The 72,089-nt window shown below is 33.9% G+C and overlaps 2 protein-coding genes and 1 long non-coding RNA gene across 3 annotated transcripts; 2 read left to right on the forward strand and 1 right to left on the reverse strand.

Moving 5' to 3' along the window:
* Window positions 1–8,361: 8,361 nt before the first annotated feature.
* On the forward strand, window positions 8,362–11,334 carry LOC117685808 (uncharacterized). Its single transcript, XM_066085819.1, has 3 exons — window positions 8,362–8,472; window positions 9,396–10,754; window positions 11,102–11,334. Exons 2-3 carry the CDS (start codon window positions 9,590–9,592, stop codon window positions 11,332–11,334), a joined length of 1,398 nt encoding a protein of 465 aa, XP_065941891.1. The 5' UTR covers window positions 8,362–8,472; window positions 9,396–9,589.
* On the forward strand, window positions 10,753–14,544 carry LOC105325790 (zinc finger Ran-binding domain-containing protein 2). Its single transcript, XM_066065760.1, has 10 exons — window positions 10,753–11,342; window positions 11,610–11,821; window positions 11,954–12,085; window positions 12,299–12,337; window positions 12,458–12,514; window positions 12,687–13,439; window positions 13,598–13,779; window positions 13,904–13,968; window positions 14,056–14,150; window positions 14,284–14,544. The coding sequence occupies exons 2-6, from the start codon at window positions 11,620–11,622 to the stop codon at window positions 13,070–13,072; spliced, it is 816 nt and encodes a 271-aa protein (XP_065921832.1). The 5' UTR covers window positions 10,753–11,342; window positions 11,610–11,619; the 3' UTR covers window positions 13,073–13,439; window positions 13,598–13,779; window positions 13,904–13,968; window positions 14,056–14,150; window positions 14,284–14,544.
* A 51,886-nt stretch (window positions 14,545–66,430) lies between these two features.
* On the reverse strand, window positions 66,431–69,531 carry LOC117682447 (uncharacterized). Its single transcript, XR_010707533.1, has 2 exons — window positions 68,636–69,531; window positions 66,431–67,845 (listed from the first exon to the last, which is right to left on the reverse strand). It is a non-coding gene; the product is annotated as an uncharacterized lncRNA (long non-coding RNA).
* Window positions 69,532–72,089: the final 2,558 nt, after the last annotated feature.

Consider the following 72,089-nt stretch of genomic DNA (forward strand, 5'->3'; position numbering starts at 1 on the left):
AGTTTCTCAAGTTTTGCGAGTTTATATATGCAGTTACTTCTTGTAAACCGACCATTACGTGTTTACAACCTATTCAGCAGTCCACTTGCATACTACCGGTTTATGGAAAATGTGACAGATTATTACGACCACTATTAATATTTATATCAATCAAATCAAAAATTTTATATTGGTGAATATTAAGATATTCATTCTGTGTAAATATCATCATGTGATTAATACTGTGTAATCATATGCTGAATTTGAATAATTAATAACAATAAAACTACTAAATGTGTGAAAACAATACTTAAGACATACTTAAGTCACCTCTACCGACCGCCCAAGTTTTGGGTAAATTGTCTTAGCTAAGCACTCTTTAGTTACGGACTTAAGTCTAAGAATGTACATAAGTCCTACTTAAGCACTGTCTTAGACTTAAGTACCCTTTATGTTACGAGCCTCAGGTGCCTTGAGAATAGGTCTATAATTCGACATTTGTGATGAGTCGTCTTTCTTATATAAAGGTAGAACATTGGCGATTTAAATGTTTTGTTAAACTGTTTATATCGTTCATCTTGGCTGTATATCGTCGTAGCTCAGTGGTTAAGGTACTTCACTTCACCGAGACTTATACTTTTTAAGACACTACGTCACAAGATGGCGATTTAAATTTGTTAAACTGTTTGTATCTATCGATTCAAATGTGTATCGTCATAGCTCAGTGGTTAAAGTATCAGGCTTGTGAACCGCAGGTCATGAGTTCGAATCCGCCTGGCACTTTTGTTTATGTTTACTAGTATCAAGTAATTTTCTGCTGATTTGAGAAACTATTTCACGGTGTAGTGAGGAACCGTAAAGTATTGGGCTTCAGAACAGCAGGTCATGAGTTCGAATCCGCCTGAAGCTTTTGTTTATGTTAACTGAATCAAATTTTTAAAAATGTAATTTTTCATCCAAAATTGCATATTTTTTGGCCTAATAGACTTAAATACTTCTTATCCATTATGATATCTAACATAATCAAGTAATTTTCTGCTGATTTTAGAAAATATTTCACAGTGTAGTGAGCCACCTTAATATTAAAAAGATTCTTTAATAATCTCCAATATATTTTGGAATTATTTTTACTGGAATCAGAAAGATTAAGCTCTAAAATGTTATAATAATTGTCAATAGCATATTTTTTCCATATTGTTTACTTTATTGCGTGATTTTTTAAACTCTTGCATATCTAAAGCGTTTTTAGAATTCATTGCAATCTTCCTAAAACTTTTTTTGTGGTCTTATTTCTCTCCGTAAGGCTGAGTCGAACCATGGTTTATCTTTGGGTCTGATAGTTACAGTTTTTTCGAGAACAAAATTCCTGATATGCAATAAAAATGTTTCTGAAAAATTGATGGCAGCTTGATATACATCAGCGGCCCCCATTATTAATGTTTCTCAATTTGTATGTGTAATAAGCAAATTAAGTTTATCAAATTCTTAAAATGCAGAATAAAAAAAAGAAACATTATGGCCTCAAGTACAATATAGGTCAAGAAACCAAATTCATTGCCATTGGAGAAAAAATGAGAAGGTATAAATAAGTTTGCAAAAGTTATAATACTATTATTTATATAGCAAACCAAAAATGTAGCTATGTAATTTAACCACAACTATTATTTATAACTTAGTTGTACATATAAATATAAATTGTTATCATGCATCTGCAAATATCTACTGTTGGGAACACAGTGCTTAGAATATCACACGTAACAGATTGCACATTGTATCTAAGTTATACCATACATTGTTCACATAGGTTTGAGGTTCAGAACTCGGTGGCGGCGCGATTTTGTGCAGTTCACTGATGGATTTGATCAAATATTAATTTTTGACCATTTTCGGACAGTTTAGTAAAAATTCGTTGGTCCAGAAAGAGTGAACTATACTTTACGCAGGCGTTTGGCAGCTAGGATGATCGTCATCTTTACTGTTCTAGTTCATCCATTGATTATTTTTAAAAAAATTCATTTTGTCAGCAATCATCTTCGCGCTAGCCAAGGGTTTTCAATCTATTCCGCTCCCCATACACCCTAGCGAGTGGACCGAAAACCCAATTATTACGGGATAAAAGTACTTCCTGAATGTCGGTTCTTATACAGACTCAGTTAGTGAAATTTGTTTAGCAAAAATTCCCTGACAGTTTTCCTTTGAGAGAGAGAGAGAGAGAGAGAGATATCTATACCAATGCAAGAAGAATGCTACTGTCGGACACTATCCCTTTTAATATGGACGTCAATATTTTACTCCACAGAGATACATATTTTAATTTATGTTTTATATTATATATATATATATATATATATATTATTAATCATCGGTACATGTATCATATATTTTATTTTGTCTTTTCACATCCTTATAGTTACAACAGTTCCCTATACACTACATGTATATTATCAATGTATATCCTCTGTCCAGGTAATACACATTTGTTAATTATCTTAAAATAATGATAAAATCTACTGAAAGACGTATGAATAGTTTAATAGTATATTATACGTTCCTGATGTATTGAAAATTAAACAAAGCACGAGGTAAAAAGACAATCTTAGTTGTGTAGACCACTACAGCTGAGACATTTTTCTCTCTCAGTTCATTGGTGTATTCTGATTAGCACAAGATCATTGTCAGCGGGATTTCTGCAATGATCGCTACCTTCATAACCCGAATGAATCATCAAAGAAAGCATTTTATTGTTTAGATTAATGTCTTTCTTTTAACTAATTAATATATTGATTATGAAAAGTTAGTAAAATTCACTGATATACTTTAATGTACAATAGTACGTTAGCAAAAAGAAACAGCAAAATCGTCTCCTGTGAGACTTTGAGTCTGACATCATCATGATCATTTCGTGCTGTCCGTGATTTTGCTTAGGTCTCTGTAGGTTTGGACCAATCGACAAACAGGACGTGTCGATATCTGTCCTGTCTGTTTATTGTCAGTTTCAGCCGCTGTAGATTTCGACCAATTGTTTAACGGGACGTGCAGATTTCAGTCTGGCTGTTTCTATAGAGCAATGAATAAAATATAAGTTTCCGTTAGAAATAGAGGAAAAAATACTTGGTGTATGTAAATATAAAAAAAGAAACAACAAGCTAAAAGTTGGGATATGAATTTGGTTGGTCATGTGATCAAATTCACATTTATTTATGTCGGCATGCAACTTAATAATGTTCACATGCTACTTATTCCAATCGACATGCAACTTAGTTATGTTTACATGCTACATGCAACTTAGTTATGTTCACATGCAAGATAAATATGTTGACATGCAACTTAGTTATGTTCACATGCGAGATAAATATGTTGCATATCGTCATTTTTTCCTATTAACATAATTAAGTTGCATGTCGACATAAAGAAATTGCATGTCGACATAAAGAAGTCGCATGCCATCATAATCACATCAATGTATGTGAGGAATAATTGAGATTTTTTATAATTCTATTTTTGATTGCATTTTTCTTGCATGTCAACATAATTATGTTGCAAGTTGACATAACTATCTTGCATGTCAACATGCTTATCTTACATGTCAGCATATTTGATAGAAACATAACTTGCACACAAGGGGCAGAGATGTGCCACCATAGAATATAACTACTTACACACATTAATTCACACTCAGACTCACATACCTGGCCAACACGATTGCATTCATCCTCCGGTGTGACGTTGCGTGAGCTTTAATGCATGTTAAGACCTTTGTGGGTTATATAATAACAGAACTACATGTATACATGTATTGAAAATTATCTTATGCAGTTTTGGCTTGTATAGAAAAAAAATCGTTAAAAAGTGGCAAAGGAAAAATAATAACGATGTTTATTTTTTATACATAAGCCCCTGTGATTAGACAACGTGTTGTTAAAATCGTGGCTGTTCAAACAAAACACCCTTATAGCTCATGCGCGTTGTTTGTAATCGATAGGTACTTCGCGGGTGAGTAAACAACGTGCTGTATACCTAAGGCTAGGGGGAATACCCGGTGAACGCAAAGCCAGGTCAAAGGGCAGTGTCTACAATTTAAACACCGTAAAGACAGTCATAAAAAATGAAACTTAAAAAAAAAATCACTCAGCTAAAAGCCTATCTCTAACGACAGAGTTGAACGGAGTTTTGGCCTAATAATGATAATAAAAACTGAGATAAATGAAGAAACCCCTTCCGTACCTTTCGGGGCATGAGGACTGATAAGACCGATATCGAGGTATTCGCACGGCCGTCTCCGTCGCTTTGAGTTTTGAACTTTCTGTCCAATAATTTGAAATAGTTTGTTATGCCGATTAACAATTTCTACAGGACAACAAACTGAGGCTGGCTTAGTTTCTGTGTCATTTTCTGGCGTATTATTACAGGCCGCGCAAGAGCGCGGGCTGTCTTGATACGGGTTTAGAGATTGTGCATGCGTTTCTGCGGGACTGTTTTCATTCTATATTTAGAGGTCGCGTCATCAAGCTAACACTGTGTGATCAATATTGACCTGATGTACACATTGCTTTTCTTTTAAAATAAATATGATTTTTTTCTTCTTCATGAAAATCATTTATGTTTTATTCGGTTATTTCTTCTTAATCTTAGACCAAGGATTTATGTCTCTGCTTAAAGCTGAGCTGACCTAATTTGCAGTGGAATGGCATGCCACGATAAAAATGTAAACAAGTGGCGTTCCGAGACTCCTCTGAATTTATCGATTTAAAGTTAATATCGGAAAAACCCTGCGCTTTAGAACAAAGACTTCGGTGATTTCCGTATAACTTCGGTGAATTTTCCCGCGTTACATTTCATTCGGAACAATCTTGAGTGGACACCACATGGTCACGGTGAAAAGGAGACGAAGATGAAAATGGTAAGAGGTACTCTTGGTAATATACACCAAGGTTGTAATATTTTTCAGCCATTCAATGGGGTTCAATGTACAGCAATTGCTCTCATTGCGTTGCTATCATTTATGCAATTTTTTCCACATTTTCCCGATCGGATTTCACGAGAGTTTATTGATGGAATCAGTTTTGACGGTAACGATTTGTATAGGGAAATTGTTTCACAACCAGGGGGTCCTATGGGCTATCTTTCGCACAGAGATTTACCAACAAGGGTTGAGCTGTTTGATGGTAATATAGAATTTACTGACGATATGTTTTACGGAACGGTGAACGGGGCATTAAACAATGATGCAGGAGAAATTTCATTTGAGAATGCAATTTACGAGAGTGCGCAAATTTCACCTTTTTTGCTGACAACATTTGGTACCAGTACAGTGTCATTGATTGTTGACATGGTATCGAATAATATATGTATATATGATTCACATCAAAGAAATGTGCAAGGTTTTCAAGATCCTACAGGAAATGCAGTGTTTCTGAGATTTGATAGTTTAAATGAATTGTTTCAATATGTAAATTCAGTATATTGTGGCGTTCGTTTCGATATTACACCTGTCAGGTTATTGTCATTAGATATGCATGCTCATAGGGAAAATTCACAATCTTTGCAAGAAGTTTTGAGTGATGCGAGATTAGAAAAATCTTGCCAAATGCAATCAAACAATGGTTTTCTAGGAAACATTGATCCTGATTTTGAAAAGGAGCCTTCAAGTGCTGACCTTTATGCGAACAACTTTCATAGCTATTGTGTGAAGGGGGGAAAAAGAAAAAGAAGTCAAAAAAGAGAAAAAATTTGTCGAATGTAATAAATGTAGAGAATATCTTGAATAACGAATATGTATCAATTGAAAATAATTTCAACGATTTTCTCAGAGATACTACAAGTGATGGCATTTCAAATATTGCAGAATTTGTTACAGTGTATACCACAAATCAAGAAATAAATTATTTTGAAAGTGATCTTCATGATCAGAATTATGAGGAAATTATAAAAAAGGAGCCAATTTTTCAAGTCAATCGTGTGAAAAATTTTTGTTTGAAAATCAAATCCATATGCTTCGAAACAATGTGACTGTAGCTGATGAGATATTTAACAAAACGTGCACACTGTGTTCATATTGTTTTAGGAGAATACAAAACAATGATATTCCTAGTATATCTATTAAGCATAATAACTTCTTAATAGAACCTGTACCAGACCCAGCAGGCACGCAACGTTGTTTCAACGTTGATTCAACGTTGATATTTAGTCGTGACGTCGTACAACCTTTTTTCAACGTTGAAACAACGTCACATTTCGACGTTGAAATTTCAACGTCGTATTGACGTTGAATCAACGTTTTAAATCAAGTGTTCGAAGGGTTACAAACAATTATATTTTTTTTAATTCTTGTTAATCAAACTATGTGTTATTAAAATAAGATAAATTTATTATTTTGAGATAGGATCTTAAATAAGTCGAAACTTCAACGTCAACACGACGTCTACCTGACGTTGAAAATAAACAATATTACAAGTTGATATATTTTTATTTATAAAATGTCTTAAATTAATCAGTATACATATATATATATATATATATATATATATATATATATATATATATATATATATATATAAGAAACAGTTTAATCTTTTAATATGTATTTAAAATAGGCAAAGATTTCATGTTTACTATTGTATTAATGGGCGGGTAACTCTAGTTCTCAATAATTGAATCAACAGTTTTCATCTGTCTTCCATACGGAGTCACTTAGTAACCTGCCGGACCTTGGCCAATCAACCTATCCAGGGGTTAATAACATCAAAGTCACAGAAAAAGGTGTCCTCAAACTATTGCAAAACCTGAACCCAAACAAGGCTAGTGGACCAGACAACATATCAGCCAGATTTTTGAAAGCAATGGCAACATCAGTGTTTCCTATACTAACCATCATATTCCAATCATCATTAGACCAAGGGAAAGTCCCAGATGATTGGAAAACTGCATATGTCACACCATTATTCAAGAGAGGAGACAAATCCAGAGCATCTAACTACCGTCCAGTGTCTCTAACATCTATATGCTGTAAGACCTTAGAGCATATTGTCCATAGCCATGTCATCAATCACCTGGAGAGAAATAACATCCTCTCAGACCAGCAACATGGTTTTAGGAAGAGACGATCATGTGAAAGTCAACTGATAACAACTATCCATGATCTAGCAAGTAGCCTCGACCAACGCCAACAGGTAGATGCAGTCTTACTTGACTTCAGCAAAGCCTTTGATAAAGTCCCCCACCATCGACTAGCCCTCAAACTGGAGCACTATGGTGTGAGAGGACGGACCCTGGAGTGGATCAGTAGCTTCTTATCTGACAGAAGCCAACAAGTGGTTGTTGATGGAGAGATGTCATCAGCTGCTCCTGTAACATCTGGAGTACCCCAGGGCACAGTGCTTGGTCCACTACTGTTCCTGGTATACATCAATGATCTACCATCCCGAGTCAAATCAACAGCAAGGCTCTTTGCTGATGACTGCTTGCTGTACCGCAGGATAGTTAATGAGGAGGACACAATCACTCTTCAAGAAGACTTAAACCAACTACAAGTATGGGAGTCTGAGTGGCTGATGAGCTTCAACCCAGAGAAATGTGAAGTAATACGCATCACCAACAAAAGGCGTATAATCGAGGCCAATTATTCCATCCATGGCCAAACTTTGCAGTTCACCACCAAAGCAAAGTACCTGGGTGTTACCATCGACAACAAGCTCAACTGGGGACCACATATTAACAACATTACCAGGAAAGCCAACAACACCACTGCTTTCCTGAGTCGCAACCTATCTGGTTGCCCACGGTCCATCAAAGCAACCAGCTATAAGACCCTAGTGAGACCTCAGGTGGAATATGCCTCTACAGTATGGGATCATACCAACAAGACCCACATCAATAAGATAGAGGCGGTACAACGAAGAGCTGCACGATACATCATTGGCGACTATAGCAGGGAGAGCAGCGTAACATCCATGCTCAATCATCTCCATCTTGATACCCTGCAGTCCAGGCGGATAACATCACGAGCCACCATGATGTACAGGATTGTGAATGGATACATCGACATACCATCTAGTCATTTACATCCTGTAAACATCTGTAATACTAGAGGACATACTATGAGGTTCCTACAACCATTTTGCCACTTAAAATGTTATCAGGACTCCTTCTTTCCAGCCGGAGTAGTAATCTGGAACTCACTTTCACCAGCCATAGTGACAGCTGATTCACTCGAGGCCTTCAAAGCCCGAATCAGCCCCAGATCCTACCCATTGTAATAATTGAAGATTTTAACCAGATTTTAACGAGGCCTTCCTCAGCATGATTTTAACCTTTTAATCATGTGCGATAATGCCCAACCTTGGTGCAAGGCACATTACAGGAAGAAGAAGAAGAAGAAGTTCCGGTTCATGACAGGAAGTGTTACGATTAAAGCGCGGGCTTTTAACAAAGTAAACAAAGGAAGACAAAGGAAAAACGAAGAAAGCTACGTACGCGATCTGAGCGGTGCCAGAGGTAAACATAATTATAATTACTGTATTACTGACTCAGAAAAATAATGTTGAGGTTTAAAATATTAAGTAGAATTTATATGTGCAGCACGAATAAAGGCTATTGATGCACAAATTGAACGTGTAAAATTACAGCAAAGGGATTACACAATATTCATGTGATTCTTGTGAAGCTGATTTCAGTTATGCATTATATGCAGATTAATAACTTGGTAGTGTACACGTACGATGCAACTTGCATGTCGATTTATATTTAGATACATAAATTAGTACGTTAAGAAGTAGTATTTAGAGAACAACATATCATGAATTAAAGCCATATTTATATATAGGTCAGATCGGAATCAATAGATAAAACACAAGCGCAGATCTAGAGGTACAGTGCTTTATATTAATAAACCGTTGGGCTGGGGCCAGTGAATTTTTTTTTTATTTGATTAAAAAAAAATAGTGTTCTAGGTTAAATCAACATGTGGTGTTTGGGGCCAGTGATTTTTTTATTTTATAAAAAACAATTTAGTGTTCCGGGTTAAATCAACATGTGGTGTATGGGGTATAAACCAGTGTCTTAAATTGTCATGTATGGCTGGTACAATTAGGTAACTTCATTAATTCAGATGTATCTTTCTTTTTGGTCACTGCATGTGATGTCACAATTAATGAGTAGTTTTTCTGCCACATTGAGCAAATATGGTGTAACTATTAGTCATTTCGCATTTAGCTGTTTAGCGGTATCAAGTTTTACTGATGTGAAATGGTACAAGCTTATCAGAAACAATTGCATCATATAATATAGTAAATATTACTTATAGTTTGAGCTAACAATTAACAGATTTGATGTAGACAGTGCAAGGAATTTAATATAACATGTATGTATATTATATAATAATATATTTTATGATAGAATATTTCAATAAATATTCATAGAAACTTCAGATGGCAGTATATTTCATCTTATATGAGACGATGGAGAAGGACAAATGCTCAAGTAGCAGCCATAATTGAAAGCAAGGAAGACATAGATGAAATTCCAAATCAGTTAGGAGATGGTGAAAACCCGGTCCGAAACGAATTAGATGAGGAAATTATATTGAGAGATTCAGACGACACCTTACATACTGATGAAACTTCAGAATTTGGAGATAATGAAGACTGATACATCTTCCTCTGACTCTTTAGAACCATTTAGTGATGACGATGACACAAATACATGTGATGCAGAGGAAAATGTCTGCCTTGAAAGTGAATTGAGAGAATGGCAGTGTAAACACAAAGTAACCCGAGAAGCTCTAAACCATCTCCTGGATATTCTAAGAAGGCGGGGCCATAGATTACCAAAAGACTTCCGCACACTTATGAAAACCCCTCGCCGGATCAATAGCAGAGAATTGTGTGGAGGTGAATATTTGTACTTTGGAGTTGAAACTGGTCTATTAAAAATTATTTCTCGTCATTTTGCACAATTCTTTGGACTAGGGTTTCACATCAGCTTTAACATTGATGGGGTGCCACCTTTTAAGTCCACATATATTCAGCTTTGGCCCATACTTTGCAGTGTTAAGGGATTTGAACCATTTGTTGTTGCCTTGTTTTGTGGGACTTCAAAACCAGATTCTTTGGACACTTATTTGTCAGATTTTTTAAATGAGTTGAGAGAACTTAAGAGAAATGGCGTAAGTTACAATGATGAAACATTATCAATATGGTTTTCAGCATTTGTTTGTGATGCTCCAGCCAGATCCTTTTTGAAATGTACAAAATCTTTCAATGGATACTATGGTTGTGAAAGGTGTGTAATAAAGGGCAGATGGAACAACCGTGTTATATTTCACTCAGACAGGATACACACTTTGAGAACGGACGAGAAATTTCAGAACTTTGAATACAAGGACCATCAGATAAACCGCTCTCCTTTGCTAGAAATTGGAGTTGAATGTGTTAAAGGATTTCCTTTAGATTATATGCATTTAGTGTGTTTGGGAGTGGTAAAGAGAATTTTATCGTTTCTGAAAAAAGGACCTAGAGAATGCAGGTTGTCACAACAGCAGCTGAATTTACTTTCTAACAACTTGAAAAAACTTAATGGAAAAATGCCGAGGGAATTTGCAAGACAACCAAGATCTTTAGTATACTTAGATAAGTGGAAAGCCACCGAGTTTAGGCAGTGTTTGTTATATACAGGACCATTGGTTTTGAGGTCTGTCTTGAGAGAAGAAGTTTACAGCCATTTTCTGACATTGACAGTAGCTATGTCTATCCTTTTGGACTCTAACCAAACTATTTGCAGTATGCAAGAGAGTTATTACAATATTTTGTGGAACATTCACCAGCCATATATGGAGACACTTTTTCCACCTATAATGTTCACTCTCTCCAGCACTTACCAGATGATGTTCAGCACTTTGGCACTTCATTAAATGAAATTTCGGCCTTCCAGTATGAAAATTATCTATTCAAGTTAAGGAAATACGTTCGAAAATCTCAAAATCCAATAGCCCAGATAGCCAAACGAATGAAAGAAACAGAGACATTTCCCTGTAAACAAATGCCAAACAAGTTGCATATTACAATATCTACCAAGAAAAAGGATAGCTGCTTTCTTCTAAAAAATGGAAAATTTGCCTTTGTGTTAGAGAAGAGAGCAGACAAATGTTTTCTCTGTGATGTGTTTGCACAAACGTCTTTGGAAAACCTGTTCGAAAACCAATGCTCTTCAAAGGTGAATATTCAAAAATTACAAAATATACGCAGTCCAGCCAGGCGAATGTTGCTCGAGTATGATGAGTTTGAGAGGAAAGCAGCTTGTCTACCAGATGGTACGGGGTATGTTATGATCCCTCTGCGCCATGAGATGGAAAGATGGTGATAGAGGTGGTGAGTATGACATGTTTCTGATCGAATACTGCATATTTCTGGCATGAGTATACTAACGTTATTAAAGTTACTCAAGCAATGTGAATGTATTTTATTTGCACCAGCATGTCAATGCAATTAAGTGCACTTGCCAAGTTTACTTAATATTTTATAGCTGATAGTGAACATGCTAGTTTAGTATTTAAATTTGCGTGTAAACAAAGCATTTCATGGTGGAATTAATTATGTGTGAAGATGTTTCATGTTTTTTTAAATTAATTTTTTTAGGTGTTTATAAATGGCGGGGCGCAAAAAATGGTCATGGGCGGTTTGGAGAGAAGGAGACCAGGGAGAAGAATTGGTTATCCCTTATTCTTGGATTGAAGGAAAATTTATTCCATGGCCCAACAGCAGTAGTGCATTAGCTGCACTTAAAGACATGCGAAAGCCCGAGAAGACATGGCAAAAATTCAACCTGATAAAGGTTAAATTTTCCTCTGGTGTGTTATGTATAAAACCACTCACTGGCACTCAGTGTAAAAAAAAACTGTCTTATTTTATATGTATGTTTTTAGAAAACTGTGAGTTAATTTGACTGTTTACCTTTTTTACAAGCTGAATTTTACTTTTAGATAGCAAGAAAGAATGTGATCAATATGATTACACGACAACTGGTGAAACGACTGAGGAGGAAAGTGATATTGAGGAGGAAATGATGCCCAAGAGAAGACCCAAAAAGAGGATCTTTTCTGACTTCATATTAGGTGAAAAACACTGCTTATCAAACACTTATTTGTTTTGCATATGGAAGTTGGCATATGTTTGATTAATTACACAAAAACAAGTGTATATTTTTTATTTTGATATTTGATTATGTTTTTGATAATATTACATGTTCATGTAATATAACAAACAAATTAAACATGAAAGCACTGAATTGGGTATATGTTTATTTATTATATATTATTTAATTCCAGACGGTGTTGAAAGCACTGAGGAGGAATCGTGTGGGACAGGTACATTTCTACATGTATAGAACATACAAATGCAGATCAGATCAAAAAAGTGTATAAATTCTGATATCACAAAAGAGAATTTGTATTTGTTAAAAAAAATTAAATTTATTTTCACAACAGGATCCACTGAAAAACACAAAAAAAGAATAGAATTACCACCGCCACCACCTCTTCCATGTACGTATCATGTCTAAATTTTATTTTCTTAAAAGGGAGAATCATTTAACGTTGGTGTATGAGTGGTACACTTTTCTTCTACATTTGAATTGATCTCATTAATATATTTGATGTTATGTAATGTGAACCTCACAAAGTAAAATATTTTTATAAATATATTTTGCATTATTAGCCTTGGCAGCAAGAAGATTTAATAGTGATGGATCAAGGTCGCCTCCAAGATCTGACATAGTTCATCAAAGGTCACAGTCTCCTGCATCGACAAACAGATCCAATCAAAGATCAGTTTCATCATCAAGATCGAACACATCTGAACAAAGATCAAGGTCACCAGCAACATCCAATAGATCCGGCCAAAGATCAAGGTCACCAGCAACATCCAATAGATCCGGCCAAAGATCAAGGTCACCAGCAACATCCAATAGATCCGGCCAAAGATCAAGGTCACCAGCAACATCCAATAGATCCGGCCAAAGATCAAGGTCACCAGCAACATCCAATAGACCCGGCCACAGATCAAGGTCACCAGCAACATCCAATAGATCCGACCAAAGATGAAGGTCACCTGCAACTGCATGGTCCAATAGATGTCATCAACAATCAATATCCCCTGCAGGATCAAACAGATCGGAACAAAGATCAAGGTCACATGGAAGTTACAGCAGATCAAGGTCACCTTCATGGTTCAATACCCCTCGACAAAGATCAAGATCACCCACAAGAGCTGACAGATCTTTTCAACATTCAAGGTCACCTTCAGCTGAAAGGTCCAGCAGATCTCATCGAAGATCAAGGACACCTACAAGATCTGAAAGATCCAATCAAAGTTTTAATTCAGGATCACTTAGATCTACGCAGTCATTATCAACATCTGGGAGACCTAGTAAAACAGGCAGTCTGACAATTTTTCCACTTACAGAAGAAAGTAAGTAACTCATAGAATATATTCTTTGTTCACAAGAATGTTGATGGGTAATTGTATTTCATGACATAATTTATCATACTTTTTATTGTAATTATTGTTAATTACTTCAGCAGGCAAATGAGATAAAAAAGAAATTGATGGATTTTTTTCAAAAACAGAATTTCAAAGGAAGACCATCTTTTTGCTGACGGAAATCAGGGACCTGCTACAAAATAGTCAGAGAACGGAGGCCCATTCACAACTTCCAGGAAGCGAGTTTAATTTCTCTGTTGTAGATACATTAGATGACTTAAATTCAGTGGAAAGAAGTTTAGAGGACAAAGATTTTAGAACAAAAATGGTATGTCTGTGAATTCAATATTTCATCTTATACTTTTGGCACATTTTTATTATAAACAAAGAGAAGAAATTTACACATATAATTTATTTTTCAAGTTAAATTTACTGAATTTTTTTGCATGTAGAAGACAATGTTGATGAAAGTTGGAGGTATGGATGAGGCAGATGGAGTGAAGAAATGCATGCAAAGGTAAATATTGAAATACAAAGAAAAGTTTGAGGGGGGGGGGGGGTGATTAAAACATGCTTTCTCAATTCTCATTTTTTTTCTTAACAGGTGTCTGTCAAATGCCATGATGGCAGGAATGAACTGAAGAGGAAACAAGGGAAAGGCTGCCTTCTGCAAAACCATTCTGTATGCTGTGATAAAAGGTAGTTGCAACATTTTATTAAATATATCACTAGAATAAACAATAATCCTCTATAAGGTTCATAATTTACATATGCATAAAATGTTTTAATAACACTCGTTTACTAAATGTTTATGATTTTTGATTAATTTCAGAATGTGTTCTTGCCAACTTTCCTAGGGCAACGGAAAGTAACATTGACTTGGTAATAGGAAAATACCTGAAGTATGCCCCTGAAAGAGCTGGGGGAGGTGGCCGAAAAGAGAAAAATGACGCTTAAGCATTTTGTTTTGAAAAGTGTTCTAGAAAAAAATGTATACAGTTAAATATCATAAATAATGCTTGTCAAAGTTTAAAAAACAACGTGATTCTATAAATTTTTGTTTTTGAATTGACATTAAATTTTGACTCATCCAGACTTGTATTTATGAATTGAATAATGTTTATATATATATATATATATATATATATATATATATATATATATATATATATATATATATATATTTAACAGTGGATAATTAAACATTGTCAATTGTATTATTCATTTCTTAAGTCAAAACGTAAAATGTTAATAAGGGAAGTACGAAATGGCAATTGTACTCAAAGTTATTAATAACGACATAATTTTGACCCTATATAAGCATCTACAATCAACTTTGCAATAAGCTTTAAGAAACATTCTTTCAAAACCTACTTTCAACCTTATTTCAACGTCATATCAACGTCATAAGTTGACGTTGAATCAACGTCAGATTTCAACGTCAGATCAATTAACAAATCCAAACAAATTTCAACGTTATTTCAACGTCAAAATGTGACGTTGAATCAACGTTGAATCAACGTTGATGTGCCTGCTGGGGAAGTATTAAACTGCCTGAGTAGCATAGAGAAAAAATGATATGTTTTGTAGAAATTTTTATGACATTAATTGTTTTACCTGGCGGTCAATTTGCAGAGAAGGGTTTAGTTTTAAATTTACCAACAGATGTTCAAAACTAGCAAATTGCTAATCAGTTGCCACGCAAGTGTGAAAACCTTGATCTCATAACGGCTCATTTTGTGCACCAAGATAGATACGAAACTGATGAAAATTTGAGATACAAAGTTAGTCTTTCTAGATTAAGAAATGCTTTGATTTGGTTGAAGGAGAATAATAATTTGTACCAGAATATAAAAATAGTTAGCGATTTTGAAAACTGCGAAGAAATAAACAATTCTACATTAGATTTAGATGACTTTGAGTACTCCACTGTAACACCAATGAATGCAAGCATTCCAATTTCAAACCTCTCTTCTTTTGTTCACAACAAAGATCCAATTATAAGAGTGCCAAGCATTACTGAAAATCCTGTCCATATATTTGACATGGAGAATGGAGAAGAAATGGCTTATCCTTGGCTATTTCCTAAGGGAAAATATGGATTAAATTATCCAAGACCTATTAAGATTCCTCGTTCTATGTACTTCAAACAAAGATTATATCATAAAAGTGGACACTTTAGAACAAGAAATCTGTGAGCCAATGCTCACTAGTGATACCCCCGCTCTGATGTGAATATGCAAAATAAGCAAAGTCGACATTTAACAGAAAGCTGGCATCCGATTGGTACAGAAATATATCCCACCATATGGCATGCCTAAACAAATAGTGTGTTAAAATTTCAAGCATCTGCAATAAATAGCTGCTGAGAAATCTTTGAGGAAAATTTGTTTGAAAATTTTGGCTAAAATAAACAAAGTCATCATTTAACAGGAAGTTGACGTCCGATTGATACAAAAATATATCCCACAATATGGCATGCCTAAACAAATAGTGTGTTAAAATTTCAAGCATCTGCGATAAATAGTTGCTGAGAATTCTTTGACGGAAATTTGTTTGAAAATGTTGGCAAGAAATAAACAAAGTCGTCATTTAACAGGAAGTTGACGTCTGATTGGTACAAAAATACATCCCACAATATAGCATGCCTATACAAATACTGTGTAAAAATTTCAAGCATCTGCGATAAATAGCTGCTGAGAAATCATTGACGAAAATTTGTTTGAAAATGTTGGCAAAAAATAAACAAAGTCGTCATTTAACAGGAAGTTGACGTCTGATTGGTACAAAAATATATCCCACGATATGGCATGCCTATACAAATACTGTGTAAAAATTTCAAGCATCTGCGGTAAACAGTTGCTGAGAAATCTTTGAGGAAAATTTGTTTGAAAATTTTGGTTAAAAAATAAGCAAAGTCGTCATTTAACAGGAAGTTGACGTCCGATTGGTACAAAAATATATCCCACCATATGGCATGCCTATACAAATACTGTGTAAAAATTTCAAGCATCTGCGAAAAATAGTTGCTGAGAAATCTTTGACGAAAATTTGTTTGAAAATTTTGGTTAAAAAATAAGCAAAGTCGTCATTTTACAGGACGTTGACGTCCGATTGGTACAAAAATATATTCCACGATATGGCATGCCTTAACAAACGCTGTGTTAAAATTTCAAACATCTGCGAGAAATAGTTGCCGAGATAAATGCGACAGAAATTTTTGTTACGGACGGACGGACAGACAGACGGACGGACAGACAGACAGACAGACACACAAGGGTAAAACAGTATACCCCCTCTCCTTCGGAGCGGGGGTATAAAAAACATGACTTATCTTCTTCATTCTGCTGTATCTCTTGATATATCTTTGTTGAAATCAGAAATAAATCTCAAAATGAGGATAAGGAAGGATAGATCAAATTCAGGATTAGTGACTGCCGGAGAAATCAGAGATATAGAGAATAACCCTTCTCTGGTAGAAAATTCTTACATGTTTATGAAACATAGGTAATCACAGATTACAAAGCTCACCGAGACGAGGCATCAACTTTATGAGGCATCACCTTTAAAACCACCTTTATCATATGATATGAAAATCATAGTTAATGATCTTGGATATTCATGGATACTGTTTTGACACAATATCGTATATCATATGTAAAAAAATTGTATGAAAATCCTATGTTCATTTCATACATTATTATAAGATACAATGTTTATCAATACAATAATATAAAATATGATATTGCATCCAATGATACTTACAATATATATCATTTAATACAATATAATACTGTAATAAATATTGATGCAATATGATTTTGTAACATATAATATGACATTGTATCGTGTTATACATTATTGTATTTAATCACATAATACAATATCATAATATCTAATATAAATACAATATATCATTATTTGATACTATATCATATCACATAATACATCACAATATTGTAACATATGATATTATATTGTATAATATAGTATAATTTTGTATTGTATGATATTGTATCATATTTGATACACAATATTGTATCATATGATACAATATAATTTGATAAAACATTGTTTCATATCATATGATACAATATCATCTGATACAGTACGATATTATATAATACAATATCATTTATACAATATCATATCATATGATACAATATCATAATATACAATATCATATTATATGATATCTTATAATATCATATAATACAATTTCATGTATTATATAACAATATATTATATAAACCAATATCATATAATACAATATTGTATCATACGATATGCTATAATTATAATATACAATATCGTATCATATGATACAATATCATATATTGCAATATAATATGAAACAATATCATTCGATAAAATAATATATTATACAATATCATATTCTACAATATTGTATAATAATATACAATACTATACATAACAATATCATAATACAATATCATATAATAATGTACAAAAAATTGATACAATATCATATCATATCATATAACTTTTTACAATATAATGTATGATATTACATTGTATCATATAAAACAATAGTGTATCATATCATAGAATACTATATCATAGGAATCATGTTAAATCATTTAACAACAAACACATCTATCAAGCAGGTTTGAGTGAGGTAGGAGAATTTTTAGCATCCTTGATAATGGAGATCAGGCTCTGCATCTGAAGCTACCTCTGCAATTCATTTATATTATAGTTAAATCAATTATGCAAGCTATTATCTATAAAACATGTAACCTGTTCCAAAAAACTAAACCTCATCCAGCATCCGAAACCTATGGCTCAGATTCAGCATTCAAGCCTGCCAGATGCATCAGTATCATGAGATGCATCATCCCTGCAAGTTTGGTGATGTAAGGACCAGTAATAACTAAGATATAATCATCAGAGGGCACCTGCTCTAAAAACTTTAACCAGCTCTTAAAACCTTAACCTCATCCAGCATCCAAAACCTATGGCTCAGATTCAGCATTCATGCCTGTCAGGTGCATCAGTATCGTAAGACGCACCATCCTTGCAAGTTTGGTGAAGTTAGGACCAGAAATAACTAAGATATATTTTTTAGCATCCTTGATAATGGAGATCAGGCTCTGCATCTGAAGCTACCTCTGCCATTCATTTATATTATAGTTAGATCATATATGCAAGTTTGAAATAGTGCTATTACCTACATATATTAAACATGTGACCTGTTCCAAAAAAACTAAACCTCATCCAGCATCCGAAACCTATGGCTCAGATTCAGCATTCAAGCCTGTCAGGTGCATCAGTATCATAAGACACACCATCCATGTAAGTTTGGTAAAGCTAGGACCAGTAATAACTAAGATATGATCATCAGAGGGCACCTGCTCTAAAAACTTTAACCAGCTCTTAAAACCTTAACCTCATCCAGCATCCGAAACCTATGGCTCAGATTCAGCATTCAAGCCTGTCAGGTGCATCAGTATCATAAGACGCACCATCTATGCAAGTTTGGTGAAGTTTGGACCAGTAGTAACTTAGAAATGGCTATCAAAGGGCACCTGCAACAAAAACTTTAACCTGCTCGAAAAACCTAACTTCATCTAGCATCCGAAACCTTCGGCTCAGATTCAGCATTCAAGCCTGTCAGGTGCAAAAGTATCATAAGACACACCATCCATGCAAGTTTGGTGATGTAAGGACCAGTAGTAAGTAAGATATAATCATCAGAGGGCACCTGCTCCAAAAACTTTAACCAGCTCTAAAAACCTTAACCTCATCCAGCATCCGAAACCTATGGCTCAGATTCAGCATTCAAGCCTGTCAGGTGCATCAGTATCATAAGACACACCATCTATGCAAGTTTGGTGAAGTTTGGACCAGTAGTAACTTAGAAATGGCTATCAAAGGGCACCTGCAACAAAAACTTTAACCTGCTCCAAACACCTTAACCTCCTCCAGCATCTGAAATTTATGGCCCAGATTCAGCATCCAAGTCTCTCAAGTCCATTAGTAGGTCCAGATGCATCATTCATGCAAGTTTGGTGAAGATAGGACAAGTAATAAGTTAGATACAGGACCTGCAACAAAAACTTTAACCAGGTCCGGACGCCGACGCCGAGGGTATAGCATAAGCTCCCCCCGACTTCGTCTCGGTGAGCTAAAAACATAAGAGGGACTGTTGCATATTTGAAAAATTAGCTATACAGTTTGCTTGCGATGTTTAAAGCTTTAGGTCCTCCTACACTGTTTATGACACTTTCTGCAGATGATATGCATTGGAAAGAATTAGGTAGTTTATTGAATGGTCTTGATGATGGTGACTTACAAAACTCTAGAAATGTTCATGGTGTCAAAAAGGATCCTTTAATGACAGCTATCCATTTTGAACGTAGGTTCGATGCATTAATGAAACATGTTGTTAAAAGGCATTCAACCCTTAGGAAAAATTACAGATTATTTTGCTAGAGTAGAATTTCAAAATCGTGGAAGTCCTCATATTCATATGTTTTTTTGGATTGAAAATGTTCCAAACAAAATTGATGATCAAAATATTGTTCAGTTAAAAAATTACATCAATGCTTCGATATCATCCGTTATTCCAGATAGGTCTACTGATAGTGAAATGCATGACTTGGTTATAAAAACACATAGTCACACTCCTTATTGTTCCAATAATTACAAATCGAAATGTAGGTTTGGGTTTCCAAAACAGCAATCAACTGAGACAAAAATATTTGCAAATATTGATCTTTCAAAAAGGAAAAAAGGCAAATTTTATGTAACACGTAGAGGAGAGCAGGATATTATGATTAATTCCTACAATCCTGTAGTTTTAAGGCACTGGCGAGCCAATATGGACATACAGGTGATATCTAATGGTGAAGGAGCAGCATATTAAGTATGTAGTTACATATGTAAATCTGAACCTGATGAATTAAAAAATGCCCTGGGTCATCTTATTCACGGCATTTTTGATTCTAACCCAAGCATTCCAAGACATGTCAGATTGTTAAAAATAGGCCTTACCGTTTTGCGTCACAGACGGATGAGTAGTCAGGAAGCTGCATATAGGTTGAGCAATCTAAATTTAATCCACACTAGTAGAAGATTCATGTACTTAAACACTCGCCAGCCATATAAAAGATTTAAAATTTTGAGAAGTAGAAACGAAATTGATGAATTACCAGATAATTGTACCAATGTTTTTGAGACGAACATTCATGACTATTATCAGCATCGTCCTAATAATTTGAATAATTTGTCATTATATAGATTTTGTTCATGGTATGAAAAAACATCTTTGGCTCAACCTAAACGAAAATGTTTGGAAAGGATATACATCTCTAAATTTGATATTTGGATGAAAAAAGTTAAAAAAACATTTATCATACGAACCCCAACATTTCCAAATTATTCAGAAGATTACTATTACAGCCTGCTCGTACTTTTGCTACCACATAGATCTGAAAATGAATTGATCATGCCATATTCTAGTGCAAAAGATTCCTTTATAAACAAGAGATGTTTACTAAATTCTTCAATAGATTTTACCTATTTTTCTTTCACTGAACAGATTGAAAATACTATAAGAAGATTAAATTTAGAAGAAGATTTAAACAATTCAACATTCAATGTGGAGGAAACTGAAAGTGTGCATTTTGACCATGAATTTTTTTTACAGTCAATTATGCAATCAATGAATTTTAATGTTGAAAATGAACACTCTGAACATATTCCTTTTGAAAATGATATGCATTTGCATTCTCTTAGTTGTTCATTGTCACTAAATGATTTTCACAGTTCAGTTACAAAAATGACAAAGTCTCAACTAGAAGTACTTGAACATGTTAAATTAAAATGTGAAGGTAAATCTTGTCCATTTTATGTATTTGTTTCTGGAGGAGCTGGAGTAGGAAAATCTTTTTTGACAAAAGCAATTGTTGCATATTTGCAACTTTTTACTTCCAAGACACTCAACACAAACCCTGTTGTTGTTTGTGCACCAACAGGTACAGCTGCCAATAACATTAATGGAGAAACACTTCACTCATCATTAAAAATTCCAGTTCATAAATTTGTTCACTACAGCAGTGTATCTCCTTATTGTTTGAAACAACTTCGAAAAAAATTTCAAAATGTACATACAATCATCTTGGATGAAGTAAGTATGGTAAGCAGCAGTATGTAATAAGTGACAACAATCTGCCATTTGGTGGATACAAAGTGATTACTGTTGGCGATTTTTTTCAGTTTAGACCAGTGAAAGGAAATTTTGCTTTTGAAAATATCTTATTGTGGCGCCTGTTTGAACCATTCTTTTTGACTGAAAATATGAGGCAAAATGCAAATGCAACATTTTTCAATTTGTTGAATAGAGTGAGATTCGGATTACCATCAGAATTAGATATAACAATTTTAAAATCTAGATTAATTAGAGAAAGCACTGACTATGAAAATATGCTGCACATTTTTCCTCTTCGCAAACAAGTTGAACAATATAACAACCATCTGTTGTCAAAAATTGGCACAAATATCATCAGTATTTCAGCTTCACATTACTTTTCACAATCTGATCAAAATGCATTGGCCTCTGTTGATAGTAATTATATTCCTACAGATGACAGACTTGCAGGAGGGTTGTGCAATATTTTGCAAATTGCAATTAATGCAAGAGTTATGTTAATACGAAACATTCATACAGAATCTGGATTAGTTAATGGTGCAATGGGAACAATAAGCGACATATCATATGAAACAAGAAATGGACACTCTGAACCAACAAAAATTTATGTATTGTTTGATAATCAAAGTATTGGTAGATTAAATTGTGCTAGTGGTACATTGATGCATAATCCAATTCCTATTGAGTTAGTACAACATGAGTTTTCTTACGGAGGTCGACAGATAGTTAGAATGCAATTTCCACTGGTGTTGTCGTGGAGTTGCACTGTTCATAAGGTTCAAGGTTTATCACTTGACAATGCTGTTATTCATTTAGGTTCTGATGTCTTTGAAAAGGGGATGGCATATGTTGCTTTGAGTAGAGTTCGAACCATACAAGGTTTATTTATCTTGAGCTTAGACCCTTCAAGAATTGTTGCAAATGATATTGTGATTGACGAATATGAACGGCTGAAAAACATTATCAAAAAAAGAAAATATTAAAAATGAGTAGATAAATTCTCATAATGAAAGTTTATTATATTATGTATTTTTTTCTATGTATTTCAAAATTTGATGTTATATTCTATTGACATTTTTGTTGATGTATTATTTTTGGTATATAATGTACAAAGTGTTTTTGTTATGAAAATTTATATGCATGCATAAAATAAGTTAAGTATTTAATTTTGCATGCAGGCAGAAACCAAAAGCTTCAAAGTCATAAGGAAGTCAAATGAGTTGCAGTCATATCATAACAAGACACAGAACAAAGAAATGGTTTATTTTAATCTTGTAACCTTGGAAGGAAGCGAGTTCTACCATCTGCGAGTATATCAGAAGCATAAGTTCAACACAATTAAAGAAGGGATGTCGTTCAAATTTTCAAATATAATCAAGAAGGACAACAATGTTTTCTGGGCAACATCTGCGTCTATCATAGCGTACACCAGTGCAGTTGAGGTTGACTCTGAAGTGGAAAAAAATGCCCCTCCCCTTCCAGAGCAAGGACCAGCAGGTGGACTCGAGGTTGACTTAAAGACTGCCCTGAAATCTCCTGAGAAGTCAACAGTCAGAGGAAAGATTGTGATGGTAATATTCTCTCAACCTTTAATTGTAATTTAAATATTAAATATTTTACTTGCAACAGTGTTCATTCACTAGATGGGGCATAGAATAATCATTTTTCATTACATGTTCATTCTTTCACTATTTATTAGTTAAAAAATAAAAATGAGCAGATGTAAAGTGCAACTAATAGTTAAGAAATTATTCAAATATTATAAACAGTAAAAATTATGAAATACTAAGTGTTTTTATGATATTCTATTAGGTTTCACCTGTGCGCTACCGACAGAAAGGCGCTTTAGCTGTACGATCACTACTGATCAAGGACCAAAAAGATACAGCTAAGGTATGTCTCTTTGGACCGAATGCTGAGACGAACTATGCATCGGGGGATTGTGTGAAAGTATCTGCTGTATACCCCAAAACATACTATCAAAAACTCCAGTTGACAACAAGTCCAGCATCAACATGTGAGGTACAAGTCAAATCAATTATTTTGGTCAAAATAATATAATTATGGATATATACAGAGAATGTGAGTAGTAAGAATCTTAAACACTGATTAAAGACATACATGTATAACATATTAATGTTTAAACAATTTGGACTTCCTGTTAATTTTTAACTGTTGTTTTCAGTGTATTTATATCATATCAAGGGGTAATGTTAGTGAGCATTGGTTCACAGATATCTTGTTTAACCATTAATCATAAGAGAAATTTTCACAAATTTTAGATGATAGCGGATTCTCCAGATATTGAGATAAAGGATGAAGACAAGGAAAAGGTGTATGATGACTTGGACTTCGCAGAAGAAACACAGGCTACCAAGCAAATTGTCCTAACAGACTTCACGGAGTGCGACATCTATAATTGCTGTGATATGCCACGTATTTATGCTTTTTAAAAAAAATTTTTACATGTAAATACTGTATATTATTAAGTTTTTTAATTTATATTTTTATCTTTTGAAACATATAGTGTAAAGATAAATTAAGCAGTGTTCATAATATAAGATGTTTATTTTATTATTTTATTACATAAAAGGTACTTCTATAAAATTTGGAAAGTAATCTTAAATATTGTAAATCAGACAATCCTGTACCTTTGTAAATAAATGTCTAATTAATGTTTGCAGCCTGCAGGAGAAAAAAGATAAAAGATGGAAAATACCCTATCTGCGCAAAAGAATCAAATGAAAGCTCAAAAAGTTACAAAATCCAATTCCTGTATGAAGTTGATGGAAAAAGGGATAACAAAATTACCCTTTTTCAGGGAACCATCGAAAAAGTATAGCGCCAAACAATTGAATTCCAGACAAAGGATGAGTTAATTGTACAGGTTGTTGAGAAATTACCGATTCGATTCACGGCTGCTATTTTAAACAATAACTTTGTGAATGTGTCCATCTAAAACAGATATTTGAAAATTTAATGGTTAACACCTGAATTACGATGCTCATTTAAAACCTTTTTTCATCTGTTTTTTAAACTCTGGGCTTAAGTAACCAACATGAAATCATGATTTTGAAATGCCTAAGATAGTAACTATTAAAACTAAGAACACTAAAATACTGGACCATCCTTATGATTTAAACAAGAATGTTTATACTTATTGTCAGTTTTAAACATGAAAGTTGATTGCATTTTTTTTGTTATACCCCCCGCAAACGAAGTTTGGGGGGGTATATAGGAATCACCTTGTCCGTCTGTCCGTCCGTCTGTCCGTCCGTCTGTCTGTGCAATCGTGTCCGGTCCATATCTTTCTTATGGAGAAACATTGGAAGTTCTTACTTCACACAAAGATTGCTTATGACCTAAGGGTGTGTCATGACCTTGACCCAAGGTCATTCGGGCAAGGTCAAGGTCACTGGCAGAAAAAATACAAAATTCGTGTCCCGCTCATATCTTTCATATTGAGAAACATTGGAAGTTCTTACTTCATACAATGATTGCTTATGACCTAAGGGTGTGTCATGACCTTGACCCAAGGTCATTCGGACAAGGTCAGGGTCACTGGCAGAAAAATACAAAATTCGTGTCCGGCCAATATCTTTCGTATGGAGAAACATTGGAAGTTCTTACTTCACACAAAGATTGCTTATGTCCTAAGGGTGTGTCATGACCTTGACCCAAGGTCATTAAGGCAAGGTCAAGGTCACTGGCAGAAAAAGTGCACAAAATTTTTGTCCGGCTCATATCTTTCGTATGGAGAAACATTGGAAGTTCTTAATTCACAAAAAGATTGCTTATGACCTAAGGATGTGTCATGACCTTGACCCAAGGTCATTTGGGCAAGGTCAAGGTCGTTGGGGGGAAAAGTGCAAAATTCGTGTCCGGTCATTATCTTTCTTATGGAGAAGCATTGAATGTTCTAACTTAACACAAATATTGCTTAGGACCAAAGGGTGTGTCATGACCTTGACCCAAGGTCATTTGGGCAAGGTCAAGGTCACTAGCAGAAAAAGTGAAAAATTCGTGTCTGGTCATTATCTTTCTTATGGAGATGCATTGAATGTTCTTACTTCACACAAATATTGCTTATGACCAACAGTTTTAAAAAAAATGAGCAGTTGTTATTTAAAGAAATAGACGGTGAAATAGATTCATCCAATATTTTCTATAATTGGAAAAATACACGCATTATGATTTTTATCTTAGCGGGGGGTATCAATTGTGAGCTTGCTCACAGTACCTCTAGTTATTTTTGTCAGGTTGTGATTTAATTTTTTTCCTTTTTTAATACATAATACCCCCCTCCTCCAGAAAAAATGGAATATGTGTATTTGTTGTATATTTTTTTTTTTTAAAGGAATATGTACTCAGAATTTTTTTTTGTAACAGTATTCTTTACTTCCGTGTAGTTTTGTGCGATATTATGCATGCCTGATTTATTTTTTGCATTTTAGCAAGTTTCATTTTTTTTAAGTTGGCATTTATAAACACAGGAAAATATTTTTTGTAGTCATTGTTAGCATTTTTCTAGTCATCATTTATATACAATAATTATAATGGTTGTTTTTTAGTTGTTTTTTTTCTTTATTTCTTTTGTAGAAGCCAAAGTTATATAGTATTATCAACCTATTGTTTATGCACAAGTGCTCATTGTTTTTATATGGAGAAATTTTACTAATTATATGTGTGTATTAGGAAGGAATTTGAAAATTTAATGGCAGAAAATTACTTTTATTAAATGTTTCTTCTAAGATTTAAAACATAACTCAATAGACCCACAGAAATATTTTTTTACACACCCATTGATAATTTTTTTTCTAGTCATTGTTCTTTGTGAGTTTTGCATGCATATTAATTTACTGTAAAAATCTGGAGCCCATCTTTCATTTTACAATGTTGATATATTTGAATATTTTTTTTACTTTCATTAGTACAAAACATGTATTTTACATTTTCACTTTTTTAAAAAATAAAACAATGATTTGATTTCTTTGTATTCTTATTTCTGTGTAGATATATGTAAATATTCTCTTCTTTAATCATAGAATAATCAAAATGTCTATGAATATCAAGTGACAATTTTAAATTTGATACAAATTCAAATGCGAACAATTTATAGTTTTCATTCTCCCAATATTGCGGCCTGATATCTTTGACGCTTGCGTCAATGTGGTTTTCTTGTTTTTACCTAAATTGGAATTAATTTGAAACTATAGACAGGTATGTACAATTAATTTAGTGGTGTTGGCAAATGTCATTCCTCTCGCGCCGGTCTGAAAAAAAAATCGGAAAGATGGGCTCCCGGGTCTTCATTCGAAAAATTTTCAGACCGGGGGCTGTCTTTTACTTCCCCACACAAGAAAGTCATTCTGTTAGAATGCCTAAGTACATGTTGTGTTTTGTTTCCCCGAATGTTCAAATATATATACCAGTATATACATGTACATTTCTTATCAGTATGCACGTGATCACTTTTCTAAACAAAGACAAACTATTTCGTGTTCTGGGTGTATCTCCTTCTTTTTGTGCGAATGATATTAAATTACCGCTTAATCGATATATATAATGAGAAAACATGATTAAAAAAGCTGAAGATCACTTTGTTGGTCTACACGAGAAACGACAATCAGTCAATTATGCCTATTGTTTACTTACGTGCTCCTTTTTACTAAAAGCTTGAGATTAAAGAACATAATGGTTTAAAATACAATGTTACTTATAATATGAGACAATGTATGCATGGTGTCTAACATCACTGTTTATGATAGGACCGGTAGTGGGTTATAGGAGACTACCTACTTTTCCACTTTGTGGCAATATCTAATGTATATACGTAAATTCGGTTTCCTGCTTATGTGAGATTTCCACTTTTTTCTTTTAAACTTTTTTCCTTGTCGGGATTACTTGAACTTGTCAATTTTTTATTTATTTTAATTTGTTAACAGGCCATCTGTATATTTTTTCACATAGAATGGAACTTTCATTGTATAAACGCTGTATATGTACTTATTTGGCTTATTTTATCTGTTAATCTTTAACACTTTGAACAAATAAAAAATCAATCATTTTTATCGTCGTTAAATGAGTATTCGTATGAAATATAAAGAAGGCGGCCAAGGTATTCACTTTGATGGCATTGAATTGCAAAACATAATGATTGGTCGAGACACAATGCCCAAGGTTTGTAGCGTTGCTATAGGTGCTATAGACGAATTTCCAATTTCATGGATCCTCCTATAGAAATTGGTCTTGTATTCACATGTTAACCGAAGTTGACTCATTTTGAATGTTTTCAGTTTAATAAGTATAAAATTAAATATTTAGAGTAAAATCAGACACCCTCACTTTGGGTGAATTAAGGCTAGAACTTGTGTTCTTCTAAACATGATGATCATGCAACCAGTGAAAACATGATCTGGAACAAAAATTTTGAACCATTTCTTTTGGCGGAAAAGACGAAAAGAGAATGGGTACCCAGGGTTGTCTCTAAAAATTGAAGTAGAAGGGAGAAATAAAAAAGTAGAAGGAGATCTGGAGGTCTAGCTAATAGCTACTGTAGATTGTGTTTGAAATGCAATAATAGCCGGGTAATTACGTCACTTTAGGCGGGAAAATTCCCTGCCTCCTGGGTCTTAGAGACAACCCTGGGTACCAGAAGCTAGGTTTTGTAACAGGTACTTTCCGCCCATACACAGGTGTAGGCAAATAATGGGAAAAGGCACTTTAATATGTAAAGAACAAGGAACGTTATTAGCCGTATTTGGCCGCAAAATTTATCATATTTTCAACGTCTTAGTTTTGTTTTTTGATGTGGTGCATTTTACTAAGTTCGATACTGGCTAAATTCTACAGGCACCAAAATGACGTCATTTTTCATTATGACGTCACTAGTGTACGCTGAACATGGAATGATCTCCAAAAATCGTTATAATATATGGAAATATGAATAATCTTTGCTGAAATTAAAACCTTTCACATGCATTAACCACTTTTATATTTAACATACTTATTTTCTGTATCATAGAAAATTCATATACTGAAAATGGTGACGGTTAATAACTGTGAACAATGTGAATTTTAGCAAAAAGGATTAGAAAATTGCACAACGCGATCCGACACGGACAGTTACTCGGCGTAACACGCGATTTTCACCGGTGAAAAAGGGTTTATCTTATAAAAATCTAAAATAATTTTTTGTATAGGCTACGTAAGAGAAGCCAAAAGGAAAAAAGAAATAGAAATTGCAAACGAAAAATAAATACATTGATAAATAAATAAATAGAAAATTACAACACACACACTATTTAGATGTAAACGATTATATAAAATTTTTACAGTGGATTTTTGTTGAGATCATAACAGAAAATAATCTTCGACATATTGAAAGGATTGGTCAAAGCACTAATAATCTCCTCTTTAAGTAAACAGTTTATGTTTAAGTCCATTTGGATCCGTCATATGTGAACGAAGTAGTTTAACCAATCGTAAAACCAGAACAGACGTTAGACATATTGTCATATTGTCTTCGTCTTCCGTGATCTTTTCTTACTTTCGACTAGTACCGATGGTCGGCTGATTAAATAGACAAGTTCGCAATTGCTGAATGTTCACCTGTAACTTCGTGGGCATTGCTTCAATTTATCGTGGAAAAGGGTTCCGCGCCTGACCGCCGCTTATACATTAACCGATAGCCGGTAAATGTTAAACCTAATCCGTATACGGTTGATCGTAGCCGATTTGTCAAAATCGCCCCAAAGACCAGTTGACCCTCGATCGTCAGTCGGCCGACATTTAAGAAAATCCAATTGTCGATCGACCGAGCGACGACAGACATAAGAACTGTCTTCCGAAGGTCGGAAGATGATTGAGAATTGCTCGATGGACTACTAGTATTGAACGACTGGTTTAACTGAAGAAATCGGCCGCCGACGCAGAAAAAAAAATTGTAACTTGGCCCGATGGACACAAAATTGGTCGGCCGACGAAATATGAATACGACATCGTCCAAGACAACGACTGATGAACTGCCGACTGTTACCCGATTAATCCCATTTTTACCCACCCCCCTCCAAAAAAAAAGTCCGCCGTTGCTAGTTTTTGGAAAAATGTCTCGGGTTTTACTCTATTCAGCGATATCAAAACTAAAATATTAATGAAAACAATTATACCTTCTCGATAAAAACGATAAATGCAGTTAATTTCAACTTTGGTTCATGATTTTATTATTTTCTCCCTCTCCGTAAAAAATCGAGAAGACCAAAGTTATTTTCTTACACTACATGGACTGATTTCTTTGATATGCCGTGGAGATATATAGTTTAAGCATACGATGTAAGTGCGTAAAATGCGACCAAATGCTCACAAAGTTCTAGAGGATGCATGTTTCTCGACAACAGTCTTGAAAATTGTTGATGCTGTCAGGTTTTAAAGACATCTTACAACCTCCCAAGAGCAACTGTTTATTCACACCATTTACATAAAGGACAACAATTGTCGTTAGACTTCACTGTGTTTTAAACTTTGAACCAAATTAATTTTTTTGTCTCAATCTGAGATCGGGAGCTACGCTACAGTCCTGCAGCTACTTTAGTTTTAAATCCCAAAGTTCATAGAACGTACTTTTCAATATTTTCTTTCTATAAAAATTTTTTATATTTACTAGCATCTATTTTTTTCCCTATAAAACATGCACATGTTTCATACACCGGTATATTGAATATTCTTTAAACGTTATGAGGTGATAATTTCGGTCGGGGCGTGATCAAATCTATCATAAAGCCCGTCGGGCTTTATTGGATTTGATCACGCCCCGACCTAAATTATCACCTCATAATACACAAAGAATGATATCTTATTACTTATATTCATATTATTTTCAGCAATTGTACGATTAATTATTGGAATATAAATAATCAAACCCCACTTGCGCCCCAATTATACGTCATTTGAATTTATTGGACTGTACAGTACAAAATCGATACGTAGTGTTATCACAGGTAAAGACACTGAAAAATGTAAATATTCATTTTTTTAGCGCGCAGAATTACTGAATCGGTAGATAAAGTGTCTTTCGTGATCTTGTCTAAAATTTTAGACTTCATCTTCATCAAACCACTTAGAAACCTTTTGTTAACAGGCTACATCACTTGTTCCAAGAAACGAGAGAGAGAGAGAGAGAGAATGTGTGATAGACTCAACTTAACGTACATTTAATTTTAAATCACTAATATAAGCTATTTATTTAATCTAGTTGTCATACATTAAATCCTTTAATCAATAAAATAATGCACAATAGCATATTATGATGAAATTCAACCAAGCAGTTTCAGAGTCCACGTGCTATATATACTCAGCCCGTTAGCTGCATCACATGCTCCTTCCGTGAGTCGACAACAAAAACGTGTCGCTCCTTTGTTTTTAAAGTCCGAAGATAATAGAAGTATGATCAGCAATAACTTAGTCTTACATTGTTTGTTATGTTTGATATGATTCTTACACTGCGAGCGTGAAGTTTAATTTGTATATATTCTATACGTTGAACAGATATAAACAAACTCTCTCTCTCTCTCTCTCTCTCCTCTCTCTGAATGTATGTTTGTGCATACTAACAGTGACTGAACTACTAATGTCTTATTTGAATAAATTTTATTTCTTCTAGACTCACGGTTTAAACAACGATCTCCACACAATGACTAAAAGTTTGTATACGATCTATGACCAGGTTTATAGGTTTTATCTATACAAAGCACACGTAATTAGATTGAAAAGAAAGTGCATTGACCTGTGCTCGTTCTTAATGCTTGCTAGAAGTTATAATATATTATTCATCTGTTTAATTAATGAGTTTTCTTGTATATTAATGTACCGGTTGGTAAATGATTTTCTTTGTGAAATTTCCGCATTTATAAAGTTGCTAAATTGTTTTATCAACGCGCGTCGATTGTCTTAAATTACATGTACGTAGTTGTTTGTGTATTAGAAAAAATCAAAAAACTAACAAAGTAAAAGTAAGGTATTAAACAATAAAATGCTTTCTATGGTGATTCATGCGGTAAATGAAGGTGGCGACATTGCAGAAAAAAATTACATTACCCGCGTTCTTTTTCTCTGCATTGATCGCTAATTAAGGTCTTCCGTTTCCAACGGAAGACCTTATTGTTATTGCTTTGTTTCTTTTTCCCTATTCTTATTAAGGTCTTCCGTTTCCAACGGAAGACCTTATTGTTATTGCTTTGTTTCTTTTTCCCTATTCTTATTAAGGTCTTCCGTTTCCAACGGAAGACCTTCTTGTTATTCTTCGGTTTCTTTTTCCCTATTCTTATTATTATTATTTTTTCCCCTTTTTTTGTGCACGCGATTTCTCAAAAACGGCTCGGCCGATCTCAATCAAATTTTAGGATGTGATAGATAGTGGTCTGAACTTGATTGGAAATTTTTTGTATTGATGACGTCACATCCGTTTTTTAGATATTGAGATTTTTCTAATTTTTATATGGGTATTTTGTCTTCTGTTGTTCTCCTAAACTATAAGAGATATTAAGCTCAAATTTTTACGGTAGGTAAAGGAAAGATTGAAGTTTTGCATGATTGTTGTTTTGTATGTTTAGCACTACTGGCGCCAAAGCTCGCTATGGCTCGAAAATTGACATTAAAAAAGCATCGTGAATTTTTGTGTTTTTCTCTCTTTATCTCTTTTCTGGAAAATATTTTGTTAAAACATGTAATGTAAAAAAGGTTTATATTTACAAGACCTTTCTGTTGATATCAAGAAAAAGGGGCTGGCCCCTAATATTAGGGACCTAAAGCGCTCTAAAGTCTTTAAGCCATAACTCTTTACCGAGGGATATTTTGTAATAAATTATAGAAGCAAATATGTTTATCTTACAGTTATGAAGCCAAGCAGTATAACGATTTTCTCATATGTTACGTAATTAGGGGTTTTTAGGGGTCAAAAGTCCAAACCTTTGATCACCTATATCTTAAAAAGGAAAAATATTTTGAAATGAAGTATAAAAGAAAAGATGCTCAAAATAATGTACTTAACAACATGCAACCTAAAAAATTTGGTTCAGCGGCCCCAATAAGGAGATAAGGGACCGGCCCCTAAAACGTTCTTTCTCAGATATCTCAAGAATGGTAACGAATTTCTGAACACTTGTTGAACGAAATTTCTTTATAATCAAATGACCTTTCATTTGATACCAAGAAAAAGGGGCTATCCCCTAATATTAGGGACCTAAAGGGCTCTAAACTCTTTTACCCATAACTCTTTACCGAGGGATATTTTGTAATAAATTATAGAAGCAAATATGTTTATCTTACAGTTATGAAGTTAAGCAGTAAAACGATTTTCTCATATGTTACGTAATTAGAGGTTTTTAGGGGTCAAAAGTCCAAAACTTTGATCACCTATATCTCAAAAAGGAAAAAAAAATTAAAATGCAGTATATAAGAAAAGATGCTCAAAATGATGAACTTAACAACATGCAACCTAAAAAATTTGGTTCAGCAGCCCCAATAAGGAGATAAGGGACCGGCCCCTAAAAAAATTTTTTCTCAGATATCTCAAGAATGGTAACGAATTTCTGAACACTTGTTGAACAAAATGTCTTTATAATCAAATGACCTTTCATTTGATACCAAGAAAAAGGGGCTGGCCCCTAATATTAGGGTCCTAAAGGGCTCTAAACTCTTTTACCCATACCTGTTTACCGAGGGATATTTTGTAATAAATTATAGAAGCAAATATGTTTATCTTACAGTTATGAAGCCAAGCAGTATAACGATTTTCTCATATGTTACGTAATTAGGGGTTTATAGGGGTCAAAAGTCCAAAATTTTGATCACCTATATCTCAAAAAGGAAAAATATTTTGAAATGCAGTATAAAAGAAAAGATGCTCAAAATGATGTACTTAACAACATGCAACCTAAAAAATTTGGTTCAACGGCCCCAATAAGGAGATAAGAGACCGGCCCCTAAACCGTTCTTTCTCATGTATCTCAAGATCGGTAACGATTTTCGTAACACTTGATGAACAAAATGTCAAGAAAAAAAAGGGGGCGGCTTCACAAATTAGGGGTCTAGAAGACTCTAAAGTCTTTTATCTATACTCTTTACTGAGGAATATTTTGTATTTGATTATAGAAGAAAATATGTTTATCTTACAGTTACATGTATGTACCCTAACAGTTACATGTATGTACCCTAACAGTATAATGATTATCTCATGTGTTACCTAATTATGGGATTTTATGGGTCAAAATGTTGTTCAGCAGCCCCAATAATGAGATAAGGGACCGGCCCCTAAAACGTTCTTTCTCATGAACGGTAACGAATTTCGAAACACGTGTAGAACAAAATGATTTAAAAGTAAATAACCTTTCATTTCATATTTAGAAAAAGGGGCTGGCCCTTCAAATTAGAGTTCAAAAGGGATCTAAATTTTTTCAACTGAAGCTCTTACAACTGAAACAAAATAGTATCTGGTCCTTAGAATTTAAACCCTTTTCTTCTATTTTAAATCATGTTTAGCTGTTTTAAAATTAGCAAAATCAAGGTCGTACATGTATCTTAAATTCTGAAATCAGACGGAAGACCTCCTCGTTGCTCGCAACGATAGAGAATAATATTTCAATGTAGGAGTTTTCAGACCCCCGTAAGCAAAACTTTCGTTCAAAAAATAATATTTTACTATACATGTATATTTTATTTTAGTATAAATCAATTGTTGATAGATTATACTTTTTAGTTTATAGCTTTGTTCTTGAATATCCGACATGCAGAAATTCCGAAACAATTGCATGTAAAATGTAATTTGAAAAGCACTTTAGAAGAAAAGAGGTTCAGAAGGATGTAGTTCACGATATGCAACAAACAGAATGTCAATAAATGGCCCTGATAATTTAGGGATAAAAGGGTCGGCGCACCTCATTTACGCGGCGTGTAAATAAATTTCTTAAACACTTGTTAGACAAAATGTATGTAAAATCAAGAGTCCTTTCAATTGATATCAAGGAAAGGTGGCTTTGTTCGCTATACATTAAAGAAAACTAGAAAAATGTTAAATGATATTTTTTTCCGTAAATTATAGCTAGAGCAGCAATTAAAATGGATATGTAAAAAAAAAAAATACATACATATACGACCTGACTAATCTATGTACATATAGTTACATGGTCTTCTATTAGATAAGTTTTTTATTATCAATGAAATATTTTGATAGATGAAATTAACTATTCATTGAACAATATTCAATAATAAACACAATTTAACTTGTAAAAAACTGGATACATGCCAGTGACAAGATGGTGATGTACGTGGAGCAAACAGATTCCTGAAGACGAACAAACCAGATACTGAATATTTTAAAGAGTTTCCTTAGTTATTGAAAGTTTGGAAAATCCAGATGTAGTTTTTTTTTTAACCGTTCAAACAATCAAATACGAAATTTCATCGTACGATTTATTATAATGTCGTAAGTGATGTCACTCGGAACTACTCGGATGTCTCGCGCACTCGACATTAACAGCCGAGGATTGCCGGTTGAAGTGATGTCATAAACTATAAATAGAAGAGCTAAAAAGCGGTGGTGAAGAATCTACGCAGTTGAAAAGTTTTGTTGTTTTTGACTGTTGGCATTGCCAAAGTTAGTTTCTGTATATTGATCCAGAGCAGAAGGCATAGGCAGAACTGAAATCCGGTTATTTGACACAGTACTGTTCAGTGCAATTGTCAAGAGTAAGTAAATAAAGTCAGGTTGGGCATTTATCGTATTTATGCGCCATTTTGAATCTGCGTAAGTTGATTTGTTAAGAAGCTTAGTTCGATTACCGTATTTGGCAAATGCTGATTTGCAGTTAGCCTATTAAATATTTATTTTGCCTTTATTTTTTATGAGAAAACTTTTAGAATGTATAGATTTTCACCTATTTACACTAGCAGTATCGATTTCTCGCCAGTGCATTGCTTGCGTTACGTCATTTTGGGTGTTGCTAAAATGCGGAAAGGAAAGTGGAACGAATATGAAAACGGCAAATCTTATGTGTGGTATTTACTTTATAATATATGTGTTAATCATGTTTAAAACAATTTAATTTGTGTACATTATTAGTATTATTAAATTTTTATCAATATGAGGTTTTTTATTTTAAATTAACAGTACATGCATTGATCATTATAGACCCAATTCATAATAGAAAAATATAACCAGACAACATCTAGAGCTCTTTATATGGATCATAAATATGTACAATATACAACTGCCAAAGCAAATGTAAACAAAAGTGCGTTGCTGAAAGTACTAGTGTACTTCAATGGTAGAATATTTAGACAAGGAATTCCGATATTAGAAGAAAGAAATAAGACATGACAAGACATCTCATGATCTGTCATGTTAATTTTGAATTAACCTGTTTACTGGATGGTAAATACAAAATTTACAAGTTGTCATGTAGTAAGTTTTGTAGTCACTGCTAACTGTTAAATTGAAAGTTTACAACATGGCACATCTACAACATCATTTTTTTGAGAAAATTATGCTGATTAAGAATACATTTTATTCTAAATAGCTGAATAGTTGTACAGGTTAGCAAGCAGATGATACATTAAGACTTAATGAAGATGATCATTGATGTCGTCAGTTGTGTTTATGATCTTAATGATGCTATAACAATATATCGATTATATTGAATACATCATACTGGAAATAAAAATAATTTTTATAAAACCGCACCAAATACTTTATCTACATTGTGTTATACTGTTAGGCCAGCTATACCAGAGAAGAGAAAAAAATTATAACTATTATACTTTTCACATTTCAACAACAAAAGCAATTTATGCAAATTTCATGCAATGCAATAGTTGATCAACATACATAAAGATATCAATGAAACAACCATGTGCTAATAATCAATTTCTAAAATATGAACAAATGGTGCAAAGTAAATTGTTTCACTCAAGTCTATACCCAATTGAGTGATAATCTTCATATTATATTTTTTGGTTTTTGTTCCATTTTGTGATAAGGTTTTTATTCTGCTTTTAGCAACACCCTGTGTCATTTTCATAAACAATATTTCCTTAATGCAGTCAGAGGTGAGACTGAAATCCATCATATTGAAAATTAACCAATTGTCATTTTTACCAAATATATCATATACATGTTTCTTATATTTGTAAATATGACTAGTATTCATCATATTTCCATTCCAGAATTAAAATTCTTCCAACGTATTTAAAGCAAATTGAATATTGAAAGTTGCGGAAGGGGATTAGACTCGTCAGAAATTTTGAAAAGCACAAAAAAAAGAAAATTGATTAAGGTTATGTAAAACTTTGCCAAGAAAGTGGGGGGGGGGGGGGGGATGGAGTTGGGGGCTAATTACACAAATGGGCTTTGTATTTTTTGTAGACTTTTTTCTTTTGTATAAACTGTCTCCGAATTTTTTATAGATTGTTTTTCTTTTTTTCTTAATATATTTGTCTAAATCTTTAAATGTTAAAGCAACTAACTGGATATTTAGACGAGCCGACAGGAATGAAAAACTAAACTGATATAAGTGAAATGAATCATAAACGGCCTGAATTCTTTTTGTTGCTGCTGTAAAACTAAGTTTTTGTGGCAGGTAATCGTGTTCATAATTTTAGACATGTAAACGTGTAAATCTGAATATGCAATCGTTTTGGTGTGTGAGCCTGAGTAAAAAAGTGTGTAATTGTGATCGTGTAACCTTTAAAACTGGGGTATAAACACATGTAAGATTTGACTCAGTTCCTTCGTATGATGCACACTTTTGCAGCTTGATTGTTTTCATTAGTTAATTAAACCTTCAACTATGCACACTTCCAATCCCTAGTTTCTGCATTTGTATCATCAGAATTGGCAATAACACATCCAGGGTTGTCTCTAAAACTTGAAATAGAAGGAAGAAATAAAAATGTAGAAGGGGAGTATGGGCGTCTTACTTATAGCAGACTATAGCTACATTGTGTTTGAAATGCAATAATAACCGGGTAATTAAGGCATTATTGGCGGGGAAATTCCCCGTTCTCCTGCACAACCCTGCACATCTGACATGATACAAATTGACAAATGTAAAGTCTACAAGTTTGTCAAATTTTGGCATAACCTTATATGGCAACTGCCTTCCTGCGGGAAAAAGGCATGCCGTAATTGCAGAATGGACGAAAATAAACATATTATGTAATTTCAGCTAAACTATTGCAATAACCTTATAATGAACGGCACTTTTTCTATCAAAAATGCCGGTATTAGAAAAATTATTGACATATGATTGAAACTGAACCAAACAGGAAGAGGTTCATTTTATTCAAAGCGGAGAAAACCTAGAAACTGTAGAAAAAGGCAGGTGCATTTTTAAAAATCTTCTTCTCAAGAACTACTGAGTCAAATCAAATCTTCTCAAGAACTACGAAGCCAAATTCAATATAATTTAGCATAAATCATCCTTATGGAAAAGAGAATATAAATTGCAAAAATTAAAGGCTAATTCTTTGTCAAATTTGAGTAATTTATGAAAATAATAATTAAACACAGAGAGAATGGGTGCATTGAGGTACACTTTTCTTCTTTCAAATATAGGATTTTTAAAAATAAAATACAATAACTAGAAAGAAGTGGAGTGAGAAAATGTACCTTTATGCTCTCATGTATTTTAATCGTTTTATAAAGTGATGGGGGGAGGGGTAAAATAAACGGAACTCGAAGTTAACCGCGAACAACAACTGAAAATTTAGTTATTTACATTGCATATGATCTTATTTTTCGGTAAAAATGGTATTCCATTAAGGTAAATATGTCAAAGGTTAAGTTTATGCAAAAATAAGTGTAAAATTCAGATATTCATTTTGGTTAATCTACCGAGGGGCCATATGGCACAATATCCTTTGAACGCCCATAAAAGCCAGTGTTGCTCAGGTGAGCGATGTGGCCCATTGGCCCTCTTGTATATTATATACAATCAAAATCGCAAGTATTCATACTCAGGCTCACACACCAACACGATTTCATATTCAGATTTAAAAGTTTACAGGATAAATTTTATGAGTTTATTGTTGCAATTGAAAATATTTTCATTTTTAACCGGGTTTTATAATGGAAACCCTCATTGCACGGATAACTCCTCCACAGTTTTCAAGATAGGAAGTTGTTCTTTGAATATCAATTGTACATATATCAGAGGTGTGCATATTGCTAGGATATTGATTTCTGATAATTTATGAAAAAATACCAGCTTTTGAACTTACCGGTAGTCATTTTTGACAAAATATTGCATATAGGGTACCCTCATTGTACGGATAACTCCTCCTACAGTTTTCAAGATAGGAAGTTGTTCATTTGCAGATCTGTTGTACATATATCAGAGGTGTGCACATTGCTAAGATTTTGATATCTGATAATTAATGAAAAAAATACCAGCTTTTGAACTTAGACATTTTTTGGCAAAATATTGCACATAGGATACTCCATTTCACTTGATACATTTGGTAGTGTTTATCAATTCAGGGTTGACATGGATTATGGATACAGTTCACATAAAAGAAAACCCGGTTTGCCGTCACAATGACAGCTTTTCACTTTTTCTTTTTTTTTTTTTTTTTTTTTTGCATTAATATCTACAAATTGTATTAAATGTCAACCATCAATTGAATATACATGCCAAAAGAATTTTATTCAAAACGAGAAGGGAAATGTAATGCATCTCACACTACTGGCTCTAAAAACCCCTGTCCGTATGAAAATCCCCTGTCACCCCCAGTGTTTTCACTGTCATCCCCTGTACATCCCCTGTGTGCCACTGTACAGAGCCCCTGTCATCCCCTGTGTGCCCCTGTACACATCCTCCTGTGTGCCACTGTAAGCCCCTGTCACCCCCTGTATGCCCCTGACATCCCCTGTACAGCTTTTGACTAGGTTTTTTTTTCAATATCATTTTCTTAATTCAACTATTGAAATCACATGTATTATATTTTGAGCTATAGGTCAATATTTGCACTCAACAGCGCCGAATCACAAGACACACTGTTATCGTAATTTTAAAAATCACATGTTTTAGTCGATCATAGTTGATACTTCAAAAATCATGCTAACAACTAAAGATTTGAATTCACCGGGTGGTAAACCGTAGGTGAGGGTGGGAATTATTTTTTATATTAGGTGTGCGATCCCTCAGGGCATGTAGTCCTTTGGAGCTCGGGAACATCGCTACTCCCTAATATTTGAAAAACAGATATAAAAATACAACATAGAGTGAATTATTCATTTTTTAAAATTGTCTACAGATATATGTACATTTTACTTATGAATATCTTAAGCCTATAAATCATATGATTCTTTGTAATAAACAACACACTAGAAACTAAGATCAAGCGCGGCACATGGGTTTTAATTTTGTATGATATCTAAACATATAGGAGCGCACTAAAACCAATTAATCAGTCAGAATATAGAATTTATAATTATCTATGTAACGATAGAGTACACCTTTCTCCTTTTTTCTAACCATGTTTTTGGTTATACCTTTATTAATTTCCCGTGAATAGCAAAATAAAGCTTCAATAGCTTATATGTTTGTCTAAAAAATTATTTTAGTATGTTCAATACGTTTCTGACCGACTTATTGGACTCTTGAATTGAATTTAACCTGATGTTTTAATCTCATAATCAATTACATTAATTTCTAAAATCTAATTGGCATACCTCTTTTTACTGCAAAGTGGAAGATATCAAAGATAATTTAATTAATCGCCAGTGAACAGAATGGGATGGGAAAAAAACGTGATTAGTCATGAGAGAGAGAGAGAGAGAGTTTGCATTGATTTTGAATTAAATTTATTAATTACATGTATATAGTTTACCCGGGAATTAATTTCCTAATAAGTAAACATGCAATCCTAATTTTTATTACCTTTATCATTCCGCAGCCCTGTTCAGAACATACACAACATACATGTAAATGTAGAACTAGTGTTTTCTATAATATAAATGTAGCCTAAGGAGTTTATACACAGAGAGAGAGAGGAGAGAGAGAGAGAGAGAGAGATTGAATTGAATTTTAATTAAAAGTTACTTCTAGTTTAACCAGGAATTAATTTCCTAATAAGTAAACATGCAATCCTTATTAACTTTCATAACCAATTTTCTATAATTATTTAGATTAACTTAGAGCTGTCAAATTGATTTTTGATTCATCAATGTTTTATACTACACCAGATCAATTGATAAAAAAACGAAGACACATGATTAACAACTAGCTGATTGAAGCTACAGTTTTCAAAGGAGAGGATGTTGACATTATTTCACTCGGTCAGTGATTATATAATAGCTACTGTACACAGCCCTTCTTGGCAATTTGCAGTTCACGGTAGCGAGATAGGGAAAAAGAGATGATAGACACACATGTACATGTATATATACCAGGCTTGGGGCGAATTACATTGTAAAGTAATGCATTACATTACCATTACTTTATGAATTTGGGCATTAAATTACCATTACCATTACTTGATTTTCTTGAAGTAATGCATTACATTACCATTACATGAGTAAAGTAATGCATTACCATTACCATTACTTTTTTTTTTAAAGTAAAGCTAATAAGAGTTTTTGCAAATGTTTCAAATATACAACACTCTTTAACATATCTGCAGCTTCATGCTCAGTATCAGGTTCAAATTCAATGAATAAACAAGAGTCATTCTTTATTTGCTCAATATATAATCATATTGTGGCAATATGAACAACATATTACATAAGTAAAATGATATTTATAGACATTTGGCATGATGCAATATCAGATATGAAATAGACACAGGATAACATGCGTAACAAAAAACAATTTATGAAATAATGTTGCGGTTTTTAAAAGCTAAATATAGATATATCCCCCGATAACACAATTCTTTATAATTTTGGACACTTAATTTTATTAATTTATAAACAGATGATTTTTCCCAGTTATATTTCTTAATATATTTTAATCGTATTTCTTTTTCGGAGGACACTTTAAGACAAAAGATTGCTGTTGCACTTTATGATCGAAGTTTCAAAGGGTTCATCTTTTAAATGCATCCATCTTCCGAGCTATACTAAATAAATGTTTTGCAGGAGCAGTCAAAGCTTTGACTGGAAATACTGTTTGACGATCTTTACCTTAGGATAAATTAAGTGCAATAATAGATTAAAAACAAAAATCTTGTATTTTCTATCAGTCCAAACTAATGTACAGTGTAATTAATATACAAGAGAGAGAGAGAGAGAGAGAGAATAAGTAAGATTATTTTCAAATGGGTTATAATATTGGAAGTGATATTGATTTTCATCATGGATGGATAGTGCATTCATTTTGCTTTTAAAGGTGCATGTCTGTCTCCTATTCTATTGTGACATAGCGAAGGGAAGGGGATTGGGGTGTTTAGCACTTCTTATAACAATAGATTGTTTTGATACTTACATTATCCTGGGGGCATAGTGTGTTGTTGACACATTTCTTATTGAAGTGCAAACGAATTGGAGTAAATTGTTTAAATGATTAAAACTCTTAATAACAACACTCTTAAAAATGTTATGAAATTGTGCTGTTATCTTTAGTAATATAAACAATTCAAAAATGAATTTAAAAAAACCTTTTTTAATAAAACATGTACAATTAAAACATTTTTTTCTTAATTAGAATTATTTCTTTCTTCTTTAAAAATAAATTTAATCAAATTCAATTTCAACTATTCATTTATTCATCACATTTTTTTTAAAGTGAACATGCATAAATATGCATAGTAATGCAAAGTAATGCCATGTAATGCCAGCATTACACTAGATTTTGAAAAGTAATGCATTACATTAGCATTACTTGTAATGCTAAAATTGTGGCATTACACATTACTAGCATTACTTTGAAAATATGTAATGCATTACCATTACATTTAGCATTACCCCAAGCCTGATATATACACACACTTCCTCAGATCTGAATGGTCGGTCAGTGATTATATAATAGCTATATACTGTATACAGCCCTTCTTGACAATTTGCAGTGCACAGTAGCGAGATTAAGAACAATGAGGTGACAGACACATGTGTACTTGTATATACACACACGTTCTCAGGTCTGGAGGCTCGGTAATGCTACACAATAATGCAATATGTTGTTTAAACACCCCTTATGACCTTTTTCCTAGTCTGACAAGTATTTTAAGAAACAAGAAAATGGAAATTTCAATTTTTCAGTTCTGAGAGCTTTAAATTCAGAACATTATTTGGCACAGTGATATGAATTAAAACTGTATATTGCTCTTATTATATTTTTCATTTTACAAATGAAATAGAATTTAAATAAGTGCCTGATATTTTTCTGATACGAAAGCCGGACTATTGTTTTAGATAATGCATGTGTGTATAATTAAATGGTACCCCGTTACCGGCATTTGCATACAGTCATGCATTAAATCATTCATTAACGGTATCATTGCTCTACAGTGTATATGCATGTAGACAATTCTATACAATAATGCATTTAAATATCTAAACTGGAAAAAGCACACTAGCTGATAGAAGTTAAAAGTGTCAATGGACCGGTCTAATCCCCCTTTCTGAAAAAACTCAACTCTCTCTCTCTCTCTCTCATGATTTTAAAAAAACAATACTGACAGGAATTATCAGCGATTTACATGAACTTCATAAAGGCTGTTTAATTCTATGCATCATTACACTGGTCAAAACAGTCAAAATATAGGTGATCATTTTCGATTGGTGTGTGGTTATCTGAACGTGCTGATCATGATCATGTTGTGTTATTATGCGCTTTATCTGAGTCAGGTTTCATGGCACAGAACATTGCAGTTTTTTCACGCATTCCTCCCCTTCTTTCCCTTCTTTTTTTTATTTTTACAAATTACAGAACACGGTCATTTGTTTAAATGCATGTAATAAAATAAGCAGTTTATCGGTATACAAGTATATCTTGATTTGTGTCAATGTTGAGTCAAAATTATTCATGTTTGTAATAATATTGCCCTCTATGAAATGCAAAGAAAAACAAGCACAGTGGCTTACAGGGGATGACAGGGGCGTACAGTGGCACACAGGGGTTGTGTACAGGGGCGCACAGTGGATGACCGGGGATACAGGGGCTCTGTACAGTGACACACAGGGGATGTAAAGGGGATGACAGTGAAAACACAGAGGGTAACAGGGGAAGACAGGGGATTTTCATACGGACAGGGGTTTTTAGAGCCAGTAGTGTCATATCTTTCCTAAATTTTACACTATATTGTAAATGGTCATAATTTGAAAAGTGTAAAGATATTGACATTAAGTCTTGAGATGCATGTTTTGAGTGTAATGGGCAATATACACTGTATATGGTACATGAGATATGGTCCCTAGTGTCATCCCCAGCCCTTAGCTTTGGTAAATTACTTAATCACAAATACTGTTGACATCCCCACTTCTGAAACATACATATTCTTGTTTCTTGTGTAATGGGGCATCATATAGATTAAGGCCATATGTGTAATTCTGTCCCCCTGAAAGAAAAAGTGCCCAAAATCCGTTGAGATTCCCCCCCATCCCCCCAAACTATATATATATTCTTGTTCTTTGACATTGTGTTAAGAGACATCAAATGGTATAAAAGTCATAGGCCCCAGGGGTCGTCCCAACCCCCTCGAACAGGAAGTGCCCAAATATATTTAAATGATTGAGATCCCCACACCATAACCATATATTTTCTTGTTTCTTGTATTAAATGGCATAGAATAGTATGTAGGTTATGGGCCCCAGGGGTGTCCTGACCCCCCTCGAACAGGAAGTGCCTAAATATCTTGTAAACGGTTTAGATCCCCACCCTTAAACCATATATATTCTTTTTCCTTGTCCCTTGTGTTAAGGGGCATCAAATGGCATATAGGTTTTGGCCCCAGGGGTTCCTCTTGACCCCCCTCCCCCCTCGAACAGGAATTGCCCAATTATCTTCATAATGGTTGAGATCCCTACCCTTAAACCATATATATACTTGTTCCTATTGTTAAGGGGATTCAAATGGTATATAGATCATAGGACCCGGGGGTGGTTCTGACCCCCTTCAAACAGGAAGTGCCTAAATATCTTGTAAACGGTTTAGATCCCCACCCTTAAACCATATATGTTCTTTTTCCTTGTGTCAAAGGGCATCAAATGGTATATAGATCATGGGCCCTGGGAGTGGTCCTGCATCTTTTTTGAACAGGAAATGCCCAAATATCCTGAAAACAGATGAGATCCCTAACCACAAGTCATATATATTCTTGTTCCTAGGGTCATGTCAGTTCACTTGATATACAGTGAATGACACCTGTTGAACATCATCAATTTTTAGAACTAGAAATAATCAAGTATTTAATCTTTTTGTCTGTAAAGTCTAACCTAGGTCATCCCTACCCTCAATGATGGCTTCAACTGTTTTGGAGACCTTAATATTCCCTTGATTATAATTACATCTTGTTTTAACATGAATTAAAAATTCTGATCTATGACTGCCGCGCTTGTTTAAATTGAATGTACAAGAATGGTTTACATCAGACAAAAACAAACATCCCAAATATTAATTTGAGATTAATTAATAGCAGAAATATTGAAATAATTTGTAAATATGTTTGAGCATTTGCATGTTATAACTGATTGTTAATATAAAAGGTACATTAAAAGGATTTTTAAAGAAGCAACTTTGATAAAAAATATTTTCGAGACTTTTCTTTCCTGACCATAAAATCATATTAGAGTTTATAAATCTTTGATTGTAGTCGATTGAAATGTTCATTTATTTTTTTATATCATTTGCATAAAAAAGAAAATGGGCCTCTAATTTAATGGACACTAGTTGACATGTTTATGCAGTCTACCCATGTAAGTTCATACTTAAATAAGCTGTCAAACATGCATACTACTTCATAGATGACAACAACAAATCTTCGAATACGAATAGTAGCAGTCAGAAATATTCAAATATTGATAAATGGTATTCATTTCAGCTCTACTTTTTAGCTCACCTGAGCCAAAGGCTCAAGTGAGCTTTTCTGATCACAATTTGTCCGTTGTCCGTCGTTGTCGTCGTCGTCGTTGTTAACTTTTCACATTTTCATCTTCTTCTCAAGAACCACTGGGCATATTTCAACCAAATTTGGCACAAAGCACCACTAGGTGAAGGGGATTCAAGTTTGTTCAAATGAAGGGCCACGCCCTCTTTAAAGGGGAGATAATTGAGAATTATTGAAAATTTGTTGGTATTTTTCAAAAATCTTCTTCTCAAAAACTATTTGGCCTGAAAAGCTAAAACTTGTGTGGAGGCATCCTCAGATAGTGTAGATTCTAGTTTGTTCAAATCATGGTCCCTGGGGGTAGGGAGGGGCCACAAGAAGGGGGATGAAGTTTTACATAGGAGTATAAAGAGAAAATCTTTACAAATCTTCTTCCCAGAAACTATTAGGCAAGAAAAGCTCAAATTAAGATGGGAGCATCCACAGGTAGTGTAGATTCAAATTTGTTCAAATCATGGTCCCCGGGGGTAGGGTGGGGCCACAATTTGGGGATCAAGTTTTACATAGGAAAATATAGAGAAAATCTTTAAAAATCTTCTTCTCAAAAACTATTGGACCAGAAAAGCTCAAATCAAAATAGAAGCATCCTCAGGAAGTGTAGATTCAAATTTGTTCAAATCATGGTCCCCGGGGGTAGGGTGGGGCCATAATTGGGGGATCAAGTTTTACATAGGAATACATAGAGAAAACCTTTAAAAATCTTCTTCTCAAAAACTATTAGGCCAGGAAAGCTCAAGTTTGAGTGGAAGCATCCTCAGATAGTGTAGATTCAAGTTTGTTCAAATCATGGTCCCTGAGGGTAGGGTGGGGCCACAATAGGGGGATGAATTTTTACATAGGAATATATAGAGACATTCTTTAAAAATCTTCTTCTCTAAAACTATTAGGCCAGAAAAGCTCAAATTATAATGGAATCATCTTTAGGTAGTGTAGATTCAAGCTCGTTCAAATCATGGTCCCCGGGGGTAGGGTGGGGCCAAAATGGGGGGATCAAGTTTTACATAGGAATATATAGAGAAAATCTATAAAAATCTTCTTCTCAAAAACAATTAGGCCAGAAAAGATCAAATTAAAATGGAAGCATCCTCAGGTAGTGTAGATTCAAGTTTGTTCAAATCATAGTCCCTTGTGGTAGGGTGGGGCCACAATGGGGGGATCAAGTTTTGCATAGAAATATCTATTAAAAATCTTCTTCTCAAAAACTATTAGGCCAGGAAAGCTCAAATTTGAATGGAATCATCTTCAGGTAGTGTACATGTAGATTCAAGTTTGTTCAAATCATGACCCCCGGGAGTAGGGTGGGGCCACAATTGGGGGATCAAGTTTTACATAGGAATATATAGAGAAAATCTTTAAAAAACTATTTGACCAAGAAAGCTCAAATTGGCGGGTAACCATCCTCAGATAATGTAGATTCAAATTTGTTCAAATTATGGTCCCTGGGGGTAGGGCTGGGCCACAATGGGGATACATTTTTATATAGAGAGAAAATCTCTAAAAAATCTTCTTCTCAAAACTATGAGGCCAGGAAAGCCCAAATCTGAGTGGATGCATTTCCAAATCGTATAGATTCAAGTTTGTTAAAATAGTAGTCCAGTGGTATGGTGAGGCCACAGTGGGGGATGATCTTTTACATAGGAATATATAGAAAAATTCTTTAAAAATCTTCTTTTAAAAGACCATTTGGCCAGAAAAGCTTTAACTTGTGTAGAGGCATCCTCGGGTAGTGTAAATTCAAAATCACAGTTCCTAGTGGTAGGGCGGGGCCGTGATGGCGGTTTGAATTTTTACATAGGAATATATAGAGAAAATCTTTAAAAATATTCTGGGAAAGTTTTTCAGTCCAAAACTCAGTACTTAGTGTGAAAGCACAGGTTATGCAGATATAAGTTTGATGAAACTATGATACCCTAGAGAAAAGTGGGGCCACAAAATGGGGGGGGGGGGGGGGTATATAGGAATAGAGAAAAATCTTCTTACAGGTACAACAACAAAAGGGGCTTGGTATTTACCAAAAGAAAGAGGTGGATAAAAATTGGCAGATTTTCAATTTTTTTTGCAAGATCTACTGTACTTAGTTGTCAAGATATTTTGATACTGTAATGCTAATTTGATCAGAATTAAGGCAATTGTTGCTCAGGTGAGCGATGTGGCCTCTGGGCCTCTTGTTAAGTTTAGGTTTTAGGAGCTGGTTAAATTGTTTGGAGCAGGTGCCCTCAGATGATTATATATTAGTTATTACTGTTCTTAACTTCACTTAACTTGCATCGATGGTGTGTCTATGATGCTTATGCATTTAACAGGCTTGTATAAACCTTAACCTCATTCAGAATATTTAGCCTATGGCTCTGATTCAACATGGTGGATGAGGTTAATGTTTTTGAGCTGGTTAAAGTTTTCAGAGCATGTGCCCTCTGATAGACAAATCTTACTTGTTATTGGTTCCATGTTTATCAAATTTGAATACATGATGCATCTTCTGATTGTCAATGTGGTGCAATCCACAATTAATTATAAAATTTAAATTATTAAGAATCGACGTATGTTGTATAATCATTTGTTGTTCAATATAATGAAACTTTTATTGCATGAATGTTTGGGAAATATGAAGATTTATTCCCCCATATTTCCCTCACCATCATGCAGTAAATGTATATTGTACCATTTTATAAGATTAGGTCTAATATTTTATTATATCATATGGTATTCTATCATTCTGATATTGCATTTATATATTATTGTATCACATAATATTGCATTATATGGTATGATACTGTATAATATGATATCATACTATATAATATATAATTGTATTACATGATATGAAGCAGGGGCTGACAGATCCGATTACAAGGCCTCCAGGGCAAGTGATTTCACTGATAGGGCAAGAAAATATCCTTAGGGACTTTCTCATGAGCAAGTGTCTTTTTTTAATATGCATATGTACTGAAAATGAGAGTTCAGCTCCTATATTTTGCTGAATATAATACTCACTTCCTATTACTAGAAAGTTCTTAATTATCTAGGAATGCTAAGGTTATAAATCACAATAGGATTTTCACATGTGTTTTTTTCCAGGTGCAGCACGGGTTATCATAATGAAATAAAAGTATCACTTTTCTTTTTCAGTACTACAGTTCTTGTGTTTGTTTATGATATTGTAATATTTAAACCCAATTATACCCTCCGCAAACAAAGTTTGGGGGGGGGGGTATATAGGAATCACCCAGTCCGTCCGTCTGTCTGTGCAATCGTGTATGGTCCATATCTTTCTTATGGAGAAACATTGGAAGTTCTTACTTCACACAAATATTGTTTATGATCTAAGGATATTTCAAGGTCACTGGCAAAAAAAATACAAAATTTGTGTCCAGTCCATATTTTTCTTATGGAGAAACTTTGGAAGCTCTTACTTCACACAAGGATTGCTTATGACCTAAGGGTGTGTCATTAACCAATGGTCATTCGGGCAAGGTCAAGGTCACTGTCAAAAAAATGCAAAATTTGTGACCAGTCCATATCTTTCTTATCAAGAAACATTTTGAGTTTTTTCTTCACACAACGATTGCTTATGACCTAAGGGTTTGTCATAACCTTGATTCAAGGTCATTTGGATCACTGGCAGTAAAAAGGCAAAATTTGTGCCTGGTCCATATCTTTCTTATTGAGAAGCATTGAATGTTCTTACTTCACATACATATTGATTATGACCGGGGGGGGGGGGTGTTATGACCTTGACCCAAATTCATTTGGATAAGGTCAAGGTCACTGGCAGAAAATTGCAAAATTCATGTCTGGTCCATATCTTTCTTATGAACAAGTATTGAAGTTCTTTATTCATATAAATATTGCTTATAACCTGAGGGTGTGTCATGACCTTGACCCAAGGTCAGTTGAGGAAGTTCAAGGCCATAGTTTCATGCTGAATTCCTATCTGTGTCATGTCTTGTATTAATGGGAATATAAGAACCTAAAATTTGCTCGTCTCAGGCCACAAAAAATTATTTGTAGATTCTCATCACCGTATCTCTGAAAATGGCCTGCCCTGAATAATATTTTTTTTTTTTGAAAAAAAAATGTGTGGAAGCAAAATTTCGGAACAAGTCGGGCTCGGTATACCAATAATTCAAAATGTTTAAAATATTAAATGGCTGCTTGACATGTGGATTTCATTTGATTCGAGTCATGGTTGTTAACGTAAGGATGCAAATGTCCTCATGCATTAACAGTGAACTTAAAATAAAATGGAATTAAAGGATAGAAATTGGTTTGTTTACTCATATTAGAATTAACAGTTTTAAAAAATAGAGCAGTTATTTATAGAAAATGGACAGTGAAATAGATTCTTCCAATATTTTCTATAATAGCAAAAATACACGCGTAATGATTTTTTTCTTAACGGGGGGTATCAGTTGTGAGCTTGCTCACAGTACCTTTAGTTTTATCTTTGTTAATAGAGCGTTTCATTGCAAAAATTGTTTTGATTATAATTTCTTAATTGATAAATACTTATAAAATGGCAATTTAATATCAATTTAAGCTGTTTATTAGCTCACCTGAGCTTATCTGATTACCCGTTGACCTTGACCTTCTGTCCGTCTGCAAACTTTTCAGATTTTCTAATTCTTCTCTAAAAACCATTGAGCCAAATTTGGTACAAAGCATTCTTACGGGCAGGGATTTCAAAATTGTTGAAATAAAGGGCTCAATCATTTTTAAAAGGAATGTAATTGTGAAACAGTTAAAAGGGTGTGTATCTTTAAAATCCTCTCAAGAACCACTGCACATGAAATGCAAATCTTTACACAAAATATTGTGCATGTGTATTTATTGTCAAAATTCTAAATGGTGAAACTTGTGATCCCAGGATCAAATCTGGGGCTCCAAAGTTATATATTTAAGAAGAAGGGTTTAAAAATCTACTTTTCAAGTACTACACTGTAACAATTTGCCAGATAACTATGCAAGGATCCTCATTTATAAATTGTGAAAGCATTGATCTTAAGTCTAGTACTGGAGCCCCAAGAGTGGTTCAAAGTTTAACATAAAGTATATATGGAAAATGTTTAAGACTCTTCTTTTTGAGAGCTCAATGCTACAATTAATGAGATTGCTATACATGCATCCTTGTATAATGTACATTCTATATTTTGAAAATCGTGGACTTCAGACTAATACTGGAGCCGTAAGAGGGGTTCAAAGTTTACCATAGAAATATGTGGCATGGGAACATGCTTACTGAAATATATATAATTTGACGCTTGTATAATGTTTAAGATGACATGAAACACCTCCATATTATGATATTGATTTATTTTCTATGGAGAAAAATCAGGATTAATTAAAATTTTTAAATATTTTGTTTCTTCTCATAAACATTTTGCTACTTTTGTATACCAGTAAACATTTTGCTTCATTTGTTTACCAGTTAAATTGAAACCTTTAAGAAAACATTCTTCGGTAGTGTACTATAAACTTTGCTTAAATAATTATCCTTGGAGGTAAAGTGGAGGCACAATGCTACAATTTTAACATAGGAATAAATTCCAAAAATCTTTTAACCCTCACATTGTCTATTTTAATCTCAATGTTATAAAATCAGCTAAAGATAAATATGCAATAATTCATTTCATAATTTTATGTATTGAAGCTCTTTGATTATATTAGTTTGGTATTGTAAGTCAGGGCCTCGTGTTTTATATGATGATGCAAAAATATGGTAAGAAAGGAATGATTCTTGATGAGATGAATACTAATTAAGAATTGATTTTTGTGTTTAGATGGCAAAGAGAAAGAAAGCTGTAAACCAAAGACTAAAGCGTGAAAGTGAGAAACTTAAAAAGAGGCAGAAGAGACAGAAACCTGCACCAACAGATGCACCACCAGACTTATCAAATTTCTCTGTTCCTTGCGGAACAGAGGAGGAAGCTGTTTCAGCTTCTCCCGGTAACTTTCCGGGGCTTGGTTCTATGGGGTTTCCATCTAAAGAGAAAAAACCCCTGGCCAGGGTGCAGGCCTCGCCTCGAGTGAAAATGCATTCACCTGCCCCGAGGTTGCCATCTCCTCGGGGAAGTCGTCTGTTTGTCCGTGACGAGGGCAAGGCACCGTCCCCTGACTCCCCACCGTGGGTTTGTGCTCCACCGAGGGCACCTGGACTGGACACCGTGCACGTGTCCGGACCAGCAGGTCAGGCGCAGCTGGAAACCTCTATGTATGGAGGGACCAGCAGGATAACAAAAGATGAGGGCAACTTGAGGATAAACAAAAAGGAAACTGAAAGGAAAATAAATAGAAATGAAAATGAAAATACTAAGAAACAAACAATTTCAGGTACATATATTGAAGAAAACACAAATGAAAGAAATCATGATCAGTACTGGCAGATACCATCCAAGAGAGGTAGCTATGAAATTTCTTCCTCTGTACAAGGCTCATTCCATCAAGCTCATCCATCATTTAGAGATAATGCTGGGACACAGTGTGTTGCTAACTGTTTAGCAGGATTAGCATATCACAAATTTAAGAGTGCATTAAATTGGACAACAATGGATATGAACAGAATTTTGGTGACAGGTGACGAGTTGTACACATTTTTACAAAGAAGTTCATCTATCAATAATAGATATCTTTTAGTAGAAGAATTACCTCAATATTTCGAATGTTTCAATGGATCATATACCTTTCAACCAAATGAGTCGATTACAACTGTTATTTTGGCAGATGTTGGGTTTAATCTCGCAGACTTCAATGCTTTACCACTTAAAGAAGCACTACACCTTGCATTAACAGATACTGATGGCTGTTTTGTGTGCTTTGGTGGGAATACTATGTTAATTGGAAGAATGACAAGTGGTTTCTTTACATTTGACTCTCATTCTAGATCTTCTGATGGACTTTGCAATGTTAACGGAAACAGTTCAAGACTTTTATTTCAAAATATAGATCAGGTGTATGCACATCTTGAACGTCTTGCTCATTCAATGGGATTTTCGAAGGGTGTTGAATGTAATTTGACAAGTGTGTCTTGTAAATTGAACTCGCTAAGAAATGTTTGTGGATTGGTAGTGGAAAAAGACATCAGTAACATATCTAGAACAACTGACCTACCAGTAAAAACCTCAATTGAGGAGTGCGATGAAAATGATGATCTGGTTTTCATCAGACATGAACAATCAAATTTTGATTTCATACCACTCAGTCCAGAATCTAAAGAAAACATCTGCCATGATTTGAAAATTCCATATATAACCACAACAGATGCAAATCAAATGTCTTCCAGAATGAATTTGACAAAACCAATGATTGAAAAGAAAATAGCAGGAGATGGAAACTGCTTCTTCAGGGCTATATCATTTAGTCTTACGAACTCGGAGGATTTTCACGGTATAATTCGTAATGCTGTCTGTGTGCATATGATGGAAAACGAAGAACTTTTTAACCCATTCTTAAATGATGGCGTACAGACTGTCCAAAGTCACCTTTCTTCCACTGAAATGTCAAAACTAGGTACATGGGCTACCGAAGTTGAAATTTTTGCTACAGCTCATTTACTGAACATTGATATCTACACATATTCTAGAGGATGCTGGTTAAAATTTGCGGCTGATGACGTTCAGTTTTTTACTGAAACTAGATCTGGAGCAGTCTATCTGAATCACCACCACCAAAATCATTATAATGTAATACTTTCTGTTGGTGGTCAGGAACTGGAAGGAGAATGTATTCGAAAATGTAAACATTCAAACGAGTACGAAAGGAGATTTCGAAACAGAACTCGTATGCAGAGAAAGAGGCTGTCATCAAGACAAATGCAAAACAGTTTGAGTCCTGAACGTAAAAAGAAACAGCAGTTAGGATCCAAGTACTTAAACAACGAAACATACCAAGCTGAGACAAGACTAAGAAGCAAACAGAGATATCATGATGATATTGAATATCAAACAAGAACTAAAGAAAGAAACAAGAAAGTATATACATCAGACCAAGGTCGAAGGGAAAGCTTGAAGATGAATAATATTGAAAAGTACAGAAATGATGAGCAGCATAGGAATAATCTAAAAAAAAGAAGTATTGAGAAATATGCAACTGACGACAATCACAGGAAAATTGTTAGAATGAGAAGTGTTCAAAAATATAATTCAAATGCAGAACACAGAGACAACGTTAAAGCGAAGAGCAAACTAAAATATAATTCGAGTGCAGAACACAGAGACAACGTTAAAGCAAAGAGCAAACTAAAATATAATTCAAATGAACAACATAGAGTTGAAGTCAATGCTTCAAGTACAAAGAGATACAGAGAAAATGCAGAATTCAGAGAATCCAAGCTTCTTGCTGCAGCTGCAAAATATAAAAGCGATGAACCCTTCAGGTCAAAGCTAAAAGACAGTAGTAGAAAACATTATGCTTCAAATGAAACAAACCAAGCATTGAAGAAAGATAGAGTTAGAGGTCTGAGAGACGCTCAACAAGCACAACTGGAAAATCAAGATGAGGTTGTAAAACTATTTAAAGCAAAGGCAAAGCAAGGTATTGATTACTCATGCTGCTGTTGTAGTCGTCTACTATTTCAAAATCAAGTTAAAAAATGTGATCGACAAACTTATAGCAGAAACCAGCAAGCAGCAAACATTGCAAACCTTTGCATTCAGGAAAAGTATTGCCATCAGTGTACTGATTTATGTCCAGTGAATTGCATCCAATCAAATCTGTGGATTTGCTATACATGTCACAGGAAAATTCTTAGTGAAAAGATCCCAGCAGAAGCAGCATATAACAATCTATCACTTGAAGATATCCCAAAGGAATTGAACGATTTAAACAGCCTTGAAAAACACTTAATAGCAATACACATACCTTTTATGAAAGTAATGGCACTTCCACATGGTGGGCAACAAAATATCCATGGACCAGTTGTATGTGTACCATCAGATCTCAAAAAAGTCACAAAGTTGCCAATGAAACCAGATAATGATTTGCTACTCAGAGTAAAACTAAAGAGAAAGTTAAATTATAAAGGTTATGTTGAATACCAGTTCGTCGAACCAAAACACATATTTGAGGCATTGAATTTCCTGAAACTGAACAATCAGTGGTATAAAGACATTTCAATAGACACAAATTGGAAGGGAAATTTTGGAGATTGTGAGGACCTTCCAAGCAATGCCGACTTAGCATCGGAAGATAATGTTCAGAACATTTCGACAGACACATGCTTGCAGCCTGTTGATATTGCTCAGGAAGTGCTCGATCATTACTTCGATGATATTTATAATATTGCTCCAGGAGAAGGCAATAACCCTGTAAAGATGTTACAAGAACCAGGTAATGAGGCTAAGACATTTCCATACCTTTTCCCGAGTGGACGCTTTACATGGAATGATGCAAGAGACACAAGAATAACGCTATCAAGATACTTCAACAATCGCCTTATGAATACTGACGATCGATTTGCAAAAGACAGCAATTATGTTTTCTTCAGTCAGTTTTTGTCTGATTTAAATCAGGTTATCGAAAAAACTCAAATATCAGTAAGGAAATCGGTCAAAAGAATTGGAAGTGATGAGAAAGTGACAGCAAATATGGTGAAAAGTCCTGAAGTACTTTCCAAATTAATGAAAAATGATGAGGCTTTGCGATTCATGCAACCTATACGTGGAACGCCTTCCTATTGGTCAGCTGCACAAAAGGATCTCTTTGCTATGCTTCGACAATTAGGAATACCTACATGGTTTTGTTCGTTTTCTGCTGCTGAACATAGATGGAATGATGCAGTTGCTACAATATTAAGGCAGCAAAACGATAACCGCGATCCTTCTATGTTAGACTGGTCTGAAAAGAATGAAGTGTTAAGAAGCAATCCTGTGACAGTTGCTAGGATGTTTGAACATAGATTTCATATATTTCAAACTGAGGTCATATTTTCACCATCCGAACCAATTGGGAAAGTATCAGATTTTTTTCAAAGAGTTGAATTTCAGCAAAGAGGGTCGCCACACATGCATTGCCTGTATTGGATAGAAAATGCTCCAAAACTTGATGAAGACGGAGAGGAAGCTGTATGCGATTTCATTGACAAATATGTTAGTTGTGCAGTTCCATCTGAAAATGAAGATGTAGAGCTAAGAGATGTAGTATTGGCCGTACAACAACACAGCAAGAAACATTCCAAATCCTGCAGGAAAAAAGGCACAGAGTGTAGGTTTAACTTTCCTAGGCCACCTTCTGTACGCACGTTTATCAATTCTCCAAACGAGGAAGATGATAATCAAGATACGAATGATTTATCAGACAATCAATCAAATGCTAAAGAGGTGCTATTAAAAGTATGGAACAAAGTGCAAGATGAACCAAATCAATCGGAAAGTACTGAGGATATATTTGAAAGTCTCAATTTGACACAGTCACAGTATGAGGAAGCACATAGAATATTAGCCAAGAAGAGATCAGTTGTTCTCAAAAGAAATCCACATGAGCTATGGATCAATCAGTTTAACCCCTGCCTGTTAAAATGTTGGGATGCAAATATGGATATTCAGTTTGTCCTAGATCCATTTAGTTGCATTGTATACATCATTTCATACATTTCGAAGTCTGAAAGGGAAATGGGAATGGTGTTGAAACAAACCAAAATAGAGGCAGAAGAGGGAAATGAAAGTGCTCGTACAACTCTGAAAAAAATTGGCTCTGCATATTTAAATCATAGAGAAGTAAGCGCACAGGAAGCTGTCTATCGGGTATGCAACCTAAAAATGAAGGAATGCTCAAGGAAAGTTGTTTTTATACCAGTGGGTGACAATCCAACCAGGCTGTCTAAACCATTGTCTCAAATTAAAAGAAAGAACAGAAAAGAAGAATATGATGATTTTGAAGATGGCGATGATGAAGATGATATTTGGATGACAAATATAATAGAAAGGTACCTAAATCGGCCAAAGAAAACAATGTTTCAGAATATGTGCCTGGCAGAATTTTCTTCAGAATTCAGAGTGCTTGCTAAATCACAGGTTCCTAAATCTGAAAATGAAAATGTATTTGAATTGCAGAACTCAAAAGGGTTTATTCAAAGGAGAACACGCACAAAGCCAGCTATAATTAGGTACCCACGATACAATGTAAAGCAAATGCCAGAGAAATACTATCAAAGTATACTTCAGCTGTTCTTGCCATACTGGACAGATAATCAATTGAAACCTCCAGGATTTGATCTCTATGAAGACTTTTACGAAAATGGACACGTACGAATCAAAGGAAGCCAGATAGTGCAATCAGTGAAATCAATTGTCGATTCAAACAAATCACAGTATGCTCAAAATGAAGATTTGATTGCGGAAGCACAGGAAACTTTTGAAAATATTGGAGAACCAGAAGATGCATGGGCACATCTTTGCCCGGAGACAGAATTAGTGAGACGAGAATGCGCTTCTGCAAGAAATGAACTTACGGATTTGAATGTTCCAGAGGAACTACCAGACATGCAAAGTGATAGCAATGTCGATGTACTATACAGAGTTGAACAAAACACACAATCCAAAGATGAAATGTTACACATACTTCGAAATTTAAATTTGACGCAAACGAAGGTATTCTATATTATACGAGATTGGTGTTTGAAAAATATCTTTGGGGAAAAACCTGATCCGCTGCATGTTTTTATTACGGGTGGAGCAGGAACAGGCAAAAGTCACCTTATCAAAGCCATACACTATGAGGCTTCTCGAATTCTTGGTAAAAATTTGACAACACCGGACAGTGTTTCAGTGCTTCTTACTGCTTTTACTGGGACAGCTGCATTTAACATCGGAGGGAATACTATTCACCATTTATTTTCACTGCCGAAATGTATGCGATTGCCTTATGAACCACTAGGAGAACAAACTCTGAGTGAAATGCGTGTTCAGCTCGGGGACATGCAAATCTTAGTTATTGATGAAGTTTCAATGGTGTATAAAAAGCTGTTATTCTATATTCATGAAAGGCTTGTTCAAATTAAAAAATGCAAGGACCCATTTGGAGGAGTGTCAGTAATTGCTGTGGGTGATTTTTACCAACTTCCTCCAGTTAAGCAACGCAAAGATGAAAGACTTTACAAAGACAACCCTTTATATCCTGTTGACTACTGGGTTGATTTTTTCAAAGTAGTGGAATTAGACGAAATAATGAGACAGCGTGAAGATATTCCGTTTGCAACAGCACTAAATTCCCTACGGACACGAGTATCAAAAGAACCACTGTCAGAAGAAACAAACTCAATCCTAAATGACTGTGTAAGGGAAGGTCCAGATGATGTCCTTCATGTCTATTCAACAAACGACGAAGTCAATGACTTTAACTTGAAAATGATAAAGAAAACCTGCAAGGACCTCATTGAAATTGATGCTCAAGATTTTACCAAAGATAGATCGACAGGCAAGCTATTCATAAGAGATAAACCAATGACAAAGCCTGGAACAAGCACTCTGTCAAGCAGTTTGTTATTAGGAGTGGGTGCAAGAGTGATGCTAACAAGAAACTGTGATGTAGGTGACGGGCTTGTAAACGGAGTTATGGGCTATGTATCCCATTTTGTATATGGACGCAATCATGCAGCAAACAATGTTGTTGCAATAGGAGTAACATTTGACAATATCAATGTTGGAAACAAATCTGGAAAAAAAACTAGAAATGGGAACAATGTTTTGATTGAAAGGATTCAAGAGGAAATGTTGGACCAAAAAACAAAGAATGTTGTTAGACATCAGTTCCCATTGCGATTATCTTGGGCATGTACAGCTCACAAAGTGCAAGGAATGACAGTTGACAAAGTTGTAGTTAATTTAGACCGCACATTTTCTCCTGGACAAGGATATGTTGCATTGAGCAGAGTTACTTCAAAAGCAGGATTGTTCATTGAATCAAACGATCAGGAAAAGTTTAAGAAAAAAATATACGCTGACCCAGAAGTAAAAGTAGCTTTGCAAGAGATGTCTAGATTAATACAACCAACCTTCGATATCCCTAAAGAGAGCATCACAATTTTCGTTCACAATATTCAGAGCCTCAATAAACATTTCGATGATTTGAAAAAGGATAGTCGATGTAAGAATGCGGATATCATATGTCTAACAGAGACATGGATGAAATCAGGACAAAATGTAAGAATTTTCGAAATAAATGGCTTTAGTTTTCACCACACAGCTAGAGAAGATGCATATGACGATACCAATGCTCAAGTTTATCAACTGCAATCAGCAAAAGGTGGAGGTGTAGCTGTTTACATGAAAGAAACAGGACCCGAAAAAATTGTTCTTGCACTCCCGGAAAAGAATGTGGAATGTTTAAGTATAAAATATGTTTTGGAAGACATAATAGTTCTAACTGTTTATCGCCCAAACACTTTAAATGTTACACAATTTCTGTTAAATCTTGATAAACTCATTGAATATTTCAAGACTCAAAGTAGTTATCTTGTATGTCTTGGTGACTTCAATGAGGATGCACGATCTACAGGCCCTGTTCAAACATTTATGAGAAGAAAAGGTTTTATCCAAATAGTCGATTTCAGTACGACAGAAGGTGCAACTATTCTGGACCATGTGTATTTGTCAACATCAATGCACGCAAATGTCGAAAAAATACCTACGTACTACAGTTACCACGACGCATTAATTTTGAAAATCGAGAAGAAAAAATAGAAAATGTGTACTGATATGTTTTTGATTCCGGAGAGAAGGTTGAATAGAAGTCACGTTTAATCTGTTAAAATAGTTGTTAAGTTATACGATTTACAGTTATAAACTGTTTTCATTCTACCGATCAAAACACTTAACTGAATCCAATATATCTTTCGGGCAACTTTTCGAAAAAATTCGTACAATCATGAGCAATGGCATAAAATGTAAGTGCAAAGATTACTTTGTTAATACAATTCCAACACAACTTTTAAAGAGACAATACAGCTGAAAAAGTGTGTGAATGACATCAGATTTATCTATTGTATCGTTAGGAAATAAGAAATAACGTTGATATTGTAATAGTTGAAATACATCAAAATCCCTTTCAAATACTTAATTAACGTAATCACGAGCTTCAAAAAATTAAAGGGTCGTACAAACCAGAATATCCATATATAGTTTATTTGTACCACATAGACTTTAAATGACAGCAATTGACACGTGCTGAAAATATTAAGAACTTCCTCCGAATACGGTCAAACGGTTATACGAGATTAAAGGGACTCCCTAAATGGAACATATCCTCACTTAATCGATAATACATAAATGGTTTACCAATTTTGGTTCATTTTTGAAATGAACAGACATGAATATGTCAAATAACCACTCAAGGGGCCTCATTTACAAAACTGAATTTAGGTTATACCAACTCCGGTCCTAAAATTAGGGGACCAAAGGGCTCTAAAGACTTATCTATAACCCTTTATTGAGGGATATTTTGTAAAATGTTATAGAAGCAAATGTGTTTATCACACAGTTATCTATCCAAGCAATGTTATTATGTTATCATGTGTTATGTAATTAGAGGTCTTAGGGATTTTAGGGGCCAAAAGTTTAAAATTTTGATCAACCATATCTCAAAAAAGAAAAATATTTTGAAATGTAGTATAGAAGAAAAGCTGTTCAAAATGATGCTCTTAACAATATGCAACCTTCAAAATTTCGTTAAACGGCCCCTATAAAGAGATAAGGGATCGGCCCTTAAAACGTTCTTTCGCATATATATATATATATATATATATATATATATATATATATATATATATATATATATTTATATATTAAGAACGGTAACGAATTTCTCAGCACTTTTTGAAAAAAAATGTGATCAAAATAAATGAACTTTCATTTGATTATACAAAAAGGGATTGGACCAATAAATTAGGAGACCAAAGGGCTTTAAAGACTTTTTTCTTTAGCCCTTTACTGAGACCTATTTTGTGAAATATTATTAGAGCTAAATTAGGTATAATACATTTATATACATGTATCCTAACAATATAATGATTTTTTCTTGCGTTACATAATTAAGGGTGATTAGGGACCAGAGGAAAACAAGTTTAATTCTTTCTATCTTAATTGGAAAAAATACAAATGTTAGAAGACATTTTAAGATAATATCTAAAAAGCGATACATTTTACGTTTTGTTTTCGAAAATCAAAGTCTATGATGTCATATTTCCTTCTAAAAATCTGACGGAAGACCTCCTCGTTGCTCGCAACGAGATCGTGTCTAGTTATTATTATTTTTTTTCTTCCTATTTTTGTGCACGCGATTTCTCAGAAACGGCTCGACCGATCTCAATGAAAATTTCAGATATGATAGATATTGGTCTGAACCTGATTAAAAAAATTTTGTGTTGATGACGTCACATCCGTTTTTGAGATATTGAGATTTTTCTGATTTTTATATGGGTATTTTGTCTTCTGTCGTTCTCCTAAAGTATAAGAGATATTAAGCTCAAATTTCTACGGTTGGTAAAGGAAAGATTGAAGTTTTGCTTGGTTGTTGTTTTGTAAGTTTAGCACTTCTGGCGCCAAAGCTCGCTAGGGCTCGAAAATTGACATTAAAAAAGCGTCGTAAATTTTTGTGCTTTTCTCTCTGTATCTTTTTTCTGGAAAATATTTTATTAAAACATGTAATGTAAAAAAGGCTTATATTTACAAGACCTTTCGGCTGATATCAGGAAAAAGGGGCTGGCCCCTCAAATTAGGGACCTAGAAGGCTCTAAAGTATTTTACCCATAGCTCTTCACCGAGGGATATTTTGTAATAGATTATAGAAGCAAATATGTTTATCTCACAGTTATGTATTCAAGCAATGTAATGATTTTATCATGCGTTACGTAATTAAGGGTTTTTAGGGGCCAAAAGTCCAAAATTTCGATCACCCATATCTCACAAAGGAAAAATATTTTGTAATGCAGTACAGAAGAAAAGTTGTTTAAAATGATGTTCCAAACAAAATGCAACCGTCAAAATTTCGTTAAACGGCCCCTATAAGGAGAAAAGGGACCGGCCCCTAAAACCTTCTTTCTTATATATCTCCAAAACGGTAACGAACTTCTAAACACTTGTTGAACAAAATTTGTGTAGAATTAAATGACCTTTTATTTGATATCTAGAAAAAGGGGCTGGCCCTTCAAATTAGGGGACCAAAGGGCTCTAAAATCTTTAATCTGTAGCCCTTTACTGAGAGATAATTTGTGAAATATTATAGAAGCAAATGTGTTTATCTTATAGTTCTGTATTTAAGCAATGTAATGATTTTATCATGTGTTACGTAATAAAGGGTTTTTAGGGGCCAAAAATCAAAAAATTTGATCACCCATATCTCAGAAAGGAAAAATATTTTGTAATGCAGTATAAAAGAAAAGTTGTTCAAAATGATGTTCTCAACAAATTGCAACCGTCAAAATTTCGTTGAACGGCCCCTAAAAGAAGATAAGGGACCGGCCCCTAAAACCTTCTTTCTCATCTATCTCCAAAACGGTAACGAAATTCTAAACACTTGTTGAACAAAATTTGTGTAGAATTAAATGACGTTTTATTTGAAATCAAGAAAAAGGGGCTGGCCCCTCAAATTAGGGGACCAAAGGACTCTAAAATCTTTAATCTGTAGCCCTTTACTGAGAGATATTTTGTGAAATATTATAGAAGCAAATGTGTTTATCTTATAGTTCTGTATTCAAGCAATGTAATGATTTTATCATGTGTTACGTAATTAAGGGTTTTTAGTGGCCAAAAGTCAAAAAATTTGATCACCCTTATCTCAGAAAGGTAAAATATTTTGTAATGCAGTATAAAAGAAAAGGTGTTCAAAATGATATTCTCAACAAATTGCAACCGTCAAAATTTCGTTAAACGGCCCCTAAAAGGAGATAAGGGACCGGCCCCTAAAACCTTCTTTCTCATCTATCTCCAAAACGGTAACGAATTACTAAACATGTGTTGAACAAAATTTGTTTAGAATTTAATGACCTTTCATTCCATATCAAGAAAAAGGGGCTGGCCCCTAATAAAAGGGGACCAAAGGGCTCTAAAGTCTTTAATCTGTAGCCCTTTACTGAGAAATATTTTGTGAAATGTTCTAGAAGCAAATGTGTTTATCTTATAGTTATATATTCAAGCAATGTAATGATTTTATCATGTGTTACGTAATTAAGGGTTTTTAGGGGCCAAAAATTTTCTAAACATTTGCTGACAAAATGTGTTCAGAATTAAATGTCCTTTCATTTGAATTCAAGAAAAAGGGAATTGCCCCTTAAATTAGGGGATTAAAGAGCTCTAAAATCTTTTATCTATAGCCCTGTAATGAGAGCCATTTTGTAAAACTTATTAAAGCTAGATTAGGTTAAAAAAGCAAGAGAACTTATACAAAAACAATACAATAAAGCATTAGTACTTCACTCCTTTTCCATAACATGTTTGCTGTCGAAAATCAAAGTCGATGATGTCATATTTCATTCTAAAAATCGAACGGAAGACCTCCTCGTTGCTCGCAACGAGATCGTGTCTAGTTATTATTATTTTTTTTCTTCCTATTTTTGTGCACGCGATTTCTCAGAAACGGCTCGGCCGATCTCAATGAAAGTTTCAGATATGATAGATATTGGTCTGAACCTGATTAAATTTTTTTTGTGTTGATGACGTCACATCCGTTTTTGAGATATTGAGATTTTTCTAATTTTTATATGGGTATTTTGTCTTCTGTCGTTCTCCTAAAGTATAAGAGATATTAAGCTCAAATTTCTACGGTTGGTAAAGGAAAGATTGAAGTTTTGCATGGTTGTTGTTTTGTAAGTTTAGCCCTTCTGGCGCCAAAGCTCGCTAGGGCTCGAAAATTGACATTAAAAAAGCGTCGTAAATTTTTGTGCTTTTCTCTCTTTATCTTTTTTCTGGAAAATATTTTATTAAGACATGTAATGTAAAAAAGGCTTATATTTACAAGACCTTTCGGCTGATATCAGGAAAAAGGGGCTGGCCCCTAAAATTAGGGACCTAGAAGGCTCTAAAGTCTTTTACCCATAGCTCTTCACCGAGGGATATTTTGTAATAGATTATAGAAGCAAATATGTTTATCTCACAGTTATGTATTCAAGCAATATAATGATTTTATCATGTGTTACGTAATTAAGGGTTTTTAGGGGCCAAAAGTCCAAAATTTCGATCACCAATATCTCACAAAGGAAAAATATTTTGTAATGCAGTACAGAAGAAAAGTTGTTCAAAATGATATTCTCAACAAAATGCAACCGTCAAAATTTCGTTAAACGGCCCCTAAAAGGAGAAAAGGGACCGGCCCCTAAAACCTTCTTTCTCATATATCTCCAAAACGGTAACGAATTTCTAAACACTTGTTGAACAAGATTTGTGTAGAATTAAATGACCTTTTATTTGAAATCAAGAAAAAGGGGCTGGCCCCTCAAATTAGGGGACCAAAGGACTCTAAAAATCTTTAATCTGTAGCCCTTTACTGAGAGATATTTTATGAAATATTATAGAAGCAAATGTGTTTATCTTATAGTTCTGTATTCAAGCAATGTAATGATTTTATCATGTGTTACGTAATTAAGGGTTTTTAGGGGCCAAAAGTTAAAAAATTTGATCACCCATATCTCAGAAAGGAAAAATATTTTGTAATGCAGTATGAAAGAAAAGTTGTTCAAAATGATGTTCTCAACAAATTGCAACCGTCAAAATTTCGTTGAACGGCCCCTAAAAGAAGATAAGGGACCGGCCCCTAAAACCTTCTTTCTCATATATCTCCAAAACGGTAACGAATTTCTAAACACTTGTTGAACAAAATTTGTGTAGAATTAAATGACCTTTTATTTGAAAGCAAGAAAAAGGGGCTGGCCCCTCAAATTAGGGGACCAAAGGACTCTAAAATCTTTAATCTGTAGCCCTTTACTGAGAGATATTTTGTGAAATATTATAGAAGCAAATGTGTTTATCTTATAATTCTGTATTCAAGCAATGTTATGATTTTATCATGTGTTACATAATTAAGGGTTTTTAGGGGCCAAAAGTCAAAAAATTTGATCACCCTTATCTCAAAAAGAAAAAATATTTTGTAATGCAGTATAAAAGAAAAGATGCTCAAAATAATGTCCCTAATAACATGCAACCTTACAATTTTTTTTCAGCGGCCCCAATAAGGAGATAAGGTCCGGCCCCTAAAATATTCTTTCTGAGATATCCTAAGAACGGTGACGAATTTCTAAACACTTGTTGGACAAAACTCTTACACCTGAAACAAAATAGTATCAGGCACCTAAAATGAAGATCCTCTTTTCCTGTTTTAAATCATGTATAGCTGTTAAATAGCAAAATCAAGATCGATCATAAATCTCAATTTCTAAAATCAGACGGAAGACCTCCTCGTTGCTCGCAACGAGATCGTGTCTAGTTTATTGTTTATATTTACATCTTTCTAATAACAAATTAATAAATTGGTTGAAAAAAGTCAGAAAAATTAACAAAATTATTGTTACGTACATCAGTACGTTAGGTATAAGAAACAGCCAAATCGTCTCCTATTGGAATTTGATTCTGACATCACCATGATTATTTCGTGTAGTCCAGGATTTTTCTTAGGTTGCTGAAGGTCCCGACCGATCGATAAACTAGTAAGAACTGGATCGTTTATATTTCAGTTCTGTCAATTTCAACAGAGCTATGAATGTACAATCCATTTTCGTAATAAAATAGAGGGAATCATACTTGGTATATATTCATTTTCCTCTACTGGCTTTCGAGTATTTCTCAGCAGTACGGATTCCCTAACTATGTCGGGTTAGCTAATATGAAATTGTTATTCTAAACAAAGGGAATGGAAAGTTTGAAAATAAATACTAATACCAAGTAAAAAATAGAAGAAAAAAAAATAAGAGAAATGTTTGGTTGTTTTAAAATCCAGTTAAGCCTGTCCGTCATGTTTATAACGCCGCGTTAAAGGCTTCGTAAAATGTCGACGTTTCGTTTTAAAAAGGCGCCGTGTTTAACGTAAAATGTATCATACTTACACTAGAGTTATATGAATAAATCATATACCATTGAGTTTTGTATTCTTGGCTTTTGAAAATGGTAGGTATCACACTCTAAAAAAAGTATTACTATACATTTTTAAAATAAGAATTTGAATTAAGAAAAACTATAAACATTAAGTAATACAATTAGTCAGAATAGCAAGTAAAAGGCAATCTCGTTTAGTAATTGGAATCGTAATTAGTAAATACCACTAATACAATTACTTATGATTTATTTTACTCATCAGTTCTGCAATTACTTAAATGTATATACAGATTGGTTATTTATTTACCCAATTTAATACTTATTTTAAGTAATCAAAATCATTTTGTTATAAGTAATTTAATTACTTGTAGTAGACTATTTACTTTTTTTGCAATTACTAAAATGTATATAAATATGTTTTTTATTTACTCAATATAATTCTCATTTCAAGTAATCAAATTCATTTATTTTAAAATATTCTCTTATTAAGTAATAGCAATACTTATTTTATCTAACTAATTTACTTATTTCATACCAATATGGTTTACCCATTTGTTTTTTACTTGTTGTAGACATATTATTCTCCAATTATTATATCACATTGTTTTTAAAAATTGAACGTCTAAAATTCTGTTTCCTTGCACTCGCTGATAACTGTGAACAAAGAAAATTTTAGGGAAAAAAAACACCAGACAACTGTGTAAATCAATAAATCTGTAATACCATAACACATATATAAATAAACTGGCTAACAAAATGTTATGTGTACAAGGTTGCTAATTTGACTAGCTTGGATTTACAACAAATGTGCACTTGAGAGAAAACAGTAATTACTTCAAGCAATCATAAGCATTGCAATTAATTTTCCAGATAAGAAAGTTCTTTCAAAAAGCTACAGTATATAGAAATTCTGTTGGTAATAATTGCAATTTAAAGCTTTACTGAAAAAAAAAATAATGGATAGAAAAATCGTATTTCACATTTTTATATACACTTGAAAGGAAATTCTCTCGTTTCCTTCACAACAACCAAAATATTAGTTGTAAAACATACCTCAACATTGCATTTTTAAACATTTTGCAGGATATGCATGGCAAAATACGCAATGACTCACAACTATATGTACATTGTAAACAATCAAACATGCACGGAAGTATAAGTAACCATATAAAACAATAAAAATAAGGAAAAAATAGATATACCTAAGAAGAAATTAAATTGATTCCAGATAATTTTATATTTGACAACTTAAAGCAGAAAATAAGGCCCATTAATAAGAAAATGACATTAATTTGTACAAAATTTTAATGCAACGTCAAATTTGCAGAGAGTTTGCTGCAAATTCGCGACAAACAGTTACCGCAAGCTTACAGATAAACATAGCAACTTTAAGATATTACAACATAAAAACAATTAATAAACACTTATAATTATTTAATAATGAGTTACTCATACATGTACTATGCTTTTTAATCAATTTACAATAACTTCTACTGGTGATTAACAAATATGTTTAACTTAAACAGTTGCAGCAAAATTTGAGATAAAGGACACAAGTGAAAATTATTAACTTTGAATTTTGCACATTTTATAAATTTCAAAAATAAACACAAAATTGATGAACAAACCATAATGAAATTTGACTAATAGTACTCAACCAATCGGTGATGATTTGTTGCTGCAGATTGATATTTAACTTGAATGCAGTTTGATCACAACATGCATGCACAGATGGACTTGGACAAAAGTTCACAATGAGCGAAGTTCAAACCATATAGTTCTCAATTAAGCCTTGCAAGGTCACTGGTCATATTACAATTAATCACGGCAATCTTTAAGGCATTCTTGATGTCTTTTTTATGACAGTCTTCTGTATGTGCTCTCCGATTTAATTTCACACATAAACAATATCACACAAATAGCCGAATATCACAATAATGTCCACAATGGAATGGTCAGACTTCAGCAGTGTTCTTTATATGCTTTTCTACGTAGTCTTACACAAATTCTGTATTCACTCTTTTTTGTTTGCATAATTTGATCATAAAATCAGTGAGTTGGTTGTTCATGCAAGGTTTTCTTTAGGTCTGTGTAACCCGGTCACCAGGACAGACACCTATTGGGAAGATAAATGGATTTCATATAAGCACATTTTTTTTTTTAATTTAAAGCAGTTTCTAAGAAAAACCAGTTAGCCTATCATATATCATACTTACTCCATCTATTAATCTATATCAGTATATAGCTACAAATTTGCAATACTAACTCTGACTATGTGAGTAGAACATGAATTCTTTTATTTAAGTAATAAAAATGTAAGTCATATAAAATGTACTTATACACTATGTAATGATAATTATCTAAATCTGGCGTTGTTTAAATAAATTTTGAATTCAAATTATTTTTTCATGCATCACAACGATGTCAATAACGAGCTTTTTGCTTGATTCGACACCCGGCATAGTCCAATCCACACTTTGCAAAAGTTTTTCCCCTTTGCGGGGTCAACCCAAAGGTCAAAAGGAAAAAAAACAACTTTTCCCTTCTTTATGCAACCAAATATTTGGGCGTCCTGTGAAGAAATCTCTTAGGATTTAATTTATTCCTTTGATGTGTGGTTTGCCCCAGCTTGGGGCAATCAACATTCACAAAGGAAACCGATTTCTAATGTCAAATGACGAAGTTACAATCCTCTAAACTACAAGGGCTACTGTGAGAAATATATGGGTTTTCCCCCAAAGATGGCGGCCAAGGGAGATAACTTTTGTAAAGTGTGGATTGGTCTATTGTCATAGGGACGGCCTTAAATTGTTAAACTCATTATAAAAGATCACCGTCTTTCGTTTTATATTCCAAAAACTGTTTAAACTGCCATTCAACGAATATATTTTCATTACTTCACTTACTTTTTCAAAAACGTGCTCATGATCATGCATGAGATGGTGTATGCATTGGGTGTTGAGACTCGATTCATTCACTTATATTCGTCCTCTGTTTAGCCGTGGATATTCCAAAAGTAAACACTCCATTGACAATCATTCTTTTACCTTGTGCACAGCCTTATTCCCTTATTTTCATTCATTTTACCATCTCGGTGACGGCAGACAACATGGCAGCATCGAATGTGAAAATTGGCGGCTAGCTATTGATCGACCAATCAGCGCGCGCGTAGCGTAACATTGAAACAAAAGTAAAAGTACAAACAAACACTGAACAGCATACGAAAAATTCTTCAATCTTCATGATTCAACATCAAGCGGTTTAGACACTATTATACCTTTTTGAAAGCAAAGGAGATATATGCCATTTCTGAAAAGCTAGTCACTTTCAAATTTCCTATTGTACTGCCCAACCAGTCTGTGTGCAATCTCTCTCTCTCTCTCTCTCTCTCTCTCTCTCTCTCTCTCTCTCTCATAATATACTTATATAGTAAGTCTTTTTTTGCTTTAAGTATATGATAGTTCTTTATCATAACAAATATCAGGAAAGGAATAACTTAGTAAATCATGTTAAGTATATGATAGTTCCTTATCATAACAAGTATCAGTAAAGGAATTACTTAGTAAATCATGTTTTGTTTTTAGTAAATGATTGTCCCTTTTTTCATAACAATAATCAGTAAAAAGGAATTACTTAGTAAAACATTTCTACACATTAAGTAAATGTAAGTAAAATATTTTTATTTAGTAATTGACATGAAGTTCAGTAATTGTTTTAAATTTTTAAGTAAATGTTAAGTAATTACCTATTACTTATTAATATGATTTTAAGTAAAAAATGATTACTAAGTAAAACTTTTTTTAGAGTGCATTAGATTTTAAAACACGGCATTTTTTGGCCAATAACGTCCCTTGTTCTTTACAATTGATTATATCTGGGATACTTAATTTGTGTATCTGCATATTGATTGACACACAGACCAATTCAGATATGTCATGAACTGACTGTGGACGTCTCAAGATGTTTCAAAGAATTTCTTTTGGTCTGAAAATTAAAAAATATATTAATTATTTTTATTTTCGACTCTCTATTCAGATTAATCATGCCACCAAATAGAGGACAGCAAACAGAAGGCGGAGGTTGGCCAATTCTACCAGTGAAAGCACGGACACACAGTCTGTAACAGCCTTACAACCACAACCATCAGCTTTTGACTACGATAAGTTTGCCCTTGCTATTATCAAACACTCAACCCCAGTGAATGATGTGGAAAAATCAGTCCAACAGGAAGTCTCATGGACTGGACGACTAATGAACACTGTGAATGAAGAGTCAACTGCTACTGCAACTAACCAAAGTTCAGCAACATCAAAACTTTTAGCCGTGCAACAAGAGGATAAAACGGCCATTGTGTCTGCTGCTGGCTTAGGCGTCCTTCTTGACAGTGTATTTACAGGTGAGCCAGCAAGCCCAATTGAATTGTAAAATCCGGCTGCCATCATTTTTTATGGTATTCCATTATCTCCATCTATGTCTGTCAAAATCAAATCAAAAGTATGGAATAATGAATTCATTGATTTCCGCACTATTTTGAGTACAAGAGAAGAACCATTAAGTCTTCGGGTGTCATTAACTTACATCAGGGTCCTAAGTTTAAAACCCCAATTTCCATGGCTCAGTGGACTGATGCTTTTTTCATATAAGTGGCATCATACATTGAGAAATACCCAACAGAGGCCCCCTATTTACTTAAATATGGGAACTCGATTAGAGAAATTCACCGCTTCACGGTGATAATGCTTTTAGGTCATATGACGAACAGTTTCGAAAACTTTAATAGTCCCTGAATGTTCCGTGGCAGAACACAATCCAAGAATTGCGCCTAAAAGCTGCAACAAATACAAGAACATTCTCCCCTAAAATTACACAAAATTCAGGACAGCCCTTTCAGTAGATTCTGTTTTTAATACAACAGGGGGGAACGCTGTACTAGAAATCCAATTTGCAATTGAATTGTTGCGTTTTTTATATTTTGTATATCCAACCCTTTTTTGATGATTGGTGTATCAGGGCCAAACTTTTCTATGTTTTTATGTAGGGGGTCAGATGCTATATTATATGTTGTCAAATATTTTAAAAATGTATCAGCGGTGTTTTTCTAGTCCCGTCTGACCCCCTCAATATTAACTGTTTTTTTTTTTTTTTTTTTTTACATTTTTGTCATTTATTTGAATAAATGGCCTATTTTCATCTTCAACTATGTTCTGTGTTTCGATATTCATCAAAAGATCTAGTGCAGTCGTCTTGTCTCTTAATAACAAAGGAACATCAAATAGTTATTATTATTGACAGATAATAATACCCTTTATGTGACGTGTGATTTTATTTCATGTATGTCTTTATCTACATGTAAATCTTTAAATGTTTAATGTTTCTGTAGGTTCATCTGAAATGTTTGACGACAAGTGGTATGTAATAGCAGGTGCTCATCTTGATCTTATTTGCTAAATTTAACTGTCCTTTATTATGCAAAATTTTTAACCAATCAGAAAAGCCCCAAGGTCGCGTATTTGTTAGTCTCTGGGTCAATGTTCTAATTTTAAATCGATTCTAAAAAATCGATAGGATTCGACATATCAGCGTGGCTTCTCAGATCACGTGGTTTCATTGTTTGTTTGTAAATTAGAGGAGAAGCCACGCTCAAATAGGCGAAGAATTATTTTCGGCAAAAACCCTCAATCCACCCCTTTCTTTCACCCAAGGTCATTAATTTAACTTTTAATATATTGTATAATGTTTGCGTTTTTTTTATATTTTGTATATCCCACCCTTTTTTGATGATTGGCGTATCAGGGCCATACTTTTCTATGTTTTTTATGTAGGGGGTCAGATGCTATATTATATGTTGCCAAATATTTTGAAAATGTATCAGCAGTGTTTTCAAGTCCCGTCTGACCCCCTCAATATTTACTGGTTATTTGGTTTTTTTTTTGTTTTTACATTTTTGTCCTTTATTTGACTAAATTGCCTATTTTCATCTTCAACTATGTTATGTGTTTCTATTTTCATCAAAAAATCTACTGCAGTCGTCTTGCCTCTTCATAACAAAGGAACATAAATACATTTATTTAGTTCTCATTTAAAGTATTTTCTCTCTCCAAATGGGGCCGCCAAAGATTTTACAATTGATCATTTTCTAAAGAAATTTTTTCTTAATATTTACATAATTACATAGATACATGCTATATAATGTAACGTATTAACTATCGTCTGCTTGAACTATGGGGATTTAATCTTTCCTGCAGCAGTGTGATTTAATTGAATATAAGCATTGTTATATAGTCATGAATGAGCGCTGGTTGAGCTTGCAACGTGTAAGTTATGAAATAAGTGCGCTTAAATGCTCGTTTTCTCAATTTT

Source organism: Magallana gigas, chromosome 1 (genome assembly GCF_963853765.1).
Source record: "Magallana gigas chromosome 1, xbMagGiga1.1, whole genome shotgun sequence".
Classification (NCBI taxonomy): Eukaryota; Metazoa; Mollusca; class Bivalvia; order Ostreida; family Ostreidae; genus Magallana; species Magallana gigas.

Excerpts from the sequence above, each read along its gene's own strand:
- LOC105325790 (XM_066065760.1), top strand. The coding sequence starts at position 11,620 with ATGGCGGGGCGCAAAAAATGGTCATGGGCGGTTTGGAGAGAAGGAGAC. Across the intron at positions 12,086-12,298 it reads CTTTTCTGACTTCATATTAG|ACGGTGTTGAAAGCACTGAG; the intron begins GTGAAAAACACT and ends ATTTAATTCCAG. Across the intron at positions 12,338-12,457 it reads GGAGGAATCGTGTGGGACAG|GATCCACTGAAAAACACAAA; the intron begins GTACATTTCTAC and ends TTTTCACAACAG.
- LOC117685808 (XM_066085819.1), top strand. The coding sequence starts at position 9,590 with ATGAAACTTCAGAATTTGGAGATAATGAAGACTGATACATCTTCCTCT. Across the intron at positions 10,755-11,101 it reads CTCTAACCAAACTATTTGCA|AGAAGAGAGCAGACAAATGT; the intron begins GTATGCAAGAGA and ends CCTTTGTGTTAG.